At 41.8% G+C, this 72,089-nt stretch overlaps 2 protein-coding genes across 2 annotated transcripts; both read right to left on the bottom strand.

Annotated features, from left to right (window-relative positions):
• Window positions 1-14,209: 14,209 nt before the first annotated feature.
• On the bottom strand, window positions 14,210-20,539 carry IL22RA2 (interleukin 22 receptor subunit alpha 2). Its single transcript, XM_074820713.1, has 7 exons — window positions 20,299-20,539; window positions 19,732-19,935; window positions 18,699-18,849; window positions 17,681-17,859; window positions 16,222-16,391; window positions 15,613-15,791; window positions 14,210-14,552 (listed from the first exon to the last, which is right to left on the bottom strand). The coding sequence occupies exons 2-6, from the start codon at window positions 19,823-19,825 to the stop codon at window positions 15,636-15,638; spliced, it is 750 nt and encodes a 249-aa protein (XP_074676814.1). The 5' UTR covers window positions 19,826-19,935; window positions 20,299-20,539; the 3' UTR covers window positions 14,210-14,552; window positions 15,613-15,635.
• A 7,740-nt stretch (window positions 20,540-28,279) lies between these two features.
• Window positions 28,280-57,936, bottom strand: IFNGR1 (interferon gamma receptor 1). Its single transcript, XM_074818981.1, has 7 exons — window positions 57,774-57,936; window positions 45,809-45,923; window positions 45,227-45,399; window positions 43,612-43,772; window positions 42,751-42,928; window positions 40,295-40,410; window positions 28,280-33,474 (listed from the first exon to the last, which is right to left on the bottom strand). The coding sequence occupies exons 1-7, from the start codon at window positions 57,859-57,861 to the stop codon at window positions 32,980-32,982; spliced, it is 1,326 nt and encodes a 441-aa protein (XP_074675082.1). The 5' UTR covers window positions 57,862-57,936; the 3' UTR covers window positions 28,280-32,979.
• Between the last annotated feature and the right edge of the window lie 14,153 nt (window positions 57,937-72,089).

The following is a 72,089-nucleotide window of genomic DNA, read 5'->3' as shown; positions in this document are numbered from 1 at the left end:
ACGGTTTTCTCACAATATCTGCCACACCTTTTTACTGTAATGTTGTAACTCTTGTGCACAGCCAGCGAACCCCTAATGCAAGTCTAAAGTAAGGCAGACTAAGATACTGCAACCCTGGCAATGAGGTCCTTGGGGACTCACTTTGGAATTAAACTAAAGTCATTTTCAATATGGAATCGTTTTATTGTGTGGATGCATCTGCACATAAACTTTACATTGGGTTCTGAACAGCATATAAAGGCTTGCAAGAGATAAATTAGACTAAGTAAAGCACTCATCATTAATCAGAGTACTAAACAAGCATGAGCGCTAGAGAATGAACACAGCTGCCACTTCATTTATCTTGCTGTCAGAAGGTAACTCTCCTACAGAGAGAAGCTCAGAAGTGGTGGCTTAGGGTCTTTTGTGTCTCTCAGCTTGTAGAGAATATATATGCCTATATATAATAAATACATATCTACATTACACACATATATGTTTTTATATATACAGATAAATATACCATATATAAGCACATTTTCGTACTGGTGTGTGTATACTGATGTATGTATTCCCAATAGTCCTAAATTCTAGTTTTGAGCTGAAAAGTGAGAGATGCCTCTTTATTTCAAAGGAAAAATATTTACTACTTATTTCTGTTCATACTGAGTATTCTGACTCAATAACAGAAATCTTGGCTATGGTCTTACTGTAGAGTTATCTTCTGTGATAACTTTCATCAGTTTCCCCCTCATGAAGATGTAATTTATGTGTAGATGATATAGTAAATCAGAAAGTCTTAGCTTTCATTTCAGAGTGATTATGTGATGCTGGAAGGTAATAAAACCTATTTTCTCATTTGCTTTGGGGAAAAAACAGGTAAGTGAAGTACAAGTTACTGACAGTCTCCAAGTGTTATTTTTATAGTAACTTCTCCATGTCCTAGTATATTTTGAAGACAGGCTAACCAATGGCTTCTCAGATACTAAGTTTATGGGCTAGAGACTCCAGTGCCTGGTCTTCCTTAGTCTGACCTTTTGCATGAAAGCAATAAATCAGCTAGCCTTCCATGCCTCTCGTATTGTCCCGAGCTCTTGGGAAAAGGATGATTGAATAGGAAGAATTAGTGCTGCTGCACAGGATTTAGCATAATGGATAGATCATTAACATTTTAAGTCTGGTATCCTGGCTTCTGCACTGGCCTACCATGGCTGCTTCAACTAAGCAAAAATCTCTGTACATAGCAGGGATGGTTTGTGTGGGGAAGGGGAAAGATTTCCCAGACTGGAGTCATGAGAATGGGTTGTCTGTGAGGTCGGGTGGCACTGCAGCCGCAGTGGGACAGCAGTATAACGTACACAAGCCTCAAGAACATAGACAGGGACATGTGTACATCCTCAGTGCAGTGGCTTACTCCACACCGCATGACCTATGCACTCACTTTGACCACAGCTATGCTAGCCCATGGTGGCATCTAGATCCAAGGTATCTACCGAAGGTATCTGAGATACCAATAACAATGTGCCTATGGGAATATGGAGATCTGTATGGGCTGCAATACTCAGGTGGTTAGCTTTTTGGGGCATTTTCATGGCTACCCTGCTAACGGCATCCCAACTAGTTAGTTTGAAGTCAGCATAAGAGTGGACACCTAAACTGATGCAGAACCTGCACTAACTTTGACTGCAGTGTTGACTGCAGTCTTTAGTTTAATTTGAACGAGGATGTGTGCTTCAAGTGTGCAATTTTCTGTACCTCAGCCAAGAACTTGCAAGAGAAAAATACATCACCACCTAAGAGGACAGAGGTATTAATATGCTGCACTCTGCTATCTGATTATATTAGATACTCTGGTTACCATGCACTTGAATGTCCAGGTACAGGTAAATACGATACATGTTATAGGGAGACGTGAAGTCTCTTTTGCAGTGACAGCTGGAGGCCAGGCAGGGTACCCTCAGCACCTAAAATGCACTTGCTGCTCTGATTTAGGTAACTGCATTCTGCCCCAGATGTATGTTTTCAGTGGAGTCCTATTAAAATTGGAATGAAATGTTGGTCTTAAATGAAACTGCTAGTCTCCTGTGTGATGTTTGGTCTGAAAGAGGCTGTTCAGTGGTACAACTTCAACTCCGTTTGATTTGAACTTACCTTATAGGATGTGTTTCAACACTTGAAAACCTATGCCAGAGGACTCAGCTTGACAGAGCTTCCCAGAAGAGAAAACAGCTAGATGTAGACAAAGCTAGATGGGTGACGCATAATCAGATCAGCCCCAAAAGTACCCATCACCTAAGCATAATCTTCATTTCTGGTAATTTTGATGAGCCCACAGTGAAAGCATGTGTCCATTATGTAGTTCATCTCTATAAAATTCTAGACTTTATTGTCCAGGAGCTTTAATTCATATTTTAGTGATACCCCACACTGATCATTACAATGCTTTGTATGTCGTCGTGCCATCTGCCTACAGAGAAATCATAGTCCCTTTGAATTATACTGTTGGGACCATGCTAAAACATAAGAAAATACCTGAGGAGTTTTCTGCTTGACTGATGCTGTGATGTTTTCTCAAATAACAATAAAGGTACTGAGCATGACAGTTTGAGCTGACTTACACCTCACATTCACAATCTCATGGAAAGCTCATAATTTTGATATTTTCTACTTCCTCCTTTCTAACTGTGAGGTACTGACAAGCAGCAATAATACAAGAGGTCCGAGCAACAGGCTGACTTTAAAGGAACTGAGAACAGACATAAACTTGTTTTCAGCTGTGGTAACACCTCCTTCCAGCAAATCACATGGCAAAGTGGGGAATTTACAGAGGACCAAAGCTGGAGACTGACGGGGCTGCCAAGCCTGCCTACTTGAGAGGTGATCAAGTATCCAGTCAGCTACTTGGCTGCCTGGACTGTGTGCTTGTTCATAAAACTCTGTAAAAAAACCCTCTGAGCGTACCTTAGATAGAGGTTTCTCTTTTAAAAATTGGCTTAATCATGTGTAACCCTGGCCTCCTGGTGTTTTGTTATGGACCCTTTATATGGTCCCCTGAGCTTTGTTATCATCAAACAGCAGGTATACTGTCATTTGCCCATCACCTGACAAATCTCACTTGAAGAAACCTTCAGTGATAGATACTATTTCTGTATTACACTCAAGTCACCTCCTTACTGGGCTGGTTTTGCACTGTGGAAAAGTTTTCATCAGTTTTACTAATAGTGTAAACCCAAATTGTTTAAATAGCAGTGAGCATCATGAGGGTCTGAGTTTCTACCAGTTATCTTCTGTCACTGGCATGTGTACTCATAGTATAAGAGGTTTCACCCTTGGGAAATCAGATTTTCAGCTTCCACATCTGCTTTGTGGACTGTTAATGTCAGTGTAACAGTGGGGGAGTCGAGGACCTATAAGGACCTAAGTTTGTCACATAAATAAAAACTGAAAAAAAGTCAGAGTGAAGACTTAGCTATATGAGGAACCTTGACAGGTTCTAAATTCACAGGTCACCCACTGAAACTTCTTCACTTGGACAAGGGGTGAGTGTCACAAAGCCAGAGGCCTGTCACACTGTCACTGGCCAAGGTCTACAGCCGTCCAGGCAGCAGGGGGGTCCCTGGCACTTCCCCTGCTGAGGAGATGCTGAAGTTGAAGAGGAAAGCCAGGCTTTCCACCTTCCCAGGTTTCTTTGGAATACTGTATTCAATGGCCACATTTGAAATGCTCACAGAGCTTTCAAAGCAGGGTCTCATTTTCAGGCATTCAAAAGTGATAATTTTTTGCAAGCTAACACTTGCATGTACCCATATTGCAAATTGCAACATGCTCTTATGTGGTCTGCTTTAGAGTAGCAGGGAGGGCAGGTTTGTCTCCTCTGGGTACACCCAGCCTCCTCCTGTCTGCTTCCTGCAGAGGGTTGCGAGACAGCACAAGGCTTGTGTAAGCCTTTATCTAAAAAAATCTGCACTCTTTCCAGGGCTTCATGGGGTAGGGAGACAAATAGGATTCACACATTGCAAACATTCAGCACTGTAATATTTAATTTCTAGACATCATGCCTAGTGCAGTACACAATCTCAGGTGAAGTGCCTGACTTGCTGGGAGAAGTCTCACTGCTGTTACCATCTCTTTCTTATTGCCATACTCCCACACTGGAATTTTTCTGTGTCTTGCCTCTCTTGTTATAATCTGGCCTGTTGGTACTCCCTGACTGCGGCTTTCTTGCCCTGCCCTTGCCTTCCTGGCATGATGGAGGGTCTGAATGGAGCCTGAAGCTGTCCCTGCAGCAAGCTGTTGAAGGGGAAAGCGCAGGGCCTTCATCTCTCCCCTGCTGTTTGTAGGGCCATGAGTCCAGGGATGCTGGAGGGATGCTGCTGCTCCCCTAAGGGTGTAGCCTTTAGCACAGACTGAGAGGAGCTGCTGCACTGCTGACTGCTCATCCCTGCATGGCTACCTGCGAGGTGAAGATGGGTGTCACTGAAATCAGGCTACTGGTGCTACAGTGTGTGCCGGGTGGGCTCCCCCCGTCAGCAGCTCACACATGCGGTGGTTGTGTGTGCCCCTCCGGGACATGGTCAGTCACTCGGACAGACCAGGGGCTTTCTCTAGTCTCTGCAGTAACATAACATACCAAAATAATTACTAGTGCAAGGAAGCACAGTACCATGTAAGCAGCAGAAGCACTGGGCTGTGAAATAGCTTTTTCAACTTCTTCTCTGGCCAAGGAAGTTGTAAGTATATTAAAGAAATACTGATTTAACCCTTCTCACCTCAGGTGCACTCTGAGTGTTTTACAGGTAATGCTTTTTATTTTTCTTGTGAGTAAGCTTCAAGCCATTTGGTATTTGTATCTGTATTTATTCTGACAACTGACGTTTACACCAGGACAGAAAGGAGAATTGTGCATGAGGCAGTGGTAGGGATGTGAAACAACTTTGTCAGGTGTCAGCAGCCATAGAAAAATTATTCCTTTTACTATAGGTAATAATACCACATGTGCTTCACTTCCGGAAAATGTTTCCTCAGTAAGCAGAACAGGCATTGCCTGCTCATTTCTGTAGACTGCAGGTTTCTTACAGAAATAGTCAAGGCTCTTCTGTAGCTCTATGCTTCCCTGTGCCTGAGGAGCCAAGTACTGTGTGAGGCAACAGTGAGTAACAAAACTAAATTAATTTCAACATAAAGTTCAGCAGAGTAAAAACTGCTGCTGCTTCATGCAATTCACTTATTATATAATAGTGCTATTGGTAGGAATCTGGTTTTAACTACAACAGAACTTAAAAAGTCAGGACATCTTGGTTAAAACAGCTCAAGCTGTAGGTTGAGAATTCACATTTTTGCTGACCTGAGAAGCAAATGAGTGGCCATTTTCTGCTGAAGCAGAAAACATATTTTTGTGTTTAATGAAAGTGTTTTGCTGCTTGTTTAGTATTTTCTTCCAAGTAGCAAAGGGATGTGTCTTTAGTCATTCAGGGTGGTCTCAGGGAAGGGAGCATAATTTCTGCTGCTGAGCCAACCATTCTATTTCTTTCTGCATCTTTTGAAATGCAGCGTGCCAGAATGGATATTTCCCCTTAAAATGACTTGGCATTTATGATTCAGGCTGACCTTTAACCTCTGAGTCTCTTGACTGTGATATAAACTCCATCATTATCTTTATTGCAAAGGGAGACTTCTGTTCAAATTTGGCATTCATGTATTGCTTTGATAATTACTTTTGAGTGATAGGCAGTGTCACAGCAGTCTAGTATCTGAGATCCTCAGAGCAGAGAAAACAATGTCCAGTTCCCTGCACTGCCCATAATCATTCCGTGTAATCTTAGCAAATCTCTTAGTTCAAAGATGATTGGGTGCCTGTATATCTTTACAAACACCTCTGAATATTATAGACCAGACTAGAGCCCTTCCTGTTTCACAGGGGTACTGCAAAGATAAATACATTAAAGGTTTTAAGGCATTCTGAAACTAAGGGTATTTAGGTGAGTAATTCCCATTGAAGTCAAGGGTCTCTGAATAGTATTCTTTACAGGAATATGTTTCCTTTTACCTGGGATGTATGAGCTCTGCTAGCTGGCTTGCTGTTTAAATGATTGTGGTCCATATCGTCTTACAAAGAGGCTCCATGTTCGAAACTTTTCTCTTAGCCCAGAAAAGTTACAACTGTTGCTGTGCACCAAGTAACTCTACAGAAGTCTTCCAGCTTCTGCAGCTGATGGCAGGATGGAACTGTGGTTGGTCAACCTGTGCTCACATCACCCTTTAATCTGCCTACCACAGCTGTTCTCTAGTTAGGATGATTTGTAGCTCTCTGGCACTAAGTCTGATTCTTGTGACTCCATGGATTGAAAGGTTTCCTAAGTCCATGCTAGAGGAAAAAAAGTAGTACCAGAAGTCAACAGAGGGAGGTGACAATATTTTATTATGAATGGCCTAGGGCATTTGCTGGGAAGACAAAGGGAGAGTTCTACCCAGTGATGAAATTATATTGGGAAAGAGAGGTACACAGTGACCATGCTTACAATATGTTTTCTTATTTGAAAAGACTGAAATTATTAAAACTGTGATTCTAAGTTCTGCAGGCTGGGGAGGTCCTGCCTGACTGCCTGTCACTATGGCCAAGAGGACTTTCTGTACAGATGGTTTATTCATTGCCACAGTTCTGAGAATTGTTTTGTCTGCATACTTTTTTCCTCTGAAAATGTCATGTCTCAGGGTACAGCTTGTGCCTGTACTTTTTTCTCAAAGCATCAGTGATATGGGAAAGATTATTCAACTGAGCGGCTCAAGGATAATTTTTTTGAAAACAAAGACCTTTCTGCTGGCTGAAAGCTCAGAGTTTGGAGGCTTCCAACTGCACAGCTGCAGCTGTGTGGGATGTAGGATTTTCATCTCTGGGTTCAAAGACAGGGAGGCAATCTGCTCTGCCTCTCTCTAACTGGACGAATCTTTTCACTATGCTAAAATGTGGAAATGACTCAGTTGTTCCAGATACCGTGGTTAGAAGCGTTGGAAGGATCCAGTCTTGAGGTCTTGCTTATATATTTTCTCAGTTCCTTGTCCCTGTCCTCAGTCTGGGACTGAGGACCACAGACTTCTCTCTGCCCCTCATTCAGAGGAAGGAGAGTGGCAAAGTAGCTTATGATCACAGTGATTAAGGCATTGCATTACTTGTGTCTTGCCACAATATGTCAGTATAATCCCATGTATGGTTCAGAGTGACTGTTCTCTTTACACTTCCCTGGTTTATTTAGAAAAGGTTGCCTTGGGATTTTGCTGTGGTTCTTTTAAGCTTTGTTTTTTTCCATCTGTGGAGAAATAGCTGTGTGCTCTGAGTAGAAATGTACATCTTCCAAGAAAATAGAAGCAGACCTGTTTCAGGAACAAATAACCTACTTGTGTTTGTTTAGTTCTTGGGTTTTTTAATGCTTTTCTTTAAACAAAAAAAGGGAGTGCAAACATTCATTAAAGTCTCAGTTCTGAAGTGCACTTTTCCAGGCACAGCTCATCCCAAGCTATATAAGCTTAACAAATACAAAGAAATTATACCTATGACTGTGGTTTAATTTTTTTTCCTTGTAATTTTGAAATTGGGATTCTCTTTACCAAGCAATTCTGAGTTTTCTGTGTCAGTGAAACATTCACATCTGGTGTTTTTAAGCAGACCATGGCTAAGATGCTGTCTCTAAGTAAGTGAATACAGATGGCCTGTGTCATGGTGTGAAGTTAGCCATGGGATTGTGAAAGCTGGTTCAGATTTTGGCACAGCCTATATAGCAAGCGAAGAGTCTACCCCTGCTTGTGCTCCACAGCATCTCTGTAGTAGCTGCAATACCACCCAAACTTATGTGGGTCATCCACACCCATTATGTCCAGTACTACTGACTAGTACCTGCTCAGTCCTTACCTAGAAGCTGTTCTTGACACATGAGTAAATTGCTCATGAGGGTTAAGTATGAAGCCCTCTGTAATGACAGCCAAAGCAAGATAGCCAAGAGGGAACAGTGAACTTTTCACTCTTTTCTCCTGCCTGGCCATAGTAGATATCTCTGGGGAATTCTGTGTTTTCCATATGCCAAGGATGTCCTAGGACTTGCTCTCACTGGACTGACTGCCTGACCTTCTGTCAGTGAGCTTGTCCATGCTGTTCTCCAGCTAACTGAAATGCTTCAAGGAGGGTAGGCACATAATCTGCAGAAGGCCTTGATAGGTGCCTCAAAACCTGTTTCTACTTAAGAACTATTACTATGAAGATAGCATATTCATTAATACAAGCAGCTGGTTTCTGTGTTCTGTTGTGCCTGCTTGCATGTTGCCCCAGGGATACGGATTTAATGACTTCCAGTCCCTTCTTTTGGCCCAATGCTTGGTCACACTTCAGTCTTCAGCTTGCTCAAGGCTTGAAATTCATTAGAAATACTAGCAGTGGCATTTGGATTGTAAACATTAAACAGATTTTTTAAATCTTGATTGTTTATGAAGGTAAACCCTGTTCTGCACTATTCACCAGCTAAAAAGAAATTCAGAGTAGTGAGTTAATACTCAGTTTGCTACATGTAAATCTCAGTAAGCTGCCTGGACACCCGTGATTACATAGCAAAAGTTTCTTGGGTGTTGTTTATTTTGTTTTCTTTTTTAGACAGTGCAGAAAAGAAATGAGGTGTTGCGAGGTGTTATTTGTGAAACTTGCACAGTGTGCAGGAACAGAGCCCCTACAGCAGGGAAGAGGCCTGACTCGAAGTGGAGGACATTCTTTGGTTCATGTCAATGTAATGCTGATACGTCACTCTCTGCTAGTGAAATCAAAGGGGTGTCATTAATAAGAAGCAGAGGGTGATTGGAGCAACCTCAACTTCTGATGTGAGCATTGCTCTTAGGACTGAAGGCTGTACACAGCAATGTCCTTTTTCTTACCTCCTGCTGTGGGTCACGGGTGTATTTTGCATTCCAGGAAGGGTTATTGAATTATTCTGCTTTCAGGGAAATAGCACCTCACTGAAAGTATTCCCAAAGGTTACTGATTGGAGTATGAGCTCTGAGTGAGTGTGTTAGATAAAGATGGTGGCTTTGTGCGCTCAGGGATGGCATTATACAAACACATCTTGCTTTGTAACTGAAAAGTTTTAACTTATTTAATCCTTTTCTGTACTTTTGGCATCATTTTTTCATGGTATTTACCATAGTGGAGCAATATTTCAGCAGGTAAGAGAATGAGCTTCAAGAAGGTATTCAGAATGAACATGCAATAAAGCAGCACGAAACTGGGATCTCATTCAAGTTCTGCAGTCTTTGCATTCACTTTTCAGAGTTTCATTGTTCATACTCCATTTTCCACAAGATCATTCAAATGTAAAAGTGTCATTCAAATGTAAAAGTAATCATTCAAATGCAAAAGGAAGGCCTTTGGCATTAGAAAGGTGAAGGCAACCAAGGCACCCTGCAACTCCAATGTACACACCAAGATTTTCTCGTCTGAGTTCCATACCCATAATCAGATTTTCTCTTCAGATTTCTTAGTGTAACCCTATAAATCGTATACACATGACTTCAGGGTCCAGCTTATACGTGGTAACTATCCCATTAGTACGTTACAGTAGCATTTCAGTAACTTCAGACACCCAAGCATAGATGTCTAGTGCATGCCAGGAGGATGTCTCCTCATGACTTCGGCTGCCACTCTGGGGGGGTGTGAGTCTCCTGCAGATCCCTTGTTGTATCTGACAACGATGTGAAAAGGTTCTGGAAACTCAGAGGTATCTTAAATGGCACCTGTGTTGAGGTGATTGAGTCCCACTGTGTGTCTATGATTGTTTCTTCACCAGCTGCAATGAATAAGCCTTTCCAGTAATTTGGTGCTGCTTCTTCCACTGACAGATTTCTCTCTCCAGCTTCTGAAACCCTCTTGGTAATGGCTGTTTGCCCTCTAAGATTGTTTTTGAAATAGCTGAAACAGCCTCTCTGAGCAGAATATGTAAACATTGTGCCCTCATAGGTATATCCTCTTGTTGGTTATGGACTTGTATAAAATAGTTGTGCTCCATACATATATAGCAGTACTTTTCCAAGGCAGAAACTGTTTAGTGTCTGTGCCGGCAGCTATACCATGTTGCTGGCCAAATCGCTTTGCTCCTATTTTGTAAGCTTGTTGAAATACACATCTCTGCTCTGATACTGCAGGCTCTTTGCTTCCCAGCCCCTCTCTGTGCATACTTTGCCTCCTCTTCTTGTATTGGTCGCTCTGCTGCTCTGCAGACCCTTTCTAATTCTTCAGAGCTTAAATCAGCCTTTTCCAACTGTTTTTCCCCAGGTTTTTCTTCCTGAATCTCATTCCACTTGGGGCACAATTAGTGACTTCACAGACTCTCTGAAAGTGTTTAAGTTTGATTTAACAGAGCTAACTCTATTGTTTTTCTTTTTACTGGTATCTTTTAGGAGCTTTATTCATTTCAATATAAAAAAAATATAGTAAGAATTTAGCCCAGAAATAAGAGCTTAGCCCAATCCTATAACAATCATGTGCTTGTCAGCTATTAAAAAAAGCCAGTGTCCCATAACAAGCAATGTTAAAAAATATTTGCTGTTCTGTCATTACAAAATGAAAAGCAACAGCTTATGGCTGTTTCTTGGAAATCAGTATGATTTATTTGACTTTTTACCAAAAAGGGAAAAAAAAAAAGCAAGCTGTGTTAGAATGACATTGCCTGAAAGAAATTAATTTAATGACAATTTTTCAGTTGCTCTTTTGCAGGTACGGCAATTAGCATAATGGCTCTTCATTGTCATCCTGTTCTTGTGTTTAAAAGTAAGGACATCTCCGAAGAGCCTAGTCCTCAGAATGTGATACCATTGGGCCGCATTTTGTCAGTATTGAGGGTATTTAGATATCAGTGTCAGGTCCCCACTGCCTTTGAAAAGAGCACAATATTAAAAAAATTAAAGTTCTTAGTTGTCTTCAGTATTTCCATCAGATGCTGGAGCCTTTTCAGGAATTCCCTTTTTGAACTTTCCTTGTAAGTGTCAGGGCTCAAACTTCCCATTTTTCCCCATCTCAAGCCAAAATTCTAGTAGCAGTGACTCTTTGAGCTCAGCCTTCAGTGGACTCAACATGTAAGACTTACGATAAAACAGCCAGTGATTTTATCATTTGGGGAATTAAATATTCAAGCTTTTTTTTTCCTTGGAAGCACATTATAAAAGATTCTGAAAGCAAGTTGCAAAGTTGTAACTTTTCTGACAATGAACACCAGTGTCATTTCTGAAGAAGTACCCTTGTTTTGTGTCCTGTGCCCTTTGTGGCAAACTAACTCTGAGAAGTTTGGGGTTCATTTTCTTCTTCTTTTTTTCTTATCAGACAGATTTTACAGATTAATATCTTTGATCATTGTAGCAACCATTGAAATCCACAGAAAATCCACAGAAAAAAACACCTATTTATGATGAATTCCCTGCAGTTTAGAGTACTTGATAATGTCTGATAGATCTGTGGCAAAAGACAATGTTATTTCACAACAGCACCCCACCCCTGGGCCACAAGAGCTGTTCTTAGCTGAGATCAAGAAAATAAACCCCAAGTCCACATCTGATTAGAACAGATATATGGGAGGTATGAACAGGACTGGCCAGATGCTAGACCATATGATAAACACCGAGGATCATGGTATCATATAAAACTGGGCATTTATATGGTACAGCTGGCTATGCATAATCTTCTCCTAATTTATAAGGCTGGAGCATCTGGTCCATTGCTGTTGCTCTATCAGCTTTTCCGGTGCCTTGTTCTTGAATTTCTGGTAGTTGGATACTGCTCTTCTGAGTGCCAGCGGAACATGAAGTTAAAGCCATTTACAGTGGGACATAAGCTCTTACTCCATACGATAAATAAGATAATGTTCAGCCATGGTCATGGAAGAAAGAAGGGTAGGCCCTTGTGGGATGGGTTCCACTTCACACGAAGATCAGTAACTGCAAACTCTAAAAGACATAATATGTATTTCTCATTGTCAGGACACTCAGCCACAACAAAAGGACTTGGCCAGATGAGGCCATTGCAACAAGCTGTGTCCATGACTGCAGACGTCCCCCTGTGACTCAGCAGGTGGTTTTACAGATCAGGTTGCACAAGTCCTGCTTTTGTTACACTGCTTAGTCTTCCCCACCCTATGCCATAGCCCTAGAAGCCAGCATTTATTTCTCTCTTTCCTGAAACAGGGGCTGGCATTGGACATGTTGTTAGAAAATGCTCTGTAAGTGACTGAAAAACCAAGAGAAGGCTGTTTTCAGATGAGCCTTGCAAACTTATATCCAGAAAAAGTCAAGCTGACCATGTAAAGGCATCCTGCCCTGAGTGGTGTGCATGGGCGCCAACCACTGTGGAGCCATGTGCCACTCCAGGCAGCTCTGGAGAGATGGACCCACAGCAGATGGTCTCTTTGTGTCCACAAGGAGGAAGGGGAAGGAGGGCCAGACCTCACTTTTCCAGGTATTTCCAAAATGCAAGAAAGCCCCAGCTATACTTTAGAGCCTGGTAGAGGTCTTCCTCTGTTCCCCCCTCATGGAGATGTAAACAGCAGTGCAGCATACAGGCTAAGGCACCAACAACATTGTTTTCAAAAACTACAGCATTACCAATGCTATCTAGAAGCTGTGGGTGCGGATCACCCAACTGGTATATGCTACAGCAAAGCACCTCTCGCTGCAGGAGCCCCATCCTGTGAGTCCAGTGGAGCATGTCTTGGGAACATGCCACCACCACTGATTGCAGGGGAAAAATACAGCACCAGTCATTTTACCAAACCCTTCCCCAGAAAAATTACATGTCAGAGCAGAGCTGAAAGGAAATTTGTATTTGCCATGGAAAGAGAAAACTGGCTTTTGCAGAACATCATGTGGTTGACAGTAATAAATCCTGGTACTGTCAGAATGGAAGTGGGTTGTTCCTGCAACTCTTGCACTGCTTTCTGTAAGCCTGCATTGTTGCTGAGGAAGTGAAATCTGGTTAGCAAACATAACAGCACAAGACTTCTTCAGACCTTTTCTTGTGTTTCCCTGCTGCACATTTTGTATAATTTCATCAAATTGAAAAACTTTCAGGTTTCCAACGTCTCCGTAGTTCCATAGCATGGCAGCTGCTATATTTCTAGCCAGGTCTGAATGCTTCAGGCACCCCTATGGCTTGCTGCTTCTTTTTTTTAATGTCTTCTTTAAGTTTTGAGAGCCCTAAATGGTTTCATCCTCTGCAGCTGACATAGGTACAGTATCCAGTAGTGTCGAAGTCTGTTCTCTGACTAGGGTCAGTAGATGTTACCTTAATAAAGCTTTATCTTTGTGTAACAATGGCAATGTGAGTTGCCCCAAGGAAAGAAGTGAATTTGAGAAAGAACTTGAATTACTGCAGATGCTGATTTCAGTCTGTGATAACCCACGAGTGGATGAAGTCACCACTGCTGAAATATGACTGGCTATTTCTTAATAGTTTGCCTGGATGATTTTACTATGGTTATATCCAGTGCAAGATGGGTGATGGGGCAATGCTGAATCTGTCATGGTGCTAGTTACTATACAGAGATTTAATAAGTCCTGTTTCCCAAAGAAACTTACTTAAATTAAGAAATTGTATGATATGGGTGGGGTAAAACAATTGGAAGAAATGAGAGAGAAGCAAAAACGGAAGCATGGTGAACAAAACCTGGTTTTATGGACTAGATACGTGGACGCAGCTAGATGCCTGCAAATCTAGTCATTCAAATATATCATGTGTTAGAAGCAGATAGTGACAATATTTAATGTGTAATGCTCTCTTTCATTTTAGTGAAGGCAAGACTGACCAGAATTCACTTACTTAAGCACAGCCTCCTCCCAAACACCTACTGCCAGCATCCTCTGATGCTGCTCTCAGTGGTTCTGCCTTCAGGTGAGGTGTTAGTGACAGACCATTGAAAAATGCTTTGGATGATGACATCATTTCATCATTTGCTGTGAAATGGTTGAAATAGAGGTCCTTTCCATATAACTGTCTGTCATTGACTGAAAGCGAGCATCTTTTCTGTTTCAGTTTAAATGAACTCCTGTCTAATCACAAGTTGGTTTCACTATCAGAAATGTTATATTGAGGGCACTATGAAGACATTGTGAGTGTGGGGTATGCTCCTGGACTATAATGTTCTTATTTTAAAGAAAGGACGCTTTTCATCTTCTGTTGCAACCTTTGTTGTAGAAGAAATAAAATATCTGAAACTTCTGTTTTATAAATTCTATTTTAATTCCAAGGCTTAAAATAGAAAATGTCCAGAAACAGTCTTAAGGCTATTTTCACAAGTGCTTTTTGCCTTCTTTTTTTAGTCATGTACTGTAATATTTCCTTTCTAAATGCAAATATATACAATTTTAAATTGTAATATAAGACTTACAAAGTATCCTTGACCTTTGTGTGGCATAAAATGATTATGATGAATCAAATCACTGAATGCAGCAAAGGTTAATTTAAAAAGTATCCAAGTATGTATTCCAGACATAGACCACAGATGTTGATTTACTGCTGGATCTGTGATGTGAGGCATCTTCTGCCATTATTCCTGTAACTGGGAAGAGAAAGAGAATTGCTGCTGGAATGCACATTTAAGCTGGATGGTATTCAATTTAATTGAAAATGCAACACATGCCATTTGCCTGCATCCCTCCTGTACCTCTGCAGGCTGTTCAGCAGTCTAGCTCTAACCTGATCTTCCAGCCTTTTACAGTACTGTGAAAGAAAGCAAAAATGCAGGAAAATCACCTAGAAACTGGTTCCCTCCTTAGCCTAAACCCACTGACTAAGTCTCAAGAGAGACTGATGTTATGCATCATATTATGAAGCAGAAGAAAGAAAATCTTTTATAGTTAGGGTACCAAGCTGAGAACAGAAGCATAGGTTCAAACTTTGATGCTTTTACAGTTTTCCCCTGTTACCCCTGGAAAGGGCCCAAATCTGAGCTTGCTAAGGCCAATGACGCTAAAGTCAACTTTGGCTTAGGTCTTTATACACTCTGTGCCTTGGCACCTGCAAGGCCGGACTGATAGTAAATCTCTCTGCTGGGCATATGATACAAAAAGAGAGTCTAGTGATAGAGGTCAGATTTTTCAGACCAGCTAATTGAGCTAACTTTTGCATTTTGGCCCATGGAAACTTAAGAAATTTGATAACCGATTTATTTTCGAACACATTACACCCGAAGAATGGCCATGAAAAGAGGCTCATTTGAATTAAACACATTAGATAAATCCCCAAATTGCAGGCTTGCAGCAGAATTACATGTTAATAAAGCTGGAGGTCACTCATTTTCCTAGTTAATTATTACTTGACAGTAATAAAAGCTGATGAAAGCAATACTGTGTATAACTGTTTAAAGAAAGGGAAGTGTTTCTGAGGACCGTGCCAGCATGCAAATAATGATCCACACCATTCCTTTAATTTTCTTGGCTCCATCATTCTTACCTGGTGTGGAACTAGCTGAGATGATGTAAGAACTATGGCTAATATTGTCATACGGGATGGCAGTTTTTATGCCACACCTTTTTTTCTCCTTTTGGAGAGTATCTGCCTTTGGGGAGGGGATAGCTCTTGACTTTCAGAGTCATCTCCAGTGTCAGCTGGTGACTTACCTGTTGCAGAGGTGCCAGCGCTGTCACTGCAGCACGATGCATTGCCTGTTGCTGTAGGCACTGCTGCGGTCCAGCATTGGCATGTATGTTTTAGCCACGATGCAGTAGCTGACTCCGGGCCTCAAATCTTCTATTGTAATAACCTTGTCTTTTCCTTCATACACCAGGACTCTGTGTTGCTTCAGACAGAGCAGAGTAAAAACAACTAGTCAAGCACATTGCCCTAGCAAGTGTGTCTGTGAGTAAAGTTCGATAAGAACACATGATGTAGAGCAGCATGTGGACTTGCACAAATCAATAACATTAATAATTTATTTATGATTTTAAAAGAAAATTCTCCTTCCAAATTCCCCTCTTGTCCCAGTTTTTTAATCTAGGTCTTAGAGTATGAAATACTAAGTTGATGGGAAAGAATAAAGGGAAGAATTAAAACTGAATTAAATCAAATTCAATTCCTGAAAAATAAGCCTACTTTGTTTTCAAATACTTACACAGTCATCAATGGTCTCACAAGCCCAGAAGACTATTTCAACTGTAAACCAAGAATGGTGTGCCCATACTTTCCTGGCTTTTCAATGGTAAAGGCTTCATATTTGAATATGCACTTACCTCATCTAGCAAATTGTTAATTATGAAGACTTGATATAGCAGATCATAATAATTTGTCATTGGTATCTTGCTGCCTCTCTTCCTTTTATAAGGAGAACGTGGAGCCTGGAGCTTTAGCATTATGGATTTGTTGCTACGAACCACAGTTACTGTTGGAGGTCCTATCATAGCTAAGGAAAAAAACCCAAAACTATGAACACAATTATAGTTTATTAATAATGTTTCAGAGAACGCAATTTGAATCCATTCAACAATTTAATGTTCTTGTTACCAGAAATATATTATGCTGTATTTACTGTTAAGGTACCACTTTGTAAATCCTTACTTCTTGGTGGTTATTGCTTGGGACATTTTGGGAGTGACATTTCCTGTGTTTGTAAATCTATCTTTGAGTGAAGCTTTCTGAAATCTCTGAGAGCTGAATGTTGCTGACTGCAGGCTGGTCAATCAAAATGCTTTGGTTCTTTGTCCTGTTTCCCCCCCACTGCCCCCTATATTTATCTGTGTGCTTGGACTGCATAAAACAGCTATTTGAACCATTTCAGTTATGCCAAGGATGCAGCTTCAATCATTACTTTCATTACTTTTTTTGCAATCTGCTTGGTTAAACACAGCTAATGGTTCAAGCTAGTGCCTGTATACCTATGTGTGCAGCCCCAGAGATGTGGGGAGACAGGACAGCAGCTGCCCCATGCATCTCTCCGGGAGGAGGAGGTGGCACAGGGTGAGATAGGCTGTTGCTGCTGCAAGTTACTGCTTTATGTCAAAGATTGTGGTTTCATCTGCACAGGAGGCTAGAGGTAGTTTGCACTTCAGGGCTGTGAAGTAACCTGCACTGACCTTCACAGTTCAATTTTGTATTGACCAGTGAGAGGAAACTGGTTAATTCACAGGGAACTTACTGATAGGTACACTGGTACTGTTCAGTGTTTTAACAGTCCTCCAGTTTCTAACATACTATGGCATTATAATGACTGTACTAACTAAAAGCTATGTGCATGTCCTTTCTAAATACACTGCAGTCAGAAAAACACATAAATGAGAGAAGAATGGTGGCCACACAGCCCTCAGTTCTCTTCTCACTTTTCCCCCCAAGCAGAGATCATTTGCTTCTTTTCCACCTTGTGTCCAGTCTTTCCATCAGCTTCAAAAACAGCTGAAAATAATTTGTGTAGTTCCACATCTTGAGGAAAAGGTTGAGCTAAAGGAAGCCAGGCACTTCTGCTCCCCTAATTATAGATAAGTGGCTACTTATCCATAATTGGTTGGCATCCAAGTGTGGAGAAAATTGTTTTATCGCAACCCTTCACCTGAAAGCTATTGACTTGCAACTTCTTTTAGTACAGCTTTGTAGCTAGAAAAGGATTACTCATGTTTGCAAATTGTGAACAGAAATGATGTATTCCATGCCACAGGAAATTCAATTCCTTTCTCAGAGATACCATATGTTTGTACTTACTTTCTCGCCAGGGAGTGAATCTGCAGCTGAGGCTCCAGTCGGAATAGACACCGGCTGACGCGGCTTTCACTCTGCCATAGTAAGGCTCTTGAATGTCAAAGGTCTCATTCGTTAGGTCACAGACATGGTTTTGAATCCCCCAGCAGTCATCTTTGTTTTGCCACGTACTCTGCCCATACCTATGGAGAAAAAGGAGGAAGGATGTAAGCTTTAGCTAGCATCAACTGTATCCATACAGGTTTTTAACCGTCTGTTTTAACTTGGTAAGTGTTACACTGACAAGTGCTCTGCCATGGAAATCAACTCCCTTCAATTTGATGTCAGGGGAGATTGATTTCATGGGCATTTGGGAGTTACAGGTTTCTGTCTTTTCTGAAAGAAACATAAAGCAGAGACATGGGTCACCAGCCCTGCAGGAAGCTGGCTCATACTTGCCCCTTGAGAGAAACAGGCAAACTTTGGCCTAGCCAGTGTGTTAGTGATGGGCAGAATGCTGGGTTCCACCCGCTAATTTCTCAAAGGCAATAGTGATTTCAGATGCTCACCAGGTGTGCCAGGGATGGGAGCGTAGCCCCTCTGAGGACCAGCCCCTAGCACAGCCTCACGTTTGCCATGCAAGGCACCCTGTGGCACTGCCATGGGCAAGGTGGGCCACCAAAATACCTTAAATGTCCTATTGCAGAAGTACCTTGCCTAGCTAGACCTGCTTCAGGCAGGCAGTTGAACCCACTGGCCTCCAGAGGTCCCCTGCAAACTACATTTTTCTGCAACTCTATGGTGCAATGAAGGCACAGAGCATATCACTGGAGGAGCTTGTTCCCTGCCTGCCTTGGGCTGTTCAGCTGCACCTTGTGGGCTATTGATAAGTGCAGCAACAGCTGAGAGCTGGCAGCTGAGGAGGACGTGGCTGTTCCCCAGGCAGGGGAAGAGTATCCCACGTCACCTGAGAAATCCCTTCAATGTGCCAAGCAGGGATGGGCCCCAGCCTGGCGGGACGCTGGAGTTCCCCGGTACTTACACTTTATACTGTACAAAGTAGACTGTGTCTCTTGCCTCTCTGGCCCTCCCAGGTTGCCAGTGTAAAGTACTGTTGAAGTTTAATGAACGAAACTCTACCTTCTGCGGCTTAATCAAATCTTGTAGGTCTCGGTTTTCCAAAACTAAAATTGCTGCAAATAATAAGGAATGATAACATAACATGTTTGTCACAGACGTGCTCCTCCATATTGAAATCAGGGGGTATTGCTACAGCTCATTTGGTTTCATGACTAGCAGACTGCAGGGAAATTAATCTCCTGGATCTCATGTTCAAAACTTTCCAAGTCAGTGACCAGATCTAGCAGTTATAGTATCATGAAAAGAACACTTTTATGTGGTTTGGTTCTGATTTTTTTAATTTTCATTTTCCTTAGTGAGTTTACTGCTGTGAAAGATGCCTGATGGACATGCCAGGAAACAAACCCTTTGGATCAATTCACAGAGCCTGCAGTAAGCAGCCCCATCAGTAGTTAAAGTCAAGTGCTCTTTCCTCCACATCTCAGCTTTAACATGCAACGATTATAGCTGTTTTAATTGTTGCTGTGTTTATCAGCTCTTGCCTAATAAAAAATAACCTGAGGTTCACTGCTTTTCCAGTCTGCACTACTGGAAAAAGCTGCCTGACAATATTCAAGATAGTCTGTTTTCAAACTGCGATGGTTACTGATGACAGAATCAGTTAATAACCTCTCTGAGACATTTAGCAATCCTAACATTTTTCTGGGTTTCATGATGACTGCAGCTTTATCCCTGGCATATCACAGAATCATGTAAGACTTGTACTAGTTGAACTGAAACTGGTAATACAGCCATGAATAAATTTAATGGGGAACGTGCTCGTTTTATCTGGATTTCAGAACCTTGAAGGACAAAATAACAGACTAATTTGGAAGTGACTGGACTTTTGAAACCCACCAAAAGATCCAGAGATTTCTTGACTCATCCAGACATTCAATAACAGACCCAGCACCCCCCCTCCCTACATTAGAAAAGAGCAGAAAGCCTTTACTTACTAGTTACCTCATCCTGAAGCAGGTGCATCAGTAAGCAGAGGGAGGAAAGTGTGATCCCCTTCATGCTTAGGAGAGCAGCTCCATGACTGAACATTTCTCTTCCTCTTGGGCATGTCTTATGAGGAAGTAATTGTCAAACACTCTAGAGTTCCCCTTATTTTCAGTGGTTTCCAAAATCCCCGGGTTGGCTTTGGTTTAATTTAGCTGAAAAACATATGAGTTGCTCTAAATTAAACATAAGCAATTGTTCTTACTTGGCAGTCACTCTGGTCTGGTCTCACTTGTGGTCACTCTGAAGTTTGGAACTAATTATGAAGCAAACCAGCATGAAAAAGACCTTTTATTTTTAGGCACCAATTCCCAAATGATGTCTGGCAATATTGCTTTATCCCATAAATTTGTCACACAAGCTTACTTGCTTGCCATCTAAGATCGATCGATCGATCGATCGATCGATCTATCTATCTATCTATCTATCTATCTATCTATCTATCTATTTTTCAGCTTATTAGTTACTTGGAGCTGAAGAACACAAGAAATTTTGCTGCAAACACATAAAATACTCACCCATGTGATTTCATCTGATTTGGTGGCCTGTCTTTGGGTTGAACACAAGTGGACAGTTTGTATGTTTGTTCACGGCAGGACATCATCTAAGGATATATCATCGGAGGAACAAGGAGCCACAAAATCACTGCCAGCTGTGTTGCTGGGCAGCGCATCCACGCCATGCTGGTTGCTGGAGGGATGCTGGGAGGCAGGGGCAGCCTCAGCACTGCCAGCCTCCAGGCAGGGCACAGGGAGGCAAGCCCAGCCCATCGGGTCAAAGTGCTACTCTGTTGGACTTTCAGACTGCCAGGAGTCACTGGTGCGGGTGTGCCACTACGCTGTCTGCACAGATATTGGTGTTTGTCCCCTGAATCCTGCCTTTCCAATATGTGCATTCCTGTGAGCCTGACCCCAGGGCTGGGGATGACAGGGGTCCCTGGTGAAAGTGATCTCGCTTTGTGTTTGTAAATGCTTTAATGCCAGGTGCGTGCCTGCCCAGTGGTAGCCAGATTTCAGGCTTCTGCGACCTGTGGAAAGTTCATCTGAGTCCGTCGTTCATGGTGAGCATGGTGTCACTGATGACAAACTGTGGTGCCGCTGGAGGCAGCTGGGAGCCTGCTGGCCCTCCTGCCCAGCCTTGGCCCTCACTCTTCCCTTCCCAAAAGCTCCCCAGTGCTGACATCCACATGAACTTCGCTGCTCATGCACCAGCGCATCCCAGCAAATGTCAGGATGCATTCTCCTTTTGCTAGCTCGTGTTGACAAGCAAGAAGAGAAAACCCAAATTTTGCATGACATAGCACAGCACTACATAACGATGCACACTGAAGAAATAACAGATGTGAAGACTACCTGTCTGCAGAAAAAAAAAATTGCCTAACAGTCATCTTTACTTTTGGAAAAGGTGGAAGCAAAACACCTGCCAGGTCAAAAAAGGGCAAGTTCTGGTTCAAATGAAGGTATTTTTTCATTTAAAGGCAACCAGTTTTACTCAGCAAACTGGACAGAAGCTGGCCTCAGTCAGACTCATGGGCACAGGCTCTCAGTTCAGCTGATCACTTCTACCTCATTATCCAAGCATCAAACCCGCAACCAATCTATTAAAACACTAGATGTGTAGCTTTGAATTATTAACTAGTTAACCCAGTTAAGGGAATTAAAGAACTGAGAAGAAATGCAGAAGGAAAAAACAATCCCAAAATGGAGGTAGATGGCAGAAAGGTTACCCTGCCACCACCAGCTGGGAATTTTTTATCTATCCATTTCCCAAACACATTTTCAAAATCCAATGACCTTTAAGTAGTTCCCCACACCAAATGCAATTAGTATTTCATCATGTTATATGAGCTCAAGTGCGGGAATAGGGAACTTTTATAAACGAATCACCAGACTGAAATGTCATCAAAGTTTAGTCACAGGTTGTGTATTTGCTTACTTGAATTGTACCAACACACCTTCCCGTACCCCACGTAACAGCGCATTGCCGGGAGCTGAATCCTGGAGCTTTGCCAAAATTGCTTTTGATGGCAGTTCTTCCTATGAATGCAGAGCCGACGGTCAGCCCACCTGGCACCCGCAGGGCTTTGCTCAGAAAAGGCTGCTCTGCGGTGTGGTGAAACAAGGAAAGAAATGCCTATCCCATGGAAAAACTTGGGGTTTCCTGCACGCTGCACTCTGGTAGCGCTTTATCCGCAATTGGGCTTGGGACTCTGAAGTAATTGGTAACTCTTCACATAAATTTTGTGATTATTGAAACAGCTGCTGGTAATCCCCAGGTTATTAGCATCCATAATATTGTCCTACTCATCAACTTCAGTCATGTTTCTTCAGTGCTTTGTGTGACAAAAATAGCTACAGTCAAATACCAGCTACACACACACATATACAGACATGTACATACATACATGTGTTGAGTTTCATAGAATACATGTATAGTACATTCAAAAATGTACAAAATTGAAAAACACCATAGGATGACATGCACTGCAATGCTATTTAAAATATGAATGAGAACTTTTAAAAAACAATGTGGTTTAAGAGTACTCTGATCAGTACTTTATGAAGAAATGGAAAATGAAAATGTATTACTTTCCCAGCAGAGTTCACGTAAGTAGTTATGCTACTAGCTCATCCTAGCTTATACTGAAGCATCTTTTTGTTTTAAACCTTTGTGAAAGAGCTGTACTGATATTTCTGTGAACAGATATAGAACTGTGGGCATGAGAATTTTTTTCAATCCTGGAATAAAAACCTATCTGAATGCTGGGTAAACAGACTTCTTTCTCCTGAGGACTGGATATTGCTACTCAGAGGTAAAGTCAAGCACATTCTTGCTGGAAGCTGCCTGACTCATCCAATCTGATAGCACCACTCCGTTGGTTTTGTTGGGTTTTTTTTCTTTTTCCTTGAATGAGTTGTTTCCTGTCTGTAAGAGGAGAAAATTTAACCCTGGAACTGCTTTTGCAGCAGCACCTTTGGCTTTTCAGATGCGAGTCTCTGATATTTGCGGTGGATGTGAGGGTGGATTTTGCTTACATGCCTAGATGAGGGTACAGGAAGATGAAGGAAGGGGAGAAACTCCCAAAGCATAGAGAATACTTCTACTAACTGGCAGAGGCCAGACAAGTCTCTCATGTGTGGCATTTCACTGACAAAAACTGACAATAAAAATGAGTAGTTCAGATTTTTCTGGACCTAAAGACCATTTTCAATTGGAGCTGTAGTTTTCAGTCTTACACTCTTCTAAGAGGCCAGCCTGGACTTACAGAAAAAACTGTCTTGGGAGGGGGCTCTGGAGCTCATCCAGTCCAGAGCAGGGCTAATGGCAGTTTTATCCCACACTTAACCACTTTCAGTGTGAGTTTTTCCCCCATATATCTAAGTGGGATTCCCCCACTGCAATTTATGACAGCTGCTTTTTGTGTTTTGATTGGGGCCCTCAGAGAAAAATCTTTTCTCCAAACGTTTATATAGTTGGCAACTGCAATTAGATCCCCTTCCCAGCCATTGCCTCTCCCAGCTGAGGGGACCCAGGTCTCTCAGCCTCTTCTGGTGTGTCATGTGCAGCAGGGCAGCCCTTCACCAGCTCAGTGGGGACTGCGAAAATGAATCACCACACACACACACACACCAAAAAAAAAGAAAAAAAAAAAAAAAAAAGGAAAACCCCACGGTCACGCAGGAGGGACTTTTTGGATTTTTTTTCCCTGCCCTTCAGGGAAGAGGCATTGCATCACACAGGCTCTGACAGAGAAGTTTGAAGAAGCAAGGCTGACTTACACTGCACTGTGTGTACCTTCACTGCTTCCTGTCTACAGGTATGAACTGTTCAACTCTTACTGTTAAAGGGCTTAGACCAACATTTTAAAGACTACAGTTAGAAATTCCCAATGCTGTAGCTGCACCTCAATAGTGAGGCATTTGAACATACTAAAGATTAAGACCTGCTGAAGGCTCACAGTGTAGCAAGTAATTATTTGAACATACAATATCTATTTAATGATGTGCAAGACACAATTGCACCAGAAAGTTAGTAAACAATATTAATGTTCATCAGGAACTGTAGGTAATAGCAAACCCCAAAATAGCTCAAAGCCTTTTATTTAAATCACAGGTTTCCTTAAAATTGTCAGTTTTTCCCATTTGCAAAGCTGTATGATTTTTGTTTTTCTGCCACTAAGGAGTACTGTAGCTTGTTTAAGCCCATTGAGAAAAGACCCACTTTTCTTTAGGTTGTGAGTCCCTCACCAAATCATCTACAAACAAAAACCCACCAGCTTGGAGACACGAAGAATTAATATTCCATAGTTTGTTGGTTTTGCTTAGGTAATCTTAATAGTATAGGAAGGGTGCCAGGTGATCACTTAGCCAACAGAAACCACAGGTAAACCTAGAGAGGTATAACACAAACATCGCTCATGCTTTCTTGGTCCATCTACTAAAGTAAAGAAAGGAAGGCTCAAAGCCTGGTAGTGCCGATGGTTGCTCTCTTGGATACACCGCCACTAGGAGTAGCTGAGGTAATAACTGAAATATTACCGATGTGAGTAGGGTATGACCCATGCATTCATTTTTTTGTAGGCGGTCGTTGGAAGTCTCTGTGCCTGATCACCGAAGCCCTGCCAAGACCACAGACTACACTGGGCTGACTCACCACACAGTGCGAGAAGGGCAAGAGGTTGGCAGGCATGCATTGGAGGAGAAGACAAAAGGAACTGAGATGCCTGCCTCCATGTCTGTAATCAAGGCTTGGGCTGCAGAAGGAGCGAATGCTTCTGGTAGCTACTTTGGGCACTAAAACCTGGAAAGATGCAAGCTCCAGGGGTTTCCTGGCCAAGGAAAAAAAAGAAAAAGATGAAAAAAACAAACTAAAACTGCCTATCACTCATCTCTTCTGCAAGTGGCAGCTTGTAAGCATCACACTTCCCAGCCTGTGGCTCAGTTCTGTGGTCGTCTCAATATCTCTGCATCATCCAAGGAGTGCAAACTCTAGAACGGGACTCTACTCTAATAAGAACCTTCACCACCACCTTCTCCAAATTACTATTGAATTTGTAAACATACTGTAATTTTATGAGCCTTTTTTTTAATATACTGTCTGAGATCTGGTGCGGATACAGTCTCCTGGCATTCGGGAATCAGCATGCTGAGCTTTTCAGAACAGAATCCTCCACTCTCAGCATAACTGGTTTTCACACTTCTCAGAGGTGTTAGTTTCGAGTTTATCGCAATGTGACCATTTAACCAGAAAATTTAGATCACCCTGTGATACTTATTTGCCACAAAGTTTTGTTCCATATTCTTTTTCTTACAGGAAGTGAAATTTGTTGTATCTCAAATAAAATTGCTAGTTTTGGCGCACACCCTGGAAGCAGTTGATAAAGTAGTTCTTAGTAATTAATCACCCAAATTCACAGTGTTTTGTTCCAATTTCTATTCAGATTTGTCGGGATGGGGGAACAGGTACTATACTAGTGCCAGATGTAAGGCCAGACTGATTCCTGGGACAAGCCTACATGGAAGAAGAGACCGAGGAATGGCAAAGGTGCTCTCTGCCTCCATGCCTCCACCACCCTCTAGCCATTCATGCAAGTTTTTGCAACCCGTTCTAACCTGTTATAATTTCTCACATTTAATCACATTTGCAGCAGGTTGCAATCATGGCTGTTGTTGTCACAGGCCTAAACTCTACCAAATCTGGTAGCAGAAAGCACACACCAGTACATACAGTTCCTGTTTTCTGGGATGGGACTGCACATGCCCCCCCTCCTTCCTATAATTAACCAAGCTGCTATTAACTTGCAAAAAACCTAAACCACTCAAAACCCCAAAACGTAACACAAACCAGTCATACCCAGAAAGAAAAGACAGTATATTAGATTTTTATTCTTCTCACTCTGTATTTTCAATCTGAAAGAATTCTATATACTCTTTGTGGGAAGGTATTTTTGAAGGGACATGAGTTGTTTAAGCAACCTTTCTGAGTCTGTACTACTCAAGAGATGTCAGACAGGAAAAAGCTTGATCAGACAGGGCGTTGCTTACTGCTCTACTGCACATGTTACAAGTATTTGACAATGGCAGGATTACTTTTGCAGAACACGTAGTGAGCTGGCTGGCAGAACAACCTGGTTTTCCTGCTCATCATTTGCTCTGCAAATAAAACTTCTGCCCCGAAATAAATGAAAAATTAGTTTTCAGCCTGATCAGCTACCTTGCTGCTGTCCAGTTACACAAATGGGCAAGTTAGAAAACATGAGTGTGTTCAAATTCGATAAAAAATGCCAAAACCTCAGGAAAGAAAACTGGTTTGAGTAATTCATTCATAACAGGTTAATCAAAAACCTAATCCATTACTAAAACTCAGAGTCTGTGCTATAAATTTAAATGTAGTAATTACCCACGCTTTGCTGGGTAAAAAACTGGCTGGATGGCCGGGCCCAAAGAGTTGTGGTGAACGGAGTTAAATCCGGTTGGCGGCCGGTCACGAGTGGTGTCCCCCAGGGCTCGGTTTTGGGGCCACTCCTGTTTAACATCTTTATTGATGATCTAGACGAGGGGATCGAGTGCACCCTCAGTAAGTTTGCAGATGACACCAAGTTGGGTGGGAGTGTTGATCTGCTCGAGGGTAGGGAGGCTCTGCAGAGAGATCTGGACAGGCTGGAGCGATGGGCTAAGGCCAACTGTAGGAGTTTCAATAAGGCCAAATGCCGGGTGCTGCACTTGGGCCACAACAACCCCCAGCAGCGCTACAGGCTTGGGGAGGAGTGGCTGGAGAGCTGCCAGTCAGAGAGGGACCTGGGGGTGTTGACTGACAGCCGGCTGAACATGAGCCAGCAGTGTGCCCAGGTGGCCAAGAAGGCCAATGGTATCCTGGCTTGTATCAGAAATAGCATGGCCATCAGGGACAGGGAAGTGATCTTCCCCCTGTACTCGGCACTGGTGAGGCTGCACCTCGATTCCTGTGTTCAGTTTTGGGCCCCTCACTACAAAAAGGACATTGAATTACTCGAGTGTGTCCAGAGAAGGGCAACGAAGCTGGTGAAGGGTCTGGAGCACATGTCGTACGAGGAGCGGCTGAGGGAACTGGGGTTATTTAGTCTGGAGAAGAGGAGGCTGAGGGGAGACCTCATCGCCCTCTACAGCTACCTGAAAGGAGGTTGCAGAGAGCTGGGGATGAGCCTCTTTAACCAAGTAACAAGTGATAGGACAAGAGGTAATGGCCTCAAGTTGCACCAGGGAAGGTTTAGACTGGATATTAGGAAGCATTTCTTTACAGAACGGGTTGTTAGGCATTGGAATGGGCTGCCCAGGGAGGTGGTGGAGTCCCCATCCCTGGAGGTGTTTAAGAGTCGTGTTGACATAGCGCTGAGGGATCTGGTGTAGTTGGGATCTGTCAGTGTTAGGTTAATGGTTGGACTAGATGATCTTCAAGGTCTTTTCCAACCTAGATGATTCTGTGAATTAATGCAGACATGTTATAAATTCAAGTTTCTCCATTTGTTCTGACTCTGTTCAATCTGCACAGCCATTTCTAAGAGAATCTGAATTCTTAAGGTATGACTGTTCTTACCAGAACCAGCCCAGAGATGGCACTACTCAATCTTAAGAAGTTACTTGGAAGGAGTAAATGTGTTGATCATGAGTAGAAAATGTTTTTAAAATTGCACATTCTAGATTTGACAGACAAGTGAAATCAAAAGTCTTCTAACAGAAGCCTACATTCTTTTGGGTAAATTAACATGACACTTGAAGACAAATAGTTGATTTCCAAGATGCATGTAAGAATGTACATGCTCACTATTAAGAAATAAACATCAATAAATAAGACTTTTGTGATCATTTAAACTTGAAATAAAGTGATCAGTAAGAGTTCCAAGGAAGCCCAGCTTTCCTTGCTCTGTAGCAATTAATTCATTCAAATGGTGTGACCATTTAATCCTTGTTCATAATTTTTAAACAGAATATAAGGAGAGTCCCCAGGCTAAAGCAACTGGACCAGGCTGCATCAATAGCATCACAGCAAAAAGAAACTGCAAAGCCGATGATGTAGCCAGAATCAGTGGATCAAAGAGCTCCTATGTGTCAGCCCTAACCCCTCTCCAAGATCAACTACTGGCGTACAGCAAGGGCAGCACCTCATACCTGTACAGGAGAGAGACCTTTCAAAACAAATGGATGTAAATCATGTCCTCAAGGTCAGACTTCCACTGCTGCCTGGAGTAAGTGGTTATTTCACCCAAAGGGTATCTCAACAAGTAAGAAATTACGTTTAAAACCAATTCTTCTACATGCTAATGTACCTGGTATGTAGAGTACAGTAACTGGCTACATACACACCACACATACATGCTATACATATCTCCCACAATCTGCTTTCTATTCATTTTCAATAATGCTCAAGCATACACTACATACATAACACAAACTGAGCAACCTTCAAAAGCGCATTTAGTCTTCAGTACAAAAGCTAACAGTAAGAAAGAGGCAAGCACACACATTTGTCTTCTGAGACTTTTTTAATTCAGTGTAAAAACATTTGAAATTTACAGTATTTACAAGTAGTTCAGTTACAAATTTCAGACAAGAACCAAAGTATGTTCAGCAGGCTCACTGTGGATGTTTCTGAAATGGGGAAGACTTATTAAACATTAGAAAATACTTTCTAGGGGTAACAAACTCCTAGAATAAATTGCCTGATGGGGTTGTGGAGTCTAAACATGCGCAGGACAAGCGATGCAGTTCTGGGGAGAAAAATGAACCACAGACCCCTGGAGGTCCCACCTAGGCCAATGATTTCAACCACTTAGAGAAGAGAAAGTGTATTAATATACAAAGGCTTCATAGTTAAAAGGACTGATTTTTTTTTAAAAAAAAAAAAAACACACTAAAGAAATCTATGCAGGTCACTCATTTCGCACTTGGTGTTTGGTTTGTTGTTTTGCTTTTTTTTAAGATATGCTGAAATGATTAATTTGAACTAAGTATAATAGCTCTTATTTATTAGTACTATACTGTTTACATGGCACCACTTCAGAGCAACTGGTTATTTCTAGCATTGAGAAAAACAGCTCTTCTCATGACTACATACAAATATGCGTGTCTGTTCTAAGCAACTGGGACACTACAAGATGTCTTGTTTCCACAGATGTCAGTAGATTTGACAAGAGTAATTTTTTTAAACTGCATTATTGATTCGTGTGGAAAAAGCATAAGGCAGAACATTTGATGCTTCTGTGCCACCAGTATTACTACAATACAGGTTAACTGCAGATCTGATAATAAAAAGTGACAATGTCCACGCAAAAATGAGAACTAAAGAAGTTCTTAGAAATGTTGTCAGGTATTAGGCCAAAGTTTTGTGATGCAATTTTTCTCACACCGGATATAATATTCTAGAGTCTTACATTCCATCAACTCCCAAATCATCTGTAGGAGACAGGAAGGGAGGAATGCTGAGCAGCCCTGACGAGTAAAAATCACCTGAAATATCCTGAAGTGGTGAAACCTTCTACATGTGACATGATGGATAGCTGGTATGTCTGTAAAAGGCATGAATATTAAATGATTCTGAACCTGTTAGGCACTTTGATATCCTGTGTCAAGGTGCTATGCATGAATATCCAGAAGCTTATGCAAACTACTTCATCACAAGAATATTAATTTATTAATTTAAATTCATTTAGTAGTTAAGTGAAAATGCATAGATAAATACTACCTGACAGCTTTCAAGCCACATGGCTCAGATATTTGGTACTACAGAACTGCAAAAGCAAGGCTAACTAGCTGTAGCTGGAAAGGCATTTCCATGTACCAAGAATTCCTCACATTGCAGGCTGCTGGGACTGTATCCTAGCAGAAATACCATCATGCACTTGCCCTGTTTTTAGGCTCTCTCATATCGCTATTAGCAACTGCTGGAAACAAGACTGGGGGAAATAGAGCTTACTGACCCAGGGAACACATTCTTGTCTCACTGTGGCCTCACATTTGCAGCTTGTCCCAGCTCATAAAAGAATCTGATGCTTTGTGCACCCTTAAAATCTTTATTTCACAATTATAAAACCTGCAAGTTTGTCCTGAGCAATTTAAACATCTAAACCTATTGGCTACTTGTTAAGTACACAGCACAGAGAAGACATACCTGCAGGGAGGGTGATAATTCAGTGGCCTTTATAATTACAGTTCCGAAATTTTAATTAAAAAATACATTTAACCTTGTGATAGTTACAAAAAGAGGTCAGTTGTGCACATATATATATGTTGTATATCACAAAGCACTCATACTCCTGTGCTTGATGTTCAGCTTACAGAGTAACAGTGCCTTTTCATCGTATGTAACTACCCACAATGTCAAATTTTTCCTATATGCTCATGATGTATTTGTGTCGTTTCTCATCAGTCTTAACCTCCTTGTCCTTAATTATATCCTAGCACCTGGCTGGTCTGTTTTACTCACATAGGACTACATGTGACTTTAAAGACTTGGGACAATGTAGTAGCACTGCAGGGGGAAGAGAAAAGAACCTGAGACAGTCACTTCCTTTTAAAATACATCTCTCTGCCCTCACACAGGCAAAACCTCATTCTTCTTCCAGTGTGGCAGGAAGGAAAACCTTTCAGAACAGAAAACACATCTCTTATGTTCACACAAATCTAAAAGGCCTAGTCTTAGTTAATTATTTTCCTAACATGGCCAGGGTTTCACCACACACGGTTAAGAACGTAAATCTAAGGTTTCCAAGAAGTTACATATTTCTGACAGAACAGTTCTGAGGCAGATATACCTAATGGAATGACTACTGTGGCTAATTCCCGATCTTCTTGGAGAACAGCAACATTTTTTTTTGGACAAAACTGACAGAAGGAAAACAAGCTACCAATTGCAAGAAGATTAAATACTCTGAGCAGTGGCAAAGATGATACTCAGCAAATTGTCTGATCAGAAACATCTTCCCAAAAAACAAGCTAATCTCACAGTTTCTAACGCTCTATTTCTCCCTTCTGGGCAGGTGTTTAACTTAAACACCTGACATTTATAAAGTCCTGAGGTATTTGCTGCAGTTCATATTTATTAACAAACCTATAAAACCTGAAAGAAATTACACCAACTTCAAGCTCTGCACAAGACACAGCTGCTCATCTCCTTAGCAGACTACTACTTTAGACTACTAAAAGCATGCTTCAGTGGTGAACCATATTATTAACTGAAAAGTCAGTTTAGCTGAAGTTTCATGTGTAAGTTAATTCTGATTTTCAAAGCCTTCTTGTAACACCAAGAGTTATTTTCTGTGCTTCTGCAGTGGAGATATCTACACACTTATGGATCCTAAGCAGTAAGTCACCAGCATTGCATTCTAGGAGCTCAACCCAGAACATGGCATCGTACAAGTTACTAGGGGGTCTCACTACTTTTGAACATAATGCAGAAGCAAATCAAAGCCAGCTAAACACATACTGAAATCTTTCTAGTTGGACTTTCAATTACACCATTAACTACAAAATTCACCTGTGTGATTTGGCTTTTCCTAAAATTATCAAAACCCTGCCAGAAGATCTGTTATCTTCCCGTGAGTAGAGAAGGGAAAAATAGCTATTGTATTTAAATCTCTGGGAATTTATGGTTAATATCGTATCTGCAGGAACGGAAGCACTCCAGAAAATGCTGCATAAACTAACTTTATCTCAGGAATACTCACACCACTGAGAAACATAAGGACAGAAGTACTGTGATACTGGTTTTAAAACCACCTGCTATAACATGCAAACATTTCTGATAATCCTAAAAAAAAAAATCTTTTAAAACAAAGACATACTCTTGTATAACTGCACCACTAAAACATCATTTTTTCTGAACTAAGCTTCATTAAGAATGATTGTAAAAATTTCCTACAAACAGAAAATACCCATCAAATTTTGACTAAAGGAAAATAACTGATTGCAGGCATTAGACTCAAAAGTTTTTAAATGTAAAAAAATTCTCATCCTTCAGTTTTCAGAACTACAATCTCATGCTACAAAATTCAGAGGGTTGTCAGATAACTAAACACACTACTTTACTATTGTCTTAAGATGTATTTTTAGAGGGAGGTAATTTGGTGTAGTTCCCGAGTTATGTCATAAAAAGGGGAAAAATGGTATTCATTTTCAACCTGCTAGAAAACATGTTTGGAGGAAGTCCTGTTTATTTCTAGTAAAAAAAAATCATATTGTTCTAAGCATTAGGATAAAAACACTCTGGAGAAAAAACAGGCTTTTGAATTTTGAAAACGTTTTCTACAGAATTTGTGCAACCACCTATTACTTTTTTTTTTTCCCAATGCTGATGAGCCAGCACGCTAATACAGAAATTATCCAGAATGTGACATGGTTACACAATATATCTAGGTGATCCAAAAGGATGCAGCTATATGCAGGTAAAGCACTTTTAAAAATAGCTTTTTTAGCCACAGAATTTATGTTACAAAGGAGTTCTATGGTTTACTTACCGAAATGTACAAAGTAATGGTCCTGGAAATACATACTTCTTGGAAATACCTACATTTCCAATACATGCAGTTAATACATACAGGAAATACATACAGTTGCAGAAAAAGACTACAAAGAACTGGTTCTTGGCTATGGAATCAAATTCTTAAGATATACAGGAAAAGGTCATAGCATATTCTTACTTAAAAGAAATAGTAACATTTCATTTAATACAACAATATTCTTGAAGAGAAAAAGCAAGAGAATACCTCCAATAAAGGCAAAACCTCTCAAATATTTCTTGCACATTTCTATTGTAACCAAGCCAAGGACTTCTTAAGCATTATGTTAATCAAATTAATTTTGAAAAGGATTTGAAACATAAGCGAGTAATGATACAGCTGCTGTTTTATACTCCTTCATGAAGTCTGTTTTCCATTGAGTACTGTTAAAAAACCAGAGCAGTATTTCAAATAGGAAGCAGTGAGTTATGTCATATACACAACCACTTCTAAAAGTGGTTATTATGAAATTTCCCCCTGCTTTTTATGCTGTTCTCAGGCACTACTTTCAGTCCCATTTCAGGATCCCACTGTACTAAGTTGTGTACTAGTTACTTTGGTTGGATCAGAGCAAGTACAACTTGTAGACGTTCCTAATATAACCTTGACTCCATAATCTTCAATAATGCTGTTCTTCCTGAGTTCTGGTTAAATATGTCATCTATCTTGGTTAGTCAGTGGGCCTGTAAGCAATCACAGGCTGTTCTTCACCAACATCTATCAACATATCTAATGGAACATGAGGCTTGTCATAGCCAGAAAACTTGACACAGCTGCTTGGAAGGACTGTTTGTTGTATTTCTGTGGCAGAAACCTCTAGACCTGCAGAGTTACTGCATATATCCATTTGGCTGCTGTCAGAAATGAAGTAACTCTCTCTCACTTTGCTATTCTGTTCATCATCAGAAGATACCTCCTCTGCGCTTTCCTTCACAGATATCTCTTCTGCTTTGGCTGGTGCCTCTAACAGAGGAACAGAAGATGGTCTTTCACTGGAATTCTCAGGACTAACAGTTTCTTCTTTTGGCTCTACCTCCAGTGAGGTTACTTCTTCATTCCCTGCCAATGCTGACTGGTCTGACGTAACGCTTATTACAGACACATATTTTGATTCCGATTTTGATTCTAGAATGTTGTCCGTGTTCAGGTTTCTTATCACGCTGACCTTAAATGGAAAAAAAACAAAATCACTTTTAGTTCCACATAATCTACTGATTTATTGGCTTTATCTACTGTCAAAGTTTAGAGGTTAAAAAAAACCCCAAAAAGTTCATAATACAAATTCAATGTCATCACAACCAATCCCAATAAATTAGCAAAAATTAGGATCTGGCAAGGTCGTTAGCCTATATCTATGACTTCAACTGTTTCATTAAGACTTTTATGCAAGCTCTCAAAAATGCTTTCTATGTGCAAACACATTTGCAAGGATCAAATCCATTTCATGTCACCCACTGTATTTTAAGTCATTTGAAGTTTGCAATGTAGACAAAAACAGTAAAGGAAAAAAAAGCTGCAATACTCTCAACTAGCTAGGGAAGCCTTTCATACTCTACAGCTAATGAGTGTAACCTGCAATGACAAATATTTTCTGGCAACTGTCTCAACTGGGACAGAAGTGAACTTTGGAAAGAGATCTTTAAAATGGCGTGAGAACCTTTATGCATACCCAACGGTCATATCTATGATGAAGTCTTCCTAGTGATCTCTCCTGGGCCACTAAGTGCTCCCTCAATGCTGTGACAAACTTTAGTGTTTCACTCTGAAACCCCTCCACAGGAAGAGCATATAATTCCTTCAACGACCAGGCTCCAGCTTGTTTTAAATGATTATAACATGACTTCAGGCTGTTTAGATTCTCCTGGGGTTTTTTGTGTATTTTTTTTTAAAGGCATTTTCAAGAATGCATATAAAAAACAAAGTAGGGTAAATTTTCAGTTGTGTGATGGTGTTCCCTAAAGATAAGAGAAAGTATGGGGAGAAAGGGTTACTCAGTTAATAGTGTCCTTTTCCAAATATCATAATTTACTGTATGTGTGTATCACAGATTATCAAGTACTACAGATAAGATAATTGTACACAATCCCGGTTTTTTGAGATACTGTTGTGGTTTAACCCCAGTCAGCAACTAAGCACCCTGCAGCTGCTTGCTCACTCCTCCCTCCCACTGGGATGGGGAAGAGAATAAAAAAACCCCACAAAACTCATGGGTGGAGATAAGAATTGTTTAATAACAAAATAAAATAATAACAATTGTAATGAAAAGGAGTATCATAAAAGAGAGAGAAAATAAAACCCAAGAAAAGACAAGTGATGCACAGTGGGTCACCACCCACTGACCGATGCCCTATCAGCGATCCCCCCTCCCCAGCCAGCTCCCCCCAGTTTATATACTGAGCATGACATCCTACGGTATGGAATATCCCTTTGGCTAGTTCGGGTCAGCTCTCCTGCCCACTCTCCTTCCCAGCTTCCTGTGTACCTGCTTGCTGGCAGAGCATGGGAAACTGAAAGCACTACTTAGCCACAACTAAAACATCAGTGTGTTATCAACATTATTCTCACACTGAATCCAAAACACGGCACTGTACCAGCTACCAGGAAGAAAATTAACTCTATTCCAGCTGAAACCAGGACAGGCACTTTGTAAAGAAATAACCTGACTGAAAGTACAGGTTGAAGCAAATTTGGAAGAAGGGGATGAGGTAAGAGGAGAAATGGAGGCAAAAAATAATACTGTTTAAAAGCTACAAGAAGGTAAAAAGAACTTCCCAGTCTGTATTAGTGTAAGAACCAAGAGCGGCATCAAAACCAGATGATCAAATCTGACTGTGCTTTTCAAGAATCTTCCTTGATCAGACGGTTGTGAGGCCGTATCTCTACATTCATACCTTTACAGTGTGCTGACTTCATTGGAACTTGCCTTCATCTCTTACTTCAGACTCATACCTTTCCTCTCAGTTGCCCTGGTATCTGTTGATAGTACTGTGGTTTATGCTGGATCAATGAAACTACTGGAGTTTAAAAAACCAAAACCAAACAACAAACACCACCACAAAGCAAACAAACACTCCCTGGAGAGCAGTTATTTGTAATCTGAGTTTTACAAACAGTTGTGTTAGTGCCACTAAATTGAGGTGATCCCCTTGGGAATCAAGGGCTGCCACTGGAAAACTAGTAAAAAGAGCATTAAGGTTGCTCCTGACACTGAGAATATACCACACTACAACCCAGCTGCCATTCAGCCATCATTCTCTCTGGGTGCTCACTTTCTGTTATGCAGAAATAGTCAGAATACTACATAAAGAATACTCAGAGTAATTTCCATGGTAAGGAAAACACCCATTTGTAAGAAGCAGATGCTTAAAAGATAGTTGCAGAAACCAGAATACAATCAATAATGCATAGATACTAAAGTGTTATGAACAGCTGGTAGAATTAAAGTACCCTTTGAAAACCTGTTTATACAGATACATGGAAAAAAATTGGATACTGATGCTATACTGATACTGACTTTGAACGGACCAGCATCTGTAGTTTTTTTGGGGGTAGCAAAAATCTAACTCCAATAGTCACACAGTAAGTGACAAGAGAAGATAAACCTCTGTGTAAACTGGAATACTTGAGGAACGTGAACTGAAACAAAATACTATAGAAACTAAGGCTAAAAGCTGCATTTACAGCTTCCTATCTCTTCCCATAGCAGTAAATGCTCTACTAATGTTAAAACCAAAAATCCATCTTTTTAGGATTTTCACATGGCTCTAAAAATCATAGTCCTAAAATGTGTTAAGGGAACACCTTGTACTCTACACTGGTTCTGCATTTCACAGTGCCAGTTGGCAATGCTTAGAGATAGACCCTTGAGGTTGAAAAAAGTACTGTCTATACAAGTACATTCAAGAATTTTGTTCTCAAAAAGGAAACCTCTTTTTTCTTGGTGAGTTTCTGAACAAAGCAAGATGGTGCAAAGACACTACTCTTCCCATCCATGAAAGGAGGAAGCCATCAGAATCAAAAACTCTCATGAGTTTCCTGGTATCAAAGGTTCTTTAAGAGTCACTGAATCATGACTACAAGATAATTTAGCAATTCATGCAGTTATTTCTACCTTCAAAGAATCACAGCTTACTACACTAACTGGAATGCCATTCAAAGCATCTCAAGTAACAAGGATAAATAAGATATGGTTGCTATTTGATGAAAAGTATTTACCGTACGTAAGTTAATATTTTCCTTTCGTGCACATTATCTAACACTAGCAAACTGACAGCCAGGGAGCTTAAGCTGGATGTCAGCAGTATTTCCTGGCACATGCAGGTGCTCAGATATCTTCCTGTCTCTAATGACAGCACCTGAGCTTTCAGATCGTTCACTGTCTCAACAGACTAGGGTGGAGACTGGTAGAAGCCAGTGTCAAGGAGACATATAAATAACATATCCCAGTTAAAGTAATCACATATATAAATAACATATAACAGTTAAGGTAGTCAACAGTTTTTTTCTTAACTTTCTTTTCTAAGGACTTGTCCACCTACAAATTTTGAAGGACACATCTTCTGGACGAGAGTTTGAGAAGTCCATTTCAAATCTTGTTAGGACCTTGACAAAATCTGCATTGCCTTTGCATGGTTTCACAACAAATTAATGCTATGTAAGTGTATAAGTAGGAGACTATGCTACTGCCCTACAGATGCTCAGAGGAAAAAACCATCTTCCCAAAAGCTAATGAAGCAGCTTCTCTCTTTTAAAATGACAATTACTTGTGGCAAGTATCAGTCAAAATTTACAAGAACAATTACAGTTTCTCCAAATCAAAAATATATGTTGTATAACCAAAAAAGGCAGAGTCACAAAGAAAATTGTTCCATGAATATCTGTAAGTGTTCTACAAATATAGTGAGAGAACACAGCCTTGTCGTTCCTGTCAGGCTCAGAAAAAGCACCATCAGACAGCAGAAAAGGATGACTTAAGTATGAGCTAAAAGTGAAAACTGATGCTTTTCAATGAGTCTTTCTTATAGAGTGGGTGTTTTCCATCCACTAAAATATTTGCCACCATTTAAAGGTAAGAGGCACTGAAAAAAAGTGAAGTTAAAGCAGAGGAAAATGCCCACAGCATATCAGTAAATCAAGGCCAGGCTCCTTTTAAAGTGGATAAGCCATTATCACAAATCTTACAGCAAAAATCTAGTACAAGACAAATCACGCACAGGACAAACTGGAATGACTGAAGACAGTGGGTGAAAGGAAATGGCCTCTTTAAACACTTTTTGTGAGATAAATTAAAGAAAATTAACTGCTCTAACTACAGCTAGACTGCTGAAACATCAGGTTCCCGTGATCCAGCAGAAGACTAGCAAGATGAAATCTTGTAAAGGAATCTGTTCCATTTCACTAGACGCATATTCCTGGTAGGATCCTACTAGGAATCAGAATATTTAAAACATTTAAACAAACACTTTCTCTCATGAAGGCAATCATTCAATGCCCATACTGAAAGACAGGTGCACTGTGGAAGTAGGACCTGTACATGACTGACATTCTTGGGAGTCACAAACAGCACAGAAAAGAGAATATAAAATTTCTCAAGATCCAAACAGCAATGCAATTTTTTCTTTTCTTTGGGTATGTGAGATTCTCACATTAAGCAGGCAGCTGCTTGATGGTTACTCTTACTTCGCTTTCTGTTGGAGAACTCCAACTTGCTAAAAGTCACTCTGATGATGGCATCTACTTAGAGCCACCAGGAAGCAGATCACTAGAAGGCAATAATCCTAAGGTAGGACACCTTACCTAGCCTTGTAACAGATGAAAATATCTCCCTAAATGTTCCATTTTCAGACAAGCTCAGGTAAAGCACAGTGGTCATAAACTGTATGGAAAGAAATGTCTAGTACATGTTCAAAGGTCAGTGACAGGCTCTCAGCTCCAAAAAGTCTACAGAGATAACTCCATATCATTAAACTTATTATTCATATTAATAATTTACATTTTTAGTCATTACTTTAAAAGATCATAAAAATAACTAATCATTAATCATAACTTATTAATTATTCACATCATCTGTACTGAAACTATCCTTATGAGCTCTGCAACTTATGTTTCCCACTAGAGACTTCAATGGAAAGGGACAGAATCACATAATATCCCGAGTTGGAATAGACCCATGAGGATCACTGAGTCCAACTCTCGACTCTACTCAGGGTCAGCCTAGAAGTTAAACCATACATCTTAAGAGCATGGTCCAAATGCTTCCTTAACACTGACAGGCTTGGGGCCGTGACCACCTCCCTGGGGAACTTGTCTCAGTGCTTGACCACGCCGGTAACATTCTTTTTATAAATAGTTTTAGGTTTCATTCAGCTCCTTAGCAACAAAGCGTGATGTGGAATGTGAACCAGACTGTGGTATACTGGAACCTAGGAATCACAAGATAACATGTAGCCCAGTAAATTGAGAATAGGGTCACACAAATGAGTTTCTACAAGATGAGCTGAAGCGTGAATTTGGAGCATGCAACAGGAAGCTCACAGGAGTTAAGGAGCACAAATTGTATCTGTACAATATTCTTCTTCCAAATGCCTTAGATGTGATATCCACAGTAGTACTGGGAAGCCAGAATAACTATGGATCCATTGAGCATACCACTGTCACTCTGCATGAGCTACCTTTTGCTATAATGAATGGTCTTCACAAGAATTACTGTGTGTCTATGTAGGACATAATGTTATGTATTCAGACAGTTACATACTGGTGTGAAGATAAAAAAAAGTCTCCAGTGTCTCACTTTTTCCACAGGCCTGTGTGTTTTGATATTGAGGTCTAGCTGCAGATTCCATCAGACAGGTTTCTCTCATCTTATTTTTTAGAGTCTACACTGTGAATGACTATCTCTGAACTAGTCTCATTGTTACTGATTTGTTATTTGAGTTGATGACTTTTTGGTAATTTTGATAAGGAATGATTAGGACTAATCAAATGGAATTTCACAGGAATATCGTTTTTTATAATAGATAGTGGTGTAATGTTTTAAGTAGTCATAGAGATATTGTATTTAGTTTAAAGTAACCATACAACCAGTTATGCTGCTAGACAAGGTACCATTGTTAGACTGTTCAGTCAGGACGATTTATTGCCCTGTAGACCAGGTGTTTTAGAAGTTGCATTGTGAAAGGGCCTCAAAGCATGTTAAAATCACAATGTGAGCCAAAGTCCTTGAGTCAAGGACATTGGAGGGTCTTTCTTTTAGATCAGTAGTCTGTGGTAGTCACAAAAGCAGCCCCCCGACTCATTTCAGGACTCAAGTGCGCATGACCAGAAAGAGGTGGGAGTAAGAAAATGAGTTACAGGGATTATCATGTTTATGTATGAGAACTTGATTAATATGTATTACTGTATCCTATATTATCAGTATGCTACACGAGTTAGGTGTGTGTTGTTGGTGAGACAACTCCCCTACGCACACATGGAATTTTATCTGAATGTAAGAAAATTTTTACTGTGAGGGTGGTTAAACACTGGGACACGTTGCCCACAGCAATTGTGGCATCTCCTTCCTTAGAGGTATTCAAAATCCAACTGGACAAAATCCTGGGCAACCTGCTTTTGCTGACCCTGCTGGAACAAAAGGGTTGGACTAGACAATCTCAAAAAGTCTCTTCTAACCTCAGTGATTCTGTAGTTCTGCGTCTCTGCTACTAGAATGAATAAAAAACTGTCTGTGTATACACATACTGAGTTTTTAAGAACCAAGTTCTCAAACTAGACCAACTACTGATATTTCAATTAAAAAGAGACTGAAGTCTAGCCCTAAAACAAATACAAGGCATCTGGTTGCAGAGGTTGTCAGAATATTAGACTCATATAAATACTAAACATCTATAAGATCATGGTAAAAAAAAAATGAGACAGACATAAAGATGTTATAAAAGTTACCCAGTTGGATATTAAAAATCTGATGCAGATAAGAAGTCTGAACTTACCAAAGACTTAGGCAGTTTTATGTTCTTCTCCCTTAGTTTCTTGCAGCCACAACATACTGCCAATATTAGACCCAGGCTCAGAATAACACCACACGGAATGACGATATACTCTGTGCCTAAGAAGTTAGAGCAAGATCTGTTAGGGAGTTTGGAAAAATAAACAACTGCTGTATCATTTAGAATAACTTCAGAAACTGTAACAGAATCATAGAAACATAGAATGGTTTGGGTTGGAAGGGACCTTAAAGATCAACTAGTTCCAACCCCATTGCCAGGGGCAGAAACACCTTCCACTAGATCAGGTTGCTCCAAAGCCCCGAACAACCTGGCCTTGAACACTTCCAGGGAGGGGGTAGCCACCACTTCTCTGGTGTCTCACCACCCTCACAGTGAAGAATTTCTTCCTTATATTCAATTTAAATCTACCTTCTTCCAGTTTAAAGCCATTACCCCTTGTCCTACCACTACATGCCCTTGTAAAAAGTCCCTCCCCAGATTTCCTGTAGGTCCCCTTCAGGTACTGGATGGCTGCTATAAAGTCTCCCCAGAGCCTTTTCTTCTCCAGACCAAACCCCAACTCTCTCAGCCTGTCCCCACAGGGGAGGTGCTCCAGCCCCCGATCATCTTCGTGGCCCTCCTCTGTACTTGCTCCAACAGTTCCATGTCTCCTTATACCAGGGTCCCTAGAGCTATACTCCAGGGAGGGGTCTCACAAAAGCAGAGTAGAGGGGCAGAATCACTTCCCTTGACTTGCTGGTCACACTTCTTTTGATGTAGCCCAGGATGTGGATGGCTTTCTGGGCTACAAACACAAATTGCTGGGTCACGTTAAGCTTCTTGTCAACCAACACCCCCAAGTTCTTCTCCTTAGGGCTGCTTTCAATCCATTCTCCACCCAGCCTGTATTTGTGCTTGGGATTGCCCTGACCCATGTGCAGGACCTTGCACTTGGCCTTGTTGAACTTCATGAGGTTTGCATGGTCCCACCTCTCAAGTCTGTCCAGGTCCCTCTGGATGGCACATCCCTTCCCTCCAGTGTGTCGACCACACCACACAACTTGGTGTTATTGGCAAACTCGCTGAGGGTGCACTCAATCCCACTGTCCATGTCACCAATAAAGATGTTAAACAGCGCTGGTCCCAATATTGGCCCCCGAGGAACGCCACTTGTCACTGGTCTCCACTTGGACATTGAGCTGTTGACTGCAACTCTTTGTGTGCGACCATCCAGCCAATTCCCTATACACTGAACAGTCCATCCGTCAAATCCATGTCTCTCCAATTTAGACAAGGATGTTGGTTGTGTGGGACAGTGTCACATGCTTTGCACAAGTCCAGGTAGATGACATAGTTGCTCTTCCCTTATCCACCAACACTGTAACCGCATTGTAGAAAGCCACCAAATTTGCCAGGCATGATTTGCCCTTAGTGAAGCCATGCTGGCTGTCACCAATCACCTCCTTACAGCTCAGAACGCTTAGCTGTAACATGCGAATTTGTTTTTCACTCAAGAAAACTTAAATTTATAAAGCATCATATCAAGTAAATAAAAATTAGAATGACAGAAGATTTTCAATTTATATAAACATAATCATGTTTTTATAGAGGTAAAGGAATTTTGTAGCTAGTTTTTTTGCTTCTTAGAGCTGACAGACGGGGATGAACAGATTTGTACATTTCCATGTGACAGCATATTAACTGACATAATAATTACATATAGTCTATGTACAATAAAAATAAAATGTGAAATCTTCCAAAACATAGAAATTTTAACTATTACTAGCAAGATTCCACTATTCTGATTCTCCTTAACGTTCTCCCCCTCAATCATATTGCTGTTCTTGTGCGTAAAAGAAACAACACAACAGCTTCTATCAATTTTATCTCTTTTCTCCAGTGAAGTTTTGAGCCATAATGAAGTAACATTAAAAAGTTTATAAGAGGTTATCAGAGATATAAAGTTGGGTCACTAGCTGCCTCTGTTCTCTTTAATTAAGAAAAAGACATTAATACCTCAATTTTATGAGAATTTCATAGTTACTTCGAACTCAAGAAAGTCTATACACATTTTCCTCAGTGATAAGACTGAGCAAAAAGCCATTTGTTAGGAGAGAGAAAATGCTTCTGAAAACCATATAACTTGGTGAATGATCCATTTGTCATTTGTTATTTACACCAATGATCAGGTGCAATGGAAACAGGTTTTGTAATACCAATGAAGCAGGAAATGCACCCAAAAAATAGTCAAGGGTACTTGAAAATAACATATGATCTTTAAAAGGTCTTTAAAACTGGGCAAATGCATTTGGAAAAGAATGACCATGCTTTCCCTTTTCTCATATTCTCTGATGGGCATCTAAGTCATCTCATGGCTGTATCAGAGCTCAAATACTTAGCTAGATCAGATCTCTGGTCAGACTCAATATGTTATTACTAAAGTTTTAGAATCCTCTTACCCAATGTCTGCTTGAGAGGAATATGAATGCAGGTTTCTTCTGATGGGGCAACAACCATCAGTTCACCATACAAACTTCCCTTTGCTAAAACACAGTAAGTGGAACCTCCCGCTGGAACTCGGATGTTGAGGCTACATTTATACACCGTACAGTTGTCTTCAGGGAACTCTTCTTTACTCTGAAAAAACCCAAAAGTAACATTATATCGTTTGACTCAATCCAGCAATAGAAATATTATAGTACCTTCCAACACTTCAAAAAAATGTTAAAACACTATTAGATGTGGCTCCTACACCATCTATATGACTTGCAAAAGCTGTGTGAACTTCAGCTGTTAGACCATGGTGCTTTCAGCTAAAATACTGTTCATAGTCTTGATGTGCATTTTTAATCCACTTATAAAACTTATATTGGATGCATATGAAAAAGTAACTGTAAATAAACACACCTACTATCATTTTCCTCAGGTTCACCTTCCATGATTGCTAAATAAAGTGGTATCAGTATCTTGAAAGGTAATCTTATTAGATGAAAGGTCTATCTAGACAACTGAAAGGGGCATAAGTAAAGTTATCAATGTTATAGCATGTACGCAGAAACAACAGCATGGGATCAAGTAACTAGCTTGTGTACAGTTAATGCAACAATCTCATTTTTGTTATAAGATGTCCAGTTGGACAATTAAAATCCAGACCTTCCAGTCACGTATCTCACTGTGATGCACTTGACATTTTAGGGTTTCAGTAGTCTTATGCTATGTTCAACTGTTTTCTTGGCTCTGTGTTATGGGAGTAAACCCCTTGTTTATGAGTTTAAGGTAAACAAGTATTTTTAATTTGAAGTTTTCATTCTAGGACTTACTGGATTTTTACGATCCCAAAACATCACCGTGTACATGAGCTCTGAATAAACATTTCTGATCCAAGAAGGAGACTCCACAGATGGAAATGCAGGATGGTAAATATCAACTGTGATTTCATCACCATGCCTTGAGAGGTTCAGTTTTGGTGGTCCTATTTTTCCTGCAACACATTGCACCTTTGCTATCAGGTCAAAGCTTTTAATATAAAATATGCTATTTATACTTATCTTTTCAAAATTCATCAGAAATTTGAGAAGAATTACATGATTATTTCAATGCTGGTAATATCACACAGCTGTGACACTTAGAAGTAATGGAGGCTTTTGGATATATTCATGAATCTGCTTCTAAAATGGAAACACAGATTGTTTCTGCAGAATTTCACTGTTAAGCAATCGAACTTTCCTATACCTGTAAGGCCATAAAAATTCAGCTCACTGACAACAGGAGAAACTAACAAAGTAAACATCTATATGTCAACGAGAACAGAACACAAAATACTACTGACTAGATCCCACCATAAATCACACTCAGCTAAAACAATACTGTACTGAAACAAAGGCTATCTGAAAATCCAAACAAATCTCATCTTGAGCAACAGTACTTAGGAAGCCTGATTTGCCATCGCAATGGCCTATGTGAATTTTTGGTGTCCAATGATCTGTCTGAACATATGAGTTTCTTGTTCAATGGGAAAATGATTTCTTCTCTCCTCCATACACGGCTACCAATTTTCTGCAAACTGTCAAACTGAGCATTATTACCATGACTTCTGTCCCTTTGCCTAGAAACCAGCCACTGATTCCAAGTCATGGGAGTACTGGGTGGGGAGGGAATCATAGCAGAAAACAAAGAGGGACTCCACTTATGCAGCTCCAGCAATGCAGAAATCCAGCTCTATCTAAAGCATAGCCCAACTCAGGGAGAATGTCCTGCCTGAAAGCTATACATTGAGAATGAAGCAAGTACAAGAGGAAGTCTCTCAGTCTTTCCTCACTGTTGTATCTGCTTTGCACTGTCCATGCAATGCTGGGGACTGCCCCATTGTTTTGGGCAGGCTGGCCTGGAGTCTAGACACACAATTTACTTTTACAATACTGATCTGAAAAACTGTGATTTCTTCCGAAGCAGCGCAAAGGATTTACATGAAGAATGAGTAACTGTTAGTTATCCAGCTACAGTGGACTCCCATAGCTTCTAGATACTATCTAGGCATTCAAAGCTGTCAGTACATGAGATTATAGTGTCCAGTAAGGCATCACCAACCACCTGAATACTACTTCAATGACGCCTAAAAGTTCACAGCTTCCAGCAGCAGTTTCCTACCCTAAAGTGGCAAGGATATGGGAAGGATGCAGAGTGCACCACCAGCATTGCTTTCTTGCCTTTAGAAGTTTTGAAAAAAACATTCAGATACCACAGTGACAGGGCTAACAAGTCCCTATAGAGGCAGAACTAGAGAAGTTCCTACTGAAAACCATCATGCTTCATTTCATCCTGGACTCCTGACTTTCTGATATTCCCAAATGAGACACAGTAATACAGCAAAAAGGATAATTACTAACTTTTAATTTTGGGAAAAAATTACAGGGTTTAGTTTATGATGGAACTTACCATGCTTTTGCAAAATAAACTCATTTGTCTCAACATACTCAGACTGTTGTGACCCAACAACAGCTTTAACTCGAAGCCAGTGAGAGATAAAAGGGTCACTTATTTCCCTTGAGAGATCACAAAAATGGGTTGAAATATTCACGCAGGTTGAGACGATCTTATAGTAACCTAAACTGTAAAACAGATAAGTAATAATTAATACAAATTAATATAAAGTATTAATACAATTAATACAATTGCACGATACTGTACGATACACTGCCTGTGACAAAACATCTGTGAGGGTGACTAAGCACTGGCACAAGTTGCCCAGGGTGGCTGTGGAGTCTGGACATGGGCCTGGGCAACCTGCTCTAGGTGATCCAACTTGAGCAGGGGGGTTGGAACAGATGACCTCCAGAGGTCCCTGCCAACCTCAACCATTCTGTTATTTGTCAGATTTTGCCTTAATTTACACTTAGGCAACCTTCATCCTACATGACTTCACAACATAGAAACAAAAGAATTTACCATGGACTGATTGCTTTTATATGCTTCTAGAGACTATCAGGTTCAGGAAATGACAAAAGAGTAAGAACTTACGTGTAAGGTTTGATTTCCACAATAAAATGAGGAGTTTCAGACATATGTGGGTACTGCCAATGCAATACAGTTTTGAAATTTTCAGATGTTACTACAATCTGCATTGGTGAAGGCACTAGAAGAAATAGAACAATTGCACTTTGATAAACAGATCTAGTCAAATATAAGAACAGCTCAATATATTTCTAAATTATTTGGAAAAGGCAAGATGCTAGAAATGACTGGAAAAATTAGACATAAAAATCGCAAATACTTCCCCCCAAATGGGGGGGTGGGGGGGTTTGTCACCAGTATGAACACATAGGAGCCCTGTAAGATGATTATTCTTCTCTCCTACACAGACAGCTTTCTTTCTGTTTACAACCCAGAATCTCATATAACCCCTGCCCATTGAAAAAGAGTCCATCAGATAGACCATATCAGGTTTCATAAGCTGTGATGATTATACCCATGTTGGTATTACAAAGATACACCAGCAAGACAGATAGCATGAATTTAGTGAAGTTAGAGATTAGCCCAGCTCCTGTAAATTTCTATTGCTCTTCAGAAACTGAATTGGGCTGAGGGGGGTGGCAGCGGGGAGAGGATACTAAAGCTGCAGTATCATGGTCTGTGCTCCACAGGAGTCCTACTGAATCCTACTGTCTCCTGACTCAGCCTTGCCAAAAGACACCAGGCCTGCTGGGGAAAGTCTGGATTCAACATGAATTTCCAACAATGCCATTTTTACCACTCGAGCAGCATTTTTAAAAAGCTGTGGTGATAATAAACTACTAACGTTTGTAAGGAATTTGAACACTGAAGCTGTAATGTAGTTCCATATACAGGAAAGCATTTGAAGTACATTCAGTAAACATCATCAAAGATAATGTAGTAAGCAAACTAAAAAGCAGCATCAGTAGTTTCCTCATACAGCAAGCTTCTGTTCCAAGCGTCAACAGTGACAGAGATATCAGGGGAGAAGCTGCAGGGGAAGGAAAATTACATGACCCTGTTACTACTGAAGGCTGTCACATGGCATTCAGAAGAAGAACAAATTAAGGTCACTCAACCGATTTTAACTGTTACTTCTTAGCTTCTCAATGTCTGGTATGGCATCCTTAATGTTGTCTTAATATAGCCTTTGTGAAATGTTGACAGGTAACTCATATTTGACCTGCTCTAGACTACTGTCTGTTCACAAAGCAAGTGCTCCAACTTCACTCTGTGATATATTGAGAGAAAGTAAACAATTTTCACATCTTGCAAACAAGACCACAAAGATAACACTCTACAGAAAGTAACACACAGAGGCTGAGACATGCTATTAACCACGAAGATTTGATACACATAACATACATCACTCTGCAAATGGTGCTGTGGTTTAGTTATGTTTTAATATGTACAAAAGTGGTATTTCAGTTATTGGAAAAAAGGAACACAATCACCTCAACCACAAGAAAAAAAAGGTGACAAATTGACACAAGAGGTGTCAAAGCACATAAATGTTACTCCAAATATTTCATTTTAAGGCACAGTGTGTAAGTCTTGCAAAATTTTACTTTTGTGTACTAATACAAATAAAACTATGCTTAACAAAGGAATGGAAAATAAAATCCTAGAATATACTTGAACTGCCAGTAGAAGCTACATGACTTTTAGTTATGTGATTACATACCACTTTGCTTTCTCCTCCCCTCATTCTTCCTCCCATCAGCACATTTTTGTTTTATTTTGTACACAGACAGTTGCTACCCCGGACTTCAAAATAGCAAACTAAGCTACTCAGGAAGCTACTTAGGAGTGTCGTCTGGCAGTCTGCTTTTGAGGTCTTAGGGGTCCATGAGTGCTGGTCAGCTTTTAAGAACCACCTTTTAGAAGCACAGGAGCAGGCAGCTTGGCTGAACAGGGAACTTCTTGTGGAGCTCAGGAAGAAAAAGAAATTGTATGATCTCTGGAAGCAAGGTCAGGCTTTGCAGGAAGATTAGAGAAACACAGCTTGCAGGGAGAAGACAGAAAAGGCCAAAGCTGAACCTATTGTTTAAAGTGGCCAGTGTTGTTTCAAATAACAAGAAGGGCTTTTTAAAGTATGTTAATAGTAAGTCTAAGAGAAACCTTGGACCAATACTTGTTGAAGACGGTCACCTGACTAATAAGGATGAAGAAAAAGCAGAGGCATTCAATGTTGGGTGTTTTGTTTTTTTTTTCAGGCTGTAACAATACTGATAGATCTTGGGATGTCTCGTTCTCTGAGTCAGAGGACCCCAAGTGCAGGAACAGTGACTTACCATTTGTGGCCACTGAAATAATAAGGGGCCAGCTGTATCAGCTGAATGATCACAAGTCCATGCAATCTGAGGGGATTCACCCCAGAGCACTGAAGGAGCTAGCAGATGTTATAGTAGGACTCCTCTCAATCACAAACCAAAGGTCTGGGGAGGTCCCGGCTGACTGGAAGCTAGCCAGCACTATTCCAATTTACAAGAAGGGTGTGAGGGAAGACCCAGGAAACTACAGACCTGTTAGTCTAACCTCAATACCTGGAAAAATTAGGGAGAAGATCATACGAGGTGCTACTGAAAGACATTTAAAGAACAATACAATCATCAGGCATAGTCAACATGGGTTCACAAAGAGAAGTCCTGTTTAACTAATTTAATATCCTTCTACGATAAGGTCACCCACTTAGTGGATGAAGGGAAGGCAGTGGATGTAGTTTTTCCAGATTTTAGTAAGGCTTTTCATACTGTCCCTCACAGCATTCTTCTGGACAAATTGTCCAACTGTGAGATCAGCAGGTACCGGTGCTCTGGGTGAAGAAGTGGCTGAACAGCAGGGCTCGAAGGGTTGCAGTGAATGGGGCTGCATCTGGGTTGTGACCAGTCACCAGTGGTGTTCCTCAGGGCTCAATTCTAGGGCCTCTTTTGTTCAGTATTTTACCGATGATCTGGATGCAGGAGTTGAATGCACCATTAGCAACTCTGCCAATGATACTAAACTTGGGGGTGCTGTTGACTCTCTCAAAGCACAAGAGGCCTTGTAGAGGGATCTATATAGATTGGAGCACCAGGCAATGATTAATGTGGATTTAACAAGTCCAAATGCCAGATTCTACACCTGGGATGGAGTAACACTGGTCGCAAGTATACACTCGGAAAGGAGAGGCACAATAACATAATACTCTGAAGTACTTGTGAATGCTGAGCGACCAAATAGAACTAAAAGGAATCTACCAAGTCACTCCTCCACAGCTCCATGAAAGACTACTCAACCTAATTCTCCACTCTTTCATCCAGAGATGATTTTTAACATGCTCCAGCTCTGAGACTATAAAGGAACTAGCAGAAAAGAAGCTTTCCTCAAGAAAAGACAATTTTCTTCACAAACTATACCACCATATAAACCACCTTACCAGCCACCAGCAACATCACCACCAATATGTCAAGATCTCCAACGGGACTACACATTGGCCTTGATCACGTACAGGAACAAGTTTACACATACCACCAGCTCATCCTTTTCATCCCCACTTTTAACAACTTTGCTTTCAGTGATCAATTTAAACACTAGCTTCCTCTCTGATCTTTCACTCCATATCCTCAACAGACATAAAGGACATGTTTCAGCACGAGCTGAGAAGCTAAAACTCTTAACTCTACTTACAAACAAAAGCCAGTATAGAAACAGATTTATAGCACACCTCCTCTCATCTCATTAACCTTTCCATATTTCACAGGGCAAGAATTATTCCCCTCTTTTTCTAAGGGTTGACACCTTATTACTCTACCACTGCCCTTATTCTCTACAGGCACCAACCATCTTGTCTCTCAAGTGGTCTAATGGATATGTAGTAAAGTCAAATGTAAATTGTTCTCAGCTTGTATTTATTTTTGAGTTTTGCTGGTTCTACTTAAAAGCCAAAGATGGCCTAACAGCTCATCTCCTTTCCTTAATTACACTGGTTATTTTCATGGAAGACTATCTCTACCTGCAAACCTTGCCTAACCAATTTGAGTGACCAAGGACCTTACTCTTCAGGTCATTTAGCAATAAGACACAGAAACTTTCCACAAGTGACGGCAGCTTAAGATGCAGAAGTGAGTGCTCAGCAGTGCAACAGTTCAGACCAAAGGCCCTCGAAACAGGCATGGAGAATGGATCAGCTTGTGATCACCCATGGAAAGTATTTTTAATGCCTTGGTCAGGTAATTCTAGTCCCTTCAGGTTTGCTACCTCTCCTGCATGCCCATCTCCAACCAATCAAATGGTCTTCATTGTCCAGCCCACAGCCCCTTTTCTCAGGCTGTCTATCTGACTTCTAATGGTTGCTCCTCCAGTCAGTGCAGAGACAGGGCCTTGGGACATCAGCCTCATTTCACTCCAGTATCAAGACTACAGACCATAGAGAACATGGCAGATTTTCAAAGTGCTAATGTCTAATCTTCATAGATGCTATTTCTGCATATTGCCAGTTAAAATGCCATAATACTTTATGTGAACACTGTTTTACTTAACCTATAACGAAGCATTAATTTTTTAAATATGTTACACTATGTTGTTCAGCAGGCACAACTGGAGGAAGATGCTAGTGGCTAGTGCCACAATGGTAACCTTTAAACATAAAACTCCTCCTAATTTATAATAAACGTAAATGCAGCAACACTCAAAGTGCAAATTCAAACGGTGAGAACCTAAGTGTGGAAAAAGTGAGAAGAAAATTGATCAGCAAATCATGTTGTGATGCATGACATAGGACACTCAAATTCTAGTTTGCCTCCAGTTCAAATGTAGGGATTTCCATCTACAGTTAGCTCTGTTCACCTTGAGTTGTAAGACAGCAATACTGGCTGACAGTAAGGCAGAGACAACAGCAAGAACATTTTTTTCCACAGGAATACAGAAATTGAATTGTGTATGTGCACTGTGGAACAACATAAGAGGAACTTCAGACAGCAGCTCTATGTGCAGAAAATAAAGGAATAAATGGCAAAGGTAGGCCAGTCAGATTTACATTTCTTTAAGAGTACCAAAAGAAACTAAACATGCCTGGATTTTGAGGATAAAGAACTGGAATGTTGGAAAGCAAAGGTAGGAGTAAAGTAGGGATAAAAGCAAACACAAGCACTATCACAGGGTGACCTAGAAGTTGACCATTTAATAGAGAACAGGTGTGGGAATGCAACTGCACAGTTTATCCCAGCAAGCTCACACCTGCATCAGTTTATAGCCAACACACATAGCTCAGAGAGAAATGTGAATATTTACTTGTTCATATACAAACAATCCAGACTAACTATTGCTGCCATATTGGTGGCAAAGACCTCAGCAGATGTGACTACTGTGGGGTGTGTGTATACATATAATCAAATATCTTTTCAGTGTGCAATTATCTTAACTAATGTATTTAAGTTTTGGAGACTTTCACGTCTTCAGCAAACCTGCATAGCGGACAGGAAGGAAACACGTGGGAGGAAATTAAAAACCAAATGCCACTAAAAGATACTTGTTCTACTGCAAGTATCTGTTGCTTGGTTGCAGGCTGCTGAGAAATAAGGGTTTTTTGGTTGGATTTTTTTTTTTTTCTCAAAGTAACAGGAACAAGCGTACCTAAGTTGCATGTCCTAAGATTAAGGAAGATACCTCATAGAACTAAGCCACTAGTTGTACAAAATCTATGATGTAGTTCTGCTTCAAAAGCATCCACCAAACCAGAAAACGCTTGCCTGGATCTACAAGACTAACTTGTCTTGTTTTGTACATTCAGTTCCCCAAGTCAAAAATCACCACACTGCACATCTTTCACAAATCTCAGCAGGGTCAGACATGTGCAAACCGAGAAAGATTTCTATACTAGCTTGAAACTAGACTATCTTATTCACTATATAAATGCTCCTGAACAATACTACCTATGGAAAGTACTCATGAAATACAAGTTTGAAGCAGCCATATATCCAATAAAATCTATTTTTAAAGCATATACAGAAGGACTTAGTATTTTTTTCATATATGTAGGTGTCCCACCTCTTCATTGAGCCTCAGCAATGTGTTGCCCAACAGCAAAAATTGAATCAATGAACTGGAAAACAGGACATTTCAGAGACGTAAAAATGAGACAATCTTTAAATTGATGTTTGTATCTTGTGCAACACCGAAGTTCCTTCTCTTATTCTGGCAGAGGCCACAAGATATTACTGTATACAGAGAGGCTTTTATCACCACTGTTCACAGAAGTGCAATTTAACTGGAAGTACAACAACGCATGTAACAGAAGAGCGCCTGATGAGTCCACAAATGCAGACTCTGTGGTCCAGCTATCTGAGACAACAGCTGCTTAAAGAACCACAGAGTTCATTCAAGTTGCACATGCCTATCAAACACCATTCAGGCACCGAAATCCAGACTGAAAGCACAAACTGAAAGCTTGAAGACAAACTGTGAAAAAACAGGTAAAAAAAAATCTTTTGAAAGTCTGCTCCTTTTTTGGATTTCCATGAAAAACAAATGAACCCTTATAATTCCAAAGTGATACATCATAGGAAAACAGTTTTAAGCCATTTTAATAGGCCAAGAGGGACAACAGTTTAAACTTCGCTGTGGATTCATACCAAGTGCATAACTTGCCATTTAGTGTGTTAAAAGACACACAGTGCTAACAAATCAGTCCCTTCTGGGCCTCTGACTGGGAAAACAGTGTGCCTTCCTGAGCTCCATCTGAGCTCATATTCACTTTAACTGCACCCAGAAAGGGCAGCAGCTTTAGTGACTTCACAAATGTAAAGAAGTGATTCTCCTTAGCCTTCACCACCACTGAAAGAGAAGACAAGGGAAAAAAAGATCAGATAAATCTGCACTACCTAAGAACGCTTCTGCAGAACCAGCATTGCTTATTCAGCAATACACAACATAAAAAAAAAAAAAAAGGAAAAAAAGGTGGCAAAAAGGCAGCCAAATACCCTGGAAAATGGATTCAGAAAGCAGCAAGTCTGTGCTAAGGGTGAAAAATAGCACATGGAAAGAATTCAGTCTGTTTCTGAAAGCTGCATCATTTCCTTCTAGAATGATACTCTTTAGTCATTTAGAGCCTCACTTCAATCTGTTCCAAATCAACAAAACTGGCCTGTATTAAGGCAGAATGCAGCCATCTGCGGGCTAGAAGGGAGCTAGGAGCACTGCCCGAACTGCAGGACAGAATTTCAGCAAGAAGAGGTCAGCGCTCAGCACAGGCTGCAAGAGCACCAAGCTGTGTCATGGGGAGAAATGGGGAATGACTGTCAGAGGAGGAGGGCTCTCTCACTGACACCTTCCCCTTCAGGGCAGCACACCTGGGTTAGCATGCATCCATCTCTACTGCACACTTCTGGCAGGCCAGTTCCTGCTCTTGTCAGACTGCTGGAGGAGAGACTGCCTGTAGGCAGGCTTTGGTGGGGAGCTTGACAGACCGGCAAACACCAAGCAGCAAGATGCTGAAGAATCTTGTTCCTGCTACCTGCCTGGCCTTCTAAGCGGCAGCAGCCACAGAGCGTATATGGAAAGGTTTGCATGTGCTTGCCTTCACCTGCTTTCATTTATCACTCCAAAAGAAAACCCAGGACATACACTTCCCTTGTAATGCCACTCCCATACCTTAATGGCGTTTCCTTAACAAATTTATTAAAACCAAGCTTAAATTAGTGCATGTGTACTGGGTCTGGCTGAGCCGGAATTGGTTTTCCCCTGTAGCAGCCCTCATGGTGCTGTGTTTTATGTTGGGAGCTGGCAGGGTGTTGATAGCACACTGGTGGTGTGGCTACTGCTGAGTAGTGCTTACACAGCACCAAGGCTCTTTCTGACATTTCCCCTCCCAGTGGGATGGGGTGGGCAAGATCTTGGGAGGGGACACAACCAGGACAGCTGACCCGAACTGACCAAAGGGATATTCCATACCATATGACGTCTGCTCAGTATAAAGCTGGGAAAAAGGAGGAAGGGGGTGGGGTCACCCTTGGTCCTCTGAGGCAACCACTACGCGTATTGCAGCCCTGCTTCCTGAGAAGGCCCGACATCGCCTGTTCATGGGAAGTAGAGAATAAATCTGTTTTCTTTTTTTGCTTCCGCGCGCAGACCTTTGCTTCGCTTTGCTTATATTAAACTGCTTTTGTTTTACCCACAAGGGTTGGTTGTTTTTTTTTCCTATCTTATCTTCTTTCCCCTCTTTGCCCTGCTGAGAAAAAAAAGGGGAAGGGGGGGAAGTGATAGAGCGACTTGGTGGGTACCTGGCATTTAGCCAAGGTCAAACCACCACAGCATGTTACAGCAATTCTAAGCAGAAGGTTCTCCCAGAAGTTCTCAAAAGATCTTAAACTCAAAAATTAATTAATAACCACATTAATTTAGAAATGGAGTATGAAAACCGGCATAAAATTTAAAGCTATTAATTTTTTAAATATTTAGTGAAATGAACTTAAATGATTTCATAGTAATCGAGAATAAACACTACATACAGTGTTTAGTGCATTTTTACAGCTTCTATTTACAACAGGTTTTTATTTTCTCAGGACTCAGAGGTTTGATGCGGTTCCACGGAGCTTTTAAAAATCATTGTTTATGATAAAAATCTCCACAAGGTGGTATGCTCTACTGAGAGGAAAGGCAAACCTAGATCGCCATCTTAGAAAAAGCACAGTAAGTAGCACATTTTAAAAACTGCTGTAATAGTAGAAACTAAGTATTGCTTTATCTATTTTATGACTATTCTTCCCTTTTGTTATAGCTGAGAAGTCATTATAATAGATGATATCTAAATACAGCACTTTATCATCTAATTTGTTCTTGTTTGCAGCTGGACCAACAACTGCTATGACTGCCACTAGTCTGAACCATAAAAGAATCAAGATCACCAAGACCATCACACACACCAGCAAGTCAGACACAAAAATGAAGTACACACATGTCCTTGGAAATCTGCCTTTCCATGTACAAGAAGCACCTGAACTGCTATTACAGTATCCAAATCATCATCATCTACTACTATAATCTTGACCAGGGACCTCCTCTTCCAGGATACTTAAATGCAGACTGAGAGTTTCCTTCAACAAGGGCCCAGCTATCAATGCAGACACATTAAGGACCCAGACGTAGAAAACACGAGGTGTTTTGCTATTCAGACAACCACTGTTCAGTTGTCTGGCTTTTCTAAGGAAAATTGTGTTCTGTAACGGAAGATGAACATGACTAGGCGTCTCCCCATTACACACTCAGCCTTAAAATATGTATTATACTACTGGCATACTAAAGTCCTACTAAGAGTTAAGAAAAAATCACTGCATCATTTCAAAGGAAAGTATCACTAAACATGTTCCAAAATTCCCCTTCTACTTTCATCCTTCCACTGTAAACCAGCATGTCTGCTTGCATCAATGTAATAATGAAGGACACTGTGTTAGTTCACCATTACAGATATAACTAGCATTTTCATTCAGCTAATACACAGCAGTATCTGTGAGAATCCCCTTCATTGTTAAAAACCTATGTTTTTGCTTAAATGATGAAGTCTCTGAAGGGTATGGACATAGAGACTGTGGCCAACCTGAGTGTAAGTCACCAAGAAAACTATGCCTGTGTTTCCAAAACTTAACTCAGAAGTATATTCTGCTCCTTTCACCTGAGGGTTTGCTGCACTCACATGCATAAGAATGAGCTTTTTGCTTCTAGGCAGCTTGCCACATCAACACCACCACAGCACTGTTCTGTAGTCTTATGCCAAGATAAACATTGTGCTGGACAAGGCTGGATTATGGCAGGTTTGTTTTACAAGTGATTTACTGGTATTGTGTCTTTACCTTAAAATTGCTTAATGCAATGTAAAAGTAGCATATTCTATTAGCAATAAAAGCATGCCTTTAAAACAGGTAAAGTCAGATCTCTAAAGACAGTATTTAACATATCAACCTACCTTACTGCTAAAATGTGAAAAATAGGAGTTTCCCTGCAAGGTTTACTGGTTAGCAATCAGCCACCAAGCTGAACAAACTGGATAGTGTCCTGGTTTTGGCTGGGACAGAGTTAATTTTTCTTCTTAGTAGCTAGAATAGTGCTATGTTTTGGATTCAGTATGGGATTTGGTATAAGAATGCTGATCATACACCCACGGTTATGGTTGTTGCCAAGAGTCCAAGGTCCCTCCAAACTCCCCATGTCCTGCCTGTGTGTACGTGTATAACAAGCTGTGAGGGAGCAAGGCCAGTGCACCGGACCCAAATTGGCCAGTGAAGTATTCCATATCACGCAATGCCATGCTCAGTATATAAAGGAGGGGTGGCTGGGAAGGAGGGAGGTTCTCTCTCGCTTCCAGGATTAGGATTGTGGGATCGATGCCAGGAATGGGCTGGGTATCAGTCAGCAGGTGGTGAGCAGTCACATTTGTGCACCACCCATTTGTACTTTGTATTATTGTTATTGTTTTATTTTATTACAATTACTAAACTGTTTTTCTATCTCAACCTATGAGTCTCCCTTTAGCCTTCCAATTCTCTTCCCCATCTCCGGGGCAGGGGGAGTGTAAGCAAGCAGTTGAGTGGTGTTTGGCTGCTGGCCAAATTCAAACCAGGACAGACACTCAAGATGTAAAGGGACAAGTCAGCAGGCAGATTAACATTTTCACTGCTCCTAGTTTGTGCCAGGTAAACCTAAGCAGTTTTCCAAAGTCCTACGCAGTGTGACTCATCCCGAGGGGCAACTGAGTTCAGTCACTCCACCTGGGCATGGATCTAAACTGCATGAAGTCCCAGTGAATCTACATGATGCAGCGGCAGAATCCAAGGAACCTGGGCACGTAATTGGTATTTCTGCAACCAAATGCAAGGGGCATTTTAGGTAAATGGATCATGCTTTGTAGATAAAGCTCAGGAGAGTACTGCTGCATTCATCTAATGTACGGGCATGCAAAGGGCATAACATGCAACACTCTGTATACAGATCTCAATATTCTTAAAAATTAAATGCATGTTCTCTTTTGACCTGAGCCATCAGACAGCAAACTCCAGTTTTAATGAGCTGTTCCAGTCTGAAGTGAAACCTGTAAACCAGATTGAACATTTCTTTCATGATTTACTTGCAACAACTCTGCCCAACAGAGATAAACAGTTCTTGCCTGCAGGCCACCGCTCCTCCCCATCAGTGCTCGGCTGAAAGGTGCCCTGCGGTCAAGGCCATGATCCCGATGCCTTGTTTGGACTCCCCGGTCTTGCACTCCCCATCCTGGCTGTGAAATTCCCAGTTTCTCTGCTTTTTTCGACACATACATTGATAAAGCACAGTTCGACGCACACCCTGCTTTCCCTTTACGTGACACAATGCACAAACACCTGAAATAACGGCTGGTATCTGCCACCTTACCGTAAAGGACCGTAACCACTGATTACTGGCGCGACAGTCAGGGGTTACGCCTCTAACAATAACTGGGCAGCAGAGACAGGTTTCCAGAGGCACTGACGGCGCTGTGCTGCCAGCACTGATCAGCACGTTCCCAGATCACTTCCACGGCAAAGCTTAATCTCGCACCTAAGAGAGAGCTCGGCCGGTACCGGCTCACCCACCCCGGCGGGACTAGGCGGCACCGTCCCCGGGAGCGGCTGCGGCGGGGTGGCGGTGAAGCTGAACAAAGCGGGACTCGGTTCCCTCGCCGCCGCCCGGCTGCTCGCTCTCAGTGTGCCAAGCGGGCCCCGCCGCTTCCCCTCCGGCTCCCTGCGCCCGCGGAGGGCGGCAGCAGGACCGCGGGCCCCGCCGCGGCCCCAGCGACGCTCGGTCACACACGACTCCCGGGCAGGGTGGGGCACCGGCAGCGCCGCCAACTCCAGGCCGGCCGCCCCCCTCCGGGGCCCCGTGCTGCCCGCCGGACGGACGGCCGGCCGGCCTGCCCCCCTCCGGGGCCCCGTGCTGCCCGCCGGACGGACGGACGGCCGGCCGGCCTGCCCTGGCCGCCCCGCCCCGTCCCGTCCCGTCCCGTTACCTGCGGGCGACCGCTCCCGGCGGGAGGCCGCGCTCCGGCGGGCCAACACCAGCGCCGCGAGCGCCAGGAGGGCCAGCGGCACCCGCATGGCGCGCGGCAGCTGGGGGCGCGAGCAGGGGCCGCCCCAGCTCGTGCGTGCTCGCTCGCTCGCTCCCTCCGCTCGGCTCGGCTCGGCTCGGCGCCTGCGCGCTGCGCTCCCCTGAGGGTAACGGCCGGGAAGGGGCGGGGCGGAGAGGCACTGCCGGACAGCGGCGGCCCTGGGCTTCCCGGCCGCCAGGCCTACCGCGACGGGCCGGGAGACGCCGGCAGGGCAGGGGAGGAGGCCGGAGCCACAGAGCCGGGTGGTGTCAGCCGCTGCGATGCCCCGGCTTTGTTAGTTCTGTGTTTTAAGTGTCGATACTGTGTCATACTGGTCAACTCCAGCTGCTGAAAAAGCACCTGCCGCCTCCTTGCGTCGGCATTTACGCTCTCTCGCCCTTTCTTAAAAAACTTTTCAGAAACTCTCCTTTGAATTCATACACATAGAGGGATCCTAATTTATGCTGAGAGATTTTATTCTTTCCTGCAAATGACCTATGACTTTAAAAAATCAAGCTAAGCGCTGCCAAGCAAGATGGTGATTGCAGTTTTTCCGCCTTCCTGTTTCTATGTCTCCCACCCAGGGTCCAGATGCCAGATAATTCTGCACCTTAACCATTTAACATCAAGACCACCCTGGGCCAGATGAGGAGGATACAGAAGAAACCTGCTACATGGGCCCCCAGCTGTAAGGAGGATGTAGCAGCTTTTTAAGCTCCTGTCAGAGATTCTGCAAATAACACTTTTTCTAGACCTAAAATGGAGGCAGCTTGAGCTATCCTTGAGACATACGCTTCTTCTCAGACTGTCAAAGAGTCAGAAAGGAGGAAACGGAGCTGCTGGCTGGAGTCACTATGCTTCCGCTTTCTCACACTCCTCTTGGAAAAAGTTAACTTCCTGCTCCCTCGCATTTATTTCCTACTCCAAATTTTGGTGCACTTTCTGGAGGTGTGGAGGAATTGCTTTTCTTGCCATCTGCATTTGAAAAACTGTGGAGAGCGCACAATTGGCTGCATGGGAGGGAAAGAGCAGCAAGGAGAGGGGAGATTGCAAGCCAGCACTGCTGCTGAAGAAAAGGCCCCGCTGGTATGGCTTCAGAAATGATGGTGTCCCCACAGGTGATGGAGTGGTGCAGTGGGGTGTAGGGTCAGTGCAGGTTAGAGCACCAGCATCTCCTCCCAGCTGCAGTAAGGCTGAAGAAAATGGATTGTAAAACTATGCTCACGTTATGTAGCAACACTACGCTCACACACTGGGCTTTGTTCTTAGTGCAAGTGCACTAACAAACTTCACAACCAATGAGTGCTTAACTGTTTGGATTGAAATATTGGCCACTCACTGGCATGTGGATTTTAACTTCCTGAATGGTGGCATGGTTGCATGATATTTTCTAACACATAAGGCATTTCTATCGCATAACAATATGACGAGAGAAAATGGCCTCAAACTGCACCAGGGAAGGTTTAGATTGGATATTGGGAAAAATTTAAGGTTGTCAAGCACTGGAACAGGCTGCCCAGGGAAGTGGTTGAGTCACCATCCATGGAGGTATTTAAAAGAAGTGCAGATGTGGTGCTTAGGGACGTGGTTTAGTGGTGGACTCGGTAGTGTTATGTTAACGGTAAGACTCGATGATCTTAAAGGTCTTTTCCAACATAAATGATTCTATGATTCTATGATTGAAATGACATTTTACACAAAAGTAAGTGAGAACAAGGAATCACTTGCTCTGGGTAGAGGTTAGGTATTCTGACGGTCATATCAAGGGCTGACAGTGTTCCTAAGGTAGATGTCACATTAACAGAGCTTAAAAAGGTTGGGCTTTTTAATGACAATACTGCAGAGAGTTGACAGAACATTATGAAAGGTGAAAATAATAAAAATTAAATCAACTGTCTACAGAGAAATTAAGGAAATGTAATTCTGGTTATGAGAGCTGTCCCTGCACCCCTTCTGCCTGTGCCACCAGAATCCCTGTACACAGCTCCTGGCAGGGGCTGCTCTCACTGTGCACCCAGTGGAGTCCATCCCCACCAAAACATTACAAACTTGCTAAAATTTTTCCTTGTCTTGAATTGTTACACATTGGAAAAGAAAAAAAAAATTGGCCATTATCACGTGAAGCATCTTGTAACTTCCTCCTTTGCACTCCTTTTCATGCTCAGCCCAAGTGGTGGTCACATGCCTCTCTGTGAGAAAGGTCTTGACAAGATAAACAACTTCTCACATCCTGGGACAAGTTTCCACAGCCTTTTGCTTACTTGTTTGTTTCCTTGTTTGTTTTTTAGCTATCACTTAATTGCGTCACAGAGTTAGTGCCTTCATGCGCATGTGCAGTAGTGCTCCTTGGGGTTCTGCTGTCCTTGCAGAAGTAGGTACAGGATCTTCACCTCACTTAGTCTGAAATGCCTATTCCTCTGATTGATCATGACAGTCATTCAAGTTACCTGCATGTTTTCTCACAAACCAGGCTATGTTCTGGATCTTCAGGGTTTTGGCTTTGAAATACTGCCCAAGATGCTTTGAAAAACTGAGGTAGATGATACAGTATCAGTGTGTGAACAAGTTTGGAGCCTGTATGAAGCTGTATAAGAATACTCTTAGGAAAGACATGTTTCAAAGGTAGTGACACCTTTTCTCTTTTCAAAGAGAAATCACAGACACGAAGTTATCTCTAAGCAGAGCTTTTCCCCAGTGATTAAAAGCACTAGCTGCGTTCACCTTCAAAAGGGACAAATAATCAGACAGCTCCCCCCACCCTCTACCCCCCCCCAAAAAGTGCTCATTAGTGATCATTTAACTTCTGTATTCTTCCTATGAATCTGTCAGGAAGCTCAATGATCTTCTCATACAGACTTATGGTAAAAATACACATTTTGATCTTCCAGAAGCATCATTCCTAACTCTCTAGCAGCCATTTCAAATTTCTGCCCATTTTGATTCCCCTCGGCTACCCATTCTTTCCAAATTCAGTTCCAGGAACCAGAGAACTGAAGCAGTCTAAGCTGTGCTTTTACCAGAAACTTCTATCACTTGTTCCAGAAGAGAAAGAAAATGTCCCACTACCCTAGAAATTATCTATATCCTAGGATTAAAGCTCTTTTAAATGCCCTTGCTGCATAACCTGTAACTGCCCTTGCACTGAATCCTGAAGGACGTAGATAAATAGTGCACCATGGAAATCGTGGTGTCACCAAATGCTGTTGCTGGTCTAGCGGCAGCTGACTTGGGTGGTCACCTCTCCAACAGAGCAGCAACAATGAGCACTACTTAAAAGTCAACCGCTAAATCAAAGACAACAGGTTTATTTCGGGCCAAGGAAGGTGCCTGCCTGAATAGTAAGGTAAAAGAAAACAAAGAAAGGTAGCAAGGATAGATTAAGAAGATAGGGTTGTGAGCCGATGAGCAAGTCTCTAAAAAGCTCTGCTGTAGCTGCTGTGTTGGCAGATGACCTCTCATGCTCTGTTACTTGTGCTTGTCTAAAGCATGTGTGGTCTGATAATGCACCCTGAGGCAAAACTTCTGCATGACAGTTGGTCTGCTTTCAGGTCAGGAGAGATACCTGATGGTTTGGGATAGAAAGGTGAGTCGTTAACCTTCATCAGTAAAAGAAGAGGGCCCAAGTTTAGTTGGAGCTCTGAATGAGGTAAAAGAAGAAAAAACAGGAGCTTCACACTTTCTTAAATATATTTGAACACTCTGAGACCCTTGAGAAAAGAGAAAGCTAGAGACAGTTGCTGCATTTGGGAGGTGGGTTGTTTTTGTTTGTTTGTTTTCTCTTAATACTGTAGTCTTTTGTGCTTTATACATGAAGTTGTAGTGCAAACCTTACTGTGTGTTAGTGTAGTTGCTGGTTCCATCCCCAGATGCAGGTCTGAGTAAAAGGCTAACCACCTTGATTGGCAAAAATAGCATTGTTATGGAAATGAGACTAATCTACTCTTTTGGTTAAGAGGTATATTGAGTTTGTGTGGCAAGGTTTTGGTAGCAGGGGGGGCTGCAGGGGTGGCTTCTGTGAGAAACTGCCAGAAGCTTCCCCCATGTCCAACAGACCCAATGCCAGCCAGCTCCAAGACAGACCCACCACTGGCCAAGGCCAAGCCCATCAGTGACAGTGGTAGTACCTCTGTGATAACATATTTAAGAAAGGGAAAAAAAGCCCTGCACAACTGCAGCTGAAGAAGAGAGGAGTAAGAATATGTGGGAGAAACAACTCTGGGGAACCCAAGGCCAGTGAAGAAGGAGGGGGAGGAGGTGCTCCAGGTGCCAGAGCAGAGATTCCCCTGCAGCCCGTGGTGCAGACCATGGTGAGGCAGGCTGTGCCCCTGCAGCCCATGGAGGTTAGCGGTGGAGCAGATCTCCACCTGCAGCCCGTGGAGGAGGAGTCCACGCCAGCACAGGTGAATGTGTCCGAAGGAGGCTGTGACCCTGTGGGAAGCCCACGCTGGAGCAGGCTCCTGTCAGGACCTGTGGCCCCGTGGAGAGAGGAGCCCACGCTGGAGCAGGTTTGCTGGCAGGACTTGTGGCCCCATGGGGGACCCACGCTGGAGCAGTCTGCTCCTGAAGGACTGCACCCCGTGGAGGGACCCACAGTGGAACAGTTCATGAAGAACTGCAGCCTGTGGGAAGGACTCACGTTGGAGAAGTTCATGGAGGACTGTCTGCCGTGGGAGGGACCCCACGCTGGAGCAGGGGGAGAGTGTGAGGAGTCCTCCCCCTGAGAAGGAAGGAGCAGCAGAGACAACATGTGATGAACTGACCACAACCCCCATTCCCCATCCCCCTGTGCCACTGGGAGGGGAGGATGGAGAGAAATTGGGAATAAAGTTAAGCCCGGGAAGAAAGGAGGGGTGGGGGGAAAGTGTTTTAAGATTTGGTTGTAGTTCTTATTACTCTACTCTGATTTGATTGGTAATAAATTAAACTAATTTCCCCAAGTCAGGACTGTTTTGCCTGTGACAGTAATTGGTGAGTGACCTCTCACTGTCCTTATCTTGACCCACAAGACTTTCATTGTATTTTCTCTCCCCTTTCTGTTTGAGGAGGGGGAGTTATAGAGCAGCTTTGGTGGGTGCCTGATGTCCAGACAAGGTCAACCCACCACAAGAGGTAAGGAAGGGATATCTAAGCACATCCTTCCTTGAGCATGGGAAAGACAAGCATGATAAACAAAATCATGGTGCAGTTGAACGCTCCATGCAATGCCATTGTGAACTTCTGTATATTTATGTCTGGCCTAGACCTCATAAGAATTAAAGTGTAGATCCTTTGTTAGATATAATTTCTTGGTTTTATGCTTCTGTTGTTTAAAAAGAGCTACAGCACATTTGATAATTTAGTGGTAGGTCAGATAACTGGCACATCAGCTGAAGCCAGAACAAACACTTGGTCTTTATTCTATGTAAGAATTTATTGTGTCGGGAAACTTGCTGTTTTTGAGCTGTATGCTAATTAACAAGTCTGTGGACAGTCGTATCAGATTTTTCTTTTAATCATTTATCCAGCTAACCAATTGTAAGTGTGTCAAATCCAGCAGAGAGAGGGAAATATGAATTCCAGCATTTGAGGAAGCAAATAGATGCGTTGCACTGGACTGCTTACCTCTGCCCCAAGAGGACAAATACAGTCAGGAACAGGTGTTGAAAGGAGCTGTTCTGATCAACACTTGAAAGTGGATATCCTCTCTTCTGGGAAGAGGCTAAAAATGCTTGTCTTGTCTAGTCTGGTAAAATGCTTGTCTTGTCTAGTCTGGTAAAAGAAAAGGCTGAAAGGGGAACTTCTCTCTGTAGATATGTTCACGATTTAAGCAGTTTCAGGTTTTTAAACCAAAAGATAAAGTTTACACAAAATCATGAACTAGAAAATGCTCCTGCCTGAATTAAGGCTGAAAATTAGAAGAAGGTTTCTAATTTTCACAAGGTTAAAGCTTGAAACAATTTTGTGGTAAGATTAATGGGAATAAAAATGTGGTTAGTTTTAAGAAAGGATGTGATCACTTAAGAAAGAAATTACTTAACTGCTATAGCAGTGAAAAGGACTCTGGTAATCTATCTGGATTATTAGTGAACTGAAGAATGTACATAAATATTAGCTGCTGAGAATATTTTATTTTAGAGCATATTTTTCTTGTAAAGGATATTATTGATATGCTCTCAACCTTTTTTTTAAGGTTTCGTAGGACAAACATCAAACCGTACTGCCATAAGAGAAAAATTCTTCTGACAGTGCTTTGAAATAGTACTGCCAAAAGGGGAATAAAACCTGGTGAAAGGAGAAAAAAAAAAGCACTTGATTTCATAAGAAATCTTTCTGATTTCTACTGCCATGGGTTTCATTTGTAAACATGTTGAAGCAAACTGCCCAGCAGAGCTACACGCAGACTAAGCAGTTCAAAGATCTGGCACAATTCTGACCATAGTCATAAATGAATGCATGCATCCTGTCAACTTCAGTCTAAGAAACTGGTTGTTAAAAATGTCAAGAATATTTTAGATCTTGTAAGGCAAAATTAATTCACCTTCATAGTACAAGACTGATCCATAACAAAGTTACGTAACATACTGTAGAACATAAATAAAACATAATGATGTGTAATAAACAGGCAGCTAACCAACCAATTAGTAGTTTGTGTGATTCTGTTTTCCTGAATTTTTGCTGAAAATAAGCTTTTCTACAGTTCTTTATGGTTTCCCTGAAAAACAGCATGAAATGTGTGGGGTTCTCTGTTACTGGCAGGAGAGCCATATAAAGCCGAGGAGTTAAAAATCACCCATATGTCAGGAAACAGGGAGGATCTCTGAAAGAAAAAATCAGGTAAAATCACACCACTAAAAAGTGTAAAGGTGTCAAGAACATACAGGTATGGTTTGTCCAGAATATACAGGTACAGTTTTTTATTGCTTTTTCTCTAAACTACTGATGTTCAGTTGCAGAGCTAATAGTCAGTTGTCCAGGACAGTGGGAGACAGAGATCACAGAGGGCTGTATGTGTACTGCAGATTTAACACCACCAGCCTGTGATAGGTGAAACCGTGACTTTTGGATGCCAGTGCATTTTATTTGGCAGAACAAACTTCTATAGATAGAACAATGGACTTGAAAACCATGTTGGATAGGAGCTGACCGCACACATGGACTATTTCACAATTTGATTCCCTAACCATCCTGTTCCCAAAGCAAAACAGGATGCTGTCATTCAGTCAAATCTTTGAACCTACGCAGTGAATGTGTGTGAGACAAAACTACTCACAATCACATCAGAAAATCATGTACTGCTCTTTGTCCTCATCCAAGGCATTTATTTTTAAGGAAGTCAACCTGGAAAAAAAAAAATCCTTCAGATATCTTAGATAAGAAATGCGCCTTTGAACTTGTTGTTTCAGTACAAGTATTCAGTATATGGATACATGCATCTGTAAAGACAGGTGCGTTCCACAAGCATACAAACTGGGTTGTAGAAAAGCAGTCATTCTTAGCCTGATGATCCTAATTAGGGTCATCTACTCTCTCTCTAAGCATCTGCTGAATAAAAAGGGAAGATGAACATGGAAAAATTGCAAGTCAGATGCACAAATCACTAATTCCTCCTGCTGTCTGGAAGGAAAACAACGTCTTAGGGGATGTTACAACAGTGATCGCCTCCTCCAGATAAGGCACTGCCTTCAACAGCACCCACATGTAGGGCTCACATAAAATACAGACAGCCAAGTCCCCCCCTCTTGGGCTGACAGAGACAGAAGGCCACTAGTGCAGGCACACACATCACACTCTGGGTTCATAAGCATGTGTGCATTTGCGGATCCTCTGAGCACCAGCATGACCCCTGTGTCTGCCCGGCACCCCTGCTGGCATCCCAGCCCCCCTTACCCACCCTACAGGTCTCCCACTCGCCTGTTGGTCCAGCTTGAGGCTTACTGCAAACACACACATGCTCACACACTCATCCCACAGACACCCCGTGTTCACAAGTCCCCCCAAGGCATAGCAGCACTGACCCCTGCCCACCTGATACCCCAGACCTGAGGCCCCCTTACTCATCACTGGTTGAGCTTAAAGTTTGTTGGTGAGCACAAATGCATGCCCCATTCACACCTGGTTTTGGGGGAGATACAGACACTCACCCCCATCAGCTGACACCAGGCACCCAGGCTGTGACCCACATCCCTCCTCCAGCCACTGGCTCAGAGCCCCTTGCTCACCTCCCTCACCCGCCTCACCCCTGTGAAGGACACACTGACCAGACCCATTTTGCATCCAACTGGCCCCCTTTATACACTTTTTTGCCTACCCCCCTCTTCATTCCTCTGTGCACCCCTTCCCCTCTGTGTCCCCCAGGGGTTTGTACACCTCTGCCCATTCCTGCACCCCTCCAGTCCAGGTCTCCCCTGGTTTACAGTCCCAGCCATTGCAAAGTCCAGGTTGATCTTCCTGGAAGTGGTGCCAGTAGTTTCTTGATAGCCCATCAATTGGTGTGGTTGGATTTTCTCATTGTTTGCTAGATCTGTGTGTCCATTTTTTTCTGGTTCCTTCCTTTTCTCCTTAGTTTCCAAATTGACAAGGTCCCTGATCAGATAACCTCTCTGGAATAAACATTCCCACACTCTCACTCGCCCTCATCAGCTAGTGTGACTGACTGTGTTTGGTTCCCATCATTGCCTCCCTTACCATTTGTCGGTCAGGTTTATCTTCTTTATGGCTTCATCCTTTTCTTATTATGCCTTTTCTTCACTGAAGAAGGTCCTTGACCAGATGCCCTTAAAGGAGCAGACACTCTCTTCCCACTTACCCTTACACAAGGATCACAGTATACATTGGCAGATCTCAAGGAGATAGAAAAGAATTATATTTTCCATTTCCAAACTAAACTTTGTTGTTATTCTGGAATAATTTCCCCAATTACTATTTTCTGAGTACAAACTGAAGGAAAATCAGTGTGGACTGAGGAGTCGAGTACTGTCATAGAAAAGCTTCAGGTCCAGCTGCGTGAAAGGGAACAGCGTCCCAGTTTGCTTTTTTTTCCCCCCTGTCATTTGTCTTAGATTGCAGATATGTGGTAGAAATGTATATTCTTTGTGTCATAACTTTGGCCCACCCTTTAGGATAATGTCATGTGTGCTGAGCTTACACAGCAAAGGCAACATCCTTGCATCTTTTTAACAACTTGCGTTTGTGGTTGCTTGCTGTAGCAAGGACTTAGAGTGCTGGAAAGTGGAGGAAAAGATCAGAGAATGAAAAACCTCCACAGGTGCAACCTGTATTTACAGGAAATAGGGCCAGCCAATGACATTACTTAAGACTATCCAACAGAAAATTTGATCAGCTTCTCATTAACTCTTGCCTATTGAACACCCTGTTTCCAAGCAAAGGTAGACCAGTTTGCTCACACTTAATTAATACAAAAGTTTGTTAACACAGAGAGAATTCCTCTGATTACTCTGTGAGGTTTGTTCAGCTCAGCTCAACTTGATGGTGCAGATAAACAGCAGTGAAAATGAAGAGGAAGATTCAAGCTGTCAGCTGGAGAGATCCAGGAGAATTTAGTCTCAGAAAAGTATCTGACTTTTCCAGTCTGGGACAAGACTTTAATATGAACCAGAAATTAATCTGAAATAAGAAAAAAAAGAGGTATAATCTGGAAGTGTGGTTGATCTGTAGAGAATTTTGCTTTTCTGAGATATCATATGCAAATGAAAACATCCAGATGGGACTGGCAATAAATAAATGAAGGTATGTGGGCATGCAGCTACCTTTGGTCAGGTGCATTTTGGTCTGTTGAAGGAGCCTGACGATGTTCGGACATGCTCTGGAATTTGTAGCAAACACCGTGGAGAACAGGAAAGTTTGAAGAACATCCTTGGGGATGTGCTGTTTCCAGATATTTGAAAGACACAATGCATAGCATTGATTTCAAAGACATGATGCATAGCATTGATCATTGCTGGCCAAAAGAGGTGGCAGACTAGGTTGCCACCTACCACACTGCCACCAGGTCTGAGAATAACTGGATAATAAGTGTAACACTGCTACCACTAAGAACCAGAGCCAGGACTCAGCTTTTCTTGAAGGAGCCTCACCACTGACCTTCATGGCCAGGCTGCCTCTCTCCCTGGCCAGACACAGCTTCAGCATGGGGAATGGGGAATGGGGAGTGCCACACTCCTGAATCCTTCTGCATGGATGCCCCGTTTCTGTCTGGATTGGAGCCCATCAGTCAACAACAAAAGTTTTGCTCAGGAAAATGTATAATGAAAGGCTAGGTGTGGCAGGATCTCCACATGTGAATGCTCTTTTGGGTTTTGGCCTCTCTACGTAGTGCATTTGTGCTATTTGCAATCTGTTGTTATTTCTTTTCCCTTCACCTATTTGGGCCATACAGAATGTCACACTCTTCTACTTCAGCGGGAAGATGGGCAGAACTGAGAGAGAAGGTGTTTTAAACACTCAGGCTGTGAAACTTCACTGCAGCTGGTGGACATGACTACAGTCCTGCACTGAGGGCACGCATGCTTCTTATAGCTGAAACAGCAGGAGCTACTGCTCAAACACAGGCCACTACGCAAGTCAGAAGCTGAGCTTTGTGAACGTGGTAGCAAGGGACATGTGGCTATGAGCAGATATCCCTGCAGAAAACATACTCAGAAGCATGTGGAGCACAGGAAGGAAAAGTAGAAAAAACCCCAAACTATGAACAGCAGAAAGAATTAGTAGGGAATGAAACAAAGAACAGGAACATTTTAGGAAGAACACTGCTTTGGAAAAAGCTTGAAGATTAGAAAAACATTTCTTCATCTTGGTTGTTTCTTACAATGTTCAGGTTCTGTTAGAAAAGAAACCATGACTCAGTCTCAGTTTTTGCTCATAAAGGAAACCAAAATCATTATAAATTTCTGCAAGTTAGAATCAAAAGGAATAATAGTAGGTTCAGTAAATAACAGCAGATATGAGGTAAACGATGAAGACTTCATAGACAGTGGATCTTGTTAATATAAAGTAAATGTGAAATTTGCTTTTACTTTACAGGTCAAGGATGAAGTCTCTATTTTCATATTGGTGTCAAAACATCAATAATATTGTAAGAAGAAAAAAATGCTCTTTTAAAATTTTATTCCTTTTTCTCCTAATGCTATGCATTTTGACCAAAATTTAGTAAATGCTAAGACATGTAATGAAAACCCACTCAGATGTTGAACCAGGACATAAAGGTGCCCAAGAAGAGACTCCCTCTTATTTGTCAATGCAGATATGTTGGGCCAAGGCTGAAGTTTATCAGCAATTTTGGGCTGCAAAACAGTTCCTGTACTTTCTGTTAACTTTATCTTCTGGATGGAGGCCAAAAATGTGTCTGTCTCTTGATTTTTTTTTTTTTTTTGGCAGTCTACCATGTGCTGAGATGTTTCACCATGTGCTGTAAGCCCAGCCTCGATATACTGTTAATGCACTGTATGCACCAGAAATTTGAAGAGGGGAGCATGAGGCATTTGTGTTGTGCCTGCTGTGGCTGGGAGGGGATTGTCTTTGACTGATAATACATGAATAAAGCTGTAGGTTACAGAAATGTTGAGTGGGTCTAAAAGGGAGCCAGAAATAATTACTTAGTTCTTAAAGGCAGGGATGTAGTCCCAGAGGACTGTGTTCATTGCCAAATCTTTGAATGATTTTGAGCAAAGAGGAAGTGGGTATTTTTTCCACAAGAGGCGGAAATGATAGACAAACTCTTGCCTATCCAGTTTGCTGCTATTCTGAAAGATCAGTGACTTGGCTGGCAAAATGGAGTCAAGAAGCTGAATGTTATTCTTTGGGCTGACACTTCAAGGTATTAAGCTTTCTGCTGAAAACCAAATGTTATCTAATGTTATGTTTCAAAGCATAAAACGTAGATGATTAGATTTAATCATCTATCATAAAGTAGATGATTAAATTGCTCCTATATTTAAATGAGTGGTTGTGACTGATGCCCTAAGAGCTGTGGTCTTGACATTTGTTGTTGGAAAAGGGAGGAAAGCAGGTAGAATGTAATGATTAAAACCAGCATACAGACTAACATGTATTTTCAGAGAAAAATGAACATAAGCATAGCAACTGCTCTTCTTTTTCTGTCTGAACACATGACTTGAGTGATCTGGTTTGCAGCCAAAATGCTCCTCACAACCTGACCATAACTAAGGTTTTGCTATGTGAATGTATCTTAGGGGATAAACAGAAGTGGGAGGTTGGGGAGAGGGGGCCTCTGTGTTTTCCTGTGCAGCTATTGTGATGATTGGGCAAAATGTCTGCATTCTTTTCCTTATGAGCTTGACAAATGAGTCATATTTCCTGTTAATTTTCAAATTGGTGGCTGCCAGGCTTTTGTATGAGCTTCAGGACAAATAGAATTAAATCAGAGCAAACTGTAAAGAGACTGTTAGAAAACCAACAAGGAGTACTAACACAATAATGCCCAAGCCAGCCTCATGTGCACAGTTTCAGAAGAATTAAGATAGAAACAGCTGGCAGTGTATTGACTAAAACACTTCACCATTCTAGAGGCAAGAGTGCAGAGTAGAAAATTCTGTGGGATTTCAAGAGCTGCCCAAGTGTGTCAGAGGGAAAGCTAACTTGCTGGTATGACCTGTAAAAAGAGAGAGAATGCTACAAGCAGTAAAGGACGTGTTGGCTGGGTGGGTGGGTGGATGGGTCGGGTTTTGTGCTTTGGTGGGTTTTTTCCCCCAGAAATGAGGAATGTCAGCCACAGTGTGGTAAGAAAATTTAAGGTAGAGAACCTGTAGATGTACTTGTTTGTTTCATGCCTTAGTCTTGCATACTTTGTAACTCTAGGTGAAGGGATAAATAATGCTTTAATCTGGAGAAATGGGATAGCAAGTCCCTCTGAACAGCTGTGTCAAAGTTTGATGTGGAAATCCCTAGGTGGGTCTGACTACAAAGTGAAGGGTGTGGCTGGTGACTCTGGGACCTTCGAAGTCAGAGACTTTGGGATCACCCAGGACAGACACAGATTTATCAAGGATTACAAGGGCTTTTGCTCATGAGCTATCATTTCATCTGACTTGATCTCCTCCTCCCTGTTGTGGCACAGGCAGTTCATCCACACAGCACAGCTCTGCCACCCCTCCAGCTTCCCTCCAGCTCCTCCACAGCTACCAGCCTGCACAGCAGCTTCTGCCACATGCAGTCCCCATGGTTTCCCCCTTCTGCTCCTAAAGCCCATTGCTTTGACATGGTATGTCTTACAGGAGGGGAAAGGGGAATTTAAGCCTGTCTTTTATAATTCATGAGTGGCTACAGTAAGGCTGTGGGAGATGCCCAAGGCCTGACTCCTGTGAAGGTACACTTGGGAAGGCCTTCAGGAGCGAGACTGGAGCAGCTAGCCCAGCAATCATGACAAACACAGTACCCCCATTTTTATTTCCTCACATCCAAGGGGCTTGGGTGGTGACATCTGGAGCATGTTTGGTTTTAGTCTCCTGCTGTAGTTGTTTAGAGGTACCTGTGCTAAGGAATGTCAGGGTTGGGGAAACATAGCTGGTGTGTGAAAGCTGAAGCATCCTTCCCCCACCCATGACTCTTTCTCTGGGGCTGCTTTGCTGCTACAGCCATTTGTTCAAGATCATTCTGCTAACCAGCCACACACAACTAGATACAAGCACACAGGTAAGTCAAAACTGTCTCCCTTCTCAGCACTCAGACCCCGCAAATTAACCCCCTGTCCTCCTGCATTCCCATGAAAGACTGTGAGTGTTACAGTGGTCTGTTCCCTCTATTCTTAGGAGGACTTGTAAGCCCTGCCATGAAATCTGCTGCTGCCGAGAGTGACTGCACACTGAGTGCATTGTTACGTGACGTTCTACATCATGATCTTGTGCTCCCAGAGGTATCTGTCAGATAGAAATGGAGAACTATTTGTATGAGATACAATATTTTATGTGGGATTGAGGGGGTATTAAAAGCTGGAGTTCTGATTTGTAGCAGTGATAATATGTCTAAGTATAGAAGAAATAGTCTGATTTAGAGAGTAAAGGAGGTAGCAAAAAGAAGGAAAAAAGGAAAGCACTGGTCTAAGACTTAGGAGCCAGGGATCCATTTCTGGTCCTGCTGCTGGCCTTCTTAAATGGCTTTTTACAGATGTCATCTTCCAGCACTTCCTCAGTTTTCCCTCTCTCTAATGAGAGGAACTAATAGGTGCTATTGTTAGCACATATGTCATACAATAACTATGGAAGAAAATATATCTGTGTTTGAAAG

The sequence above is a fragment of the Strix aluco genome, chromosome 3 (genome assembly GCF_031877795.1).
Source record: "Strix aluco isolate bStrAlu1 chromosome 3, bStrAlu1.hap1, whole genome shotgun sequence".
NCBI classification, from domain to species: Eukaryota; Metazoa; Chordata; class Aves; order Strigiformes; family Strigidae; genus Strix; species Strix aluco.
The sequence above is the reverse complement of the archived record's forward strand: the minus strand, read 5'-3'. Positions and strand labels throughout refer to the sequence as shown.

Bases quoted from the DNA above. Each gene is read 5' to 3' on its own strand.
- IL22RA2 (XM_074820713.1), bottom strand. From the start codon at position 19,825: ATGTTCAGTCATGGAGCTGCTCTCCTAAGCATGAAGGGGATCACACTT. The intron at 16,392-17,680 runs GTAAGTACAAAC...TTTTTTCCTTAG, and splicing joins ATTCACTCCCTGGCGAGAAA to CTATGATAGGACCTCCAACA. The intron at 15,792-16,221 runs GTAAGTGCATAT...CTCTGTCTGAAG, and splicing joins TTAACAATTTGCTAGATGAG to CAACACAGAGTCCTGGTGTA.
- IFNGR1 (XM_074818981.1), bottom strand. From the start codon at position 57,861: ATGCGGGTGCCGCTGGCCCTCCTGGCGCTCGCGGCGCTGGTGTTGGCC. The intron at 45,924-57,773 runs GTAACGGGACGG...TATTTCTTCTAG, and splicing joins CCGGGAGCGGTCGCCCGCAG to TGCCTTCACCAATGCAGATT. The intron at 33,475-40,294 runs GTAAGTTCAGAC...TTTCCATTTAAG, and splicing joins TAAAACTGCCTAAGTCTTTG to GTCAGCGTGATAAGAAACCT.